General features: G+C 37.4%; 1 protein-coding gene and 1 pseudogene across 1 annotated transcript; both read right to left on the bottom strand.

Moving 5' to 3' along the window:
• Positions 1-12,290: 12,290 nt before the first annotated feature.
• Positions 12,291-49,838, bottom strand: SLC17A6 (solute carrier family 17 member 6). The gene is made up of 12 exons (XM_065881679.1): positions 49,646-49,838; positions 46,678-46,930; positions 44,972-45,090; positions 28,163-28,277; positions 26,975-27,062; positions 26,355-26,441; positions 23,233-23,375; positions 19,372-19,521; positions 16,101-16,233; positions 15,570-15,680; positions 14,979-15,106; positions 12,291-14,258 (listed from the first exon to the last, which is right to left on the bottom strand). Exons 1-12 carry the CDS (start codon positions 49,729-49,731, stop codon positions 13,923-13,925), a joined length of 1,749 nt encoding a protein of 582 aa, XP_065737751.1. The 5' UTR covers positions 49,732-49,838; the 3' UTR covers positions 12,291-13,922.
• A 12,271-nt stretch (positions 49,839-62,109) lies between these two features.
• Positions 62,110-63,092, bottom strand: LOC136126713 (small ribosomal subunit protein uS2-like; annotated as a pseudogene).
• Positions 63,093-72,089: the final 8,997 nt, after the last annotated feature.

The raw sequence follows: 72,089 nt of genomic DNA, 5'->3' as shown, positions 1-72,089 counted from the left end.
AAAAGTGGCATTGTTCCTACATGGCCACAGTCTACTGGAACTGAGGAGTTGCTGCCCCCTTTCGGCTGGGCATGAGTTTTCCCTACCATCATATCCACACTAGCCTTCCTCTTTCTTTTGCATAATATGCTTGGTACCTACTGAGTTTCTAATCCCGGTAGTGATCAGTTGAAAATCTCTGTATTGAAAACTTCATCTATAATCCTGGATCCTTCCTTTATTAATTCTTTGTAAAATCTTCAGTTTGTCTTGATGTGTGCTGTGAATGACTATAGGGAAGATTGGAGTGGTAAAAAGGAGCTTGTAGAACCATCTCATAGCTTGGTGCAAGGCATAGCCTGCACAAAGGGGCCAGGCTGAGGGAGCCATCGAGGGCTGAAACCCAGCTAGAATCCTGTGTGCCAGGCAATATACCCTGACATCAGTCCACCTGAACCGGAAGGAACAATGTCCCTTTCAAATCTTATCTGCCCTTTTGTAATTCATTAGTCACAGACAGGCCATATGTAGAAGCTATGTCTGTGGGAGAACCATACCCCCTCAGGTCAGCATGGTGGTAGCAGGAAGAGTCCCTGATGAAACTTCCAGCAGTAGCACTGTCACTGACCAGTGGGTGAATCAGCTCCCTGGTACCAAATACAGCAGAGGCCCCGTCAGTCACTCAGATGCTTATGGCAGCCCAAGGGAAGCTCCCCCAAAAGAAAGTTGGACATTGAGACAGGAGGGAACTTCAGGTTTAACTGTTATGTGACCTCATTAGACCCCAGAAGCAGAATGACCTAGAAGAATACTTCCAGGTTTTATTTGATTTTCAGGCAACTATTCAGTTTCATATACTCTGCATATCTCACATTGAGATATACACAGTTGTTGATTCTTAAATAAATACTTACACCAAATAAATGCTCTACCACGTGCAGTGACTGCTGTTGCCATTATATTGAATAGCTTTGCTGCATTTTCTGAGTGACATTAAGCATAGTGTAAAACACAAACTGCCAAATGGAAGAAATCAGCCTCTTGAGTGATTTGAGAAACCAGTCACACAGCCAAGTACACTTGTTTCATGCCCTTGTCTTCAGCGCTCATTTTCTTTCTTGCCCTTTGATCTAGGACTTCTACCATCTGATCCTTGAGGGGATCGACAACATGTCTTGTCAGATGGACTCTTGTCAGCAGAATGGCCGTGCAGTGTCTCTGTGATGTTTTCCTTGCTGTCCAGAATGCGTGTTCACTCTCCCATTTCTGGACATGTTAGCGGTAAGATGAGATGGTCACATTCCTGCATGTCTTAGAGAAAATGCTGGGAAACCAATGCCCACAATAAGCCAAGTGTAGCAACATTTTGCAAGAGTCTTATTACCCATAGTAAAGAGGAGTAATGGAGAAAGAGTATAAAAAATAGCTGCTTCGTTATCACTAACTGAACAAGCTCTGAAAAATGGAGAGCCTGGTAGGCTCTCTTAAGACCAGAGGGAGGTTGTGATAGGTTGAATTCATATGTAGAATTCCTGACCTCCAGTACCTCAGAATGTGACCTTATTTGGAAATAGAGCCATTGCTGAGGTAACTAGTTGAGTTAAGATGAGGTTATACTGGGCTAGGGTGGGTCCCCAATCCAATGTGACCAGTACCTTTAGAAAACGAATTCCACGTGAAGAGACAGACATGCACACAGGGAGAAGAATGCCATTTGAAGATTGGAGTTATGCTGCCAATAAGCCAAGGAAATACCCAAAACTAGGAGAGAGGCCTGGAACAGCCATCCTTCCATAGTGCCTTCAGGAAGAACATGGGCCTATTGACTTCAGGAACACCTTGATTTCAGACTTCTGACCTCCAGAACACTGAGACAATAAACTTCCGTTGTTCTGAACCACCCAGTTTGTGGTACTTCATTACAACAGCCTGAAGAAACTTGTACAGAGGTATTCTGACCTTCCCTCCTCTCAATTCTGTATTTATTAGGTGGGAGGCATAGTTTTTGGTAACATGGAACATATGAAAAGAAAATAAGACATGATTCCTACTTTCAGTGAGTTCTCTGGGGAACACTAATTTAGGCACAAATAATGAGACAATGATAAATAAGGGCTACATGGAAATAAAAGTAACTTGCTGTCAGTGAGCAGAGGAAAGCATGATGTACCAGACCGATTCCCTTCCTTCTCAGTGCTCCCTTTCTCCTCACCCCACACAGGGCTCCCACGTAGTCACATGGCTTCTCCTGCCTACCCCTGCCTGAGGTCTCCCTACCAAACCTACCCTTCCTAGAGAGCAGCTTTTCCCAACTACCACCCCTCTTAGGAGTTATTTCACTTGGGTCTCTGATCTAAGAATGAGTACTGTGGTGTATCTGAATTAGCACTAGTCTTGGGTTTTAACCCCACATTGGACAAATCAAATATTCTCTCTGAGTCTTGATTTTTTTTTTAATTTGGAAAAAAAAAAAACGGAGAATAATGATCCTTCTCCATTCTGTCTCAGAGCATTGGAGTGAGGATCAAATAAGAGAGCATGTCTAGAGGAACTTTGAAAACATATAATAGACCATAAAATATTCATAGTTATTAGTGGCCTAATATATTGGCATCCAGTTTATATTTCACTTTTACTGGGAGCCTCTGGGAGAGTATTACCTTCAACTAAATGGAAGAACTTGAAAACACTGTATTTGTTTGACACCTTATAAAGATTACAAAACATGCAAATCAAATCATCTCACTCAATTTTTACCATAGTTGGGTGAAATATGCATTGTTATTCCCATTTGCAAATGAGGATACTGAGCTCAGAGAAATGAAATGGTTTGCTTATGTATGATTAGAGATGTTAAGTGGAGGCAAGTCCAATGCTCAGATCATTGCACTTGGCAACACCTAGTAAGGGGGATATTTTGGATCACCCAGGCCTTTCTATGTTTTTTTAAAAATAAATCCCAATACAGGCAACCATAATGTCCATCATTACTGATGAAAAAGTGTGATTTTGACCTTGAAAGCCCTCGTGATACATTAAGTTTTCATATGGGTTTCTAGACACATCACGAATAATTATGCTCTGTCAAGGAAAAAGGAAGAAATACAAGGGGGAAATAAAGCACAAAAAACGATGGGGATATGGCCAAAGTTTAATGTGAATCTACCATTAAGGCTATTGTTCCCTTGGTTGAATGCATCAATTTCCTTGAGGAAAGAGATTAACCTGGGGATACTTCTGGAATAAATATGCCCCTTGACATGAGAGAGAAAACAAAGTCAAAATTGAGATACATTTTCTTCTTCTTGTGTATAAACCTTGAGTTTCATACTGAATTTTGAAAAAGAAGAAAGTATTGTCTCATAAATATTGTGCATGGTTCTATCTGTCTAGAGCTGTAGAAGCCAGGGACAAGCGGATCACGCTGCCTTGGAATCATTATTCAAGGTGCGGAAAGCATGAATTGTGTATTCGTTAATATATTTGCATTATCCACATCTTGCTCTGGGGTTTGAGTTGTGAGTGGGTAGATATGGAAATAAATATGCCAAGCTTTTGTCTTGACGTCTGTAAATACACCATGGTCCCCAGGGCGTGCCACCCCCACACACAACCCCACCACGTCTTCCTTGACACTCTTGTCCAGAACCTGCTTCCAGTCTCTTCCCACTCCTGTGCAACATTTACCAGACAGAGCTTATCACTCAGTCCCCACTTAAAATTCCTTCAACTATAAGAAAACATCTGAACACCTTAGCCTGGCATCTATGGCACTGCACAGCTAGCTTAACCATCCTATCTAGCCTCATACCTGCTCCTAAGCACACTTGATAGTCCAACCACACTCACTCTTCCAGACACATTATGGTAGATGCACCTGCATGATCTGCCAATGATAGGGCCTCTGCCTCTATGCCTGTTCTCCATTTATAAGGTAGACAAATATCTATTCCACTTTCAAATTCTAGTTCTATGTCTTCTTTCTTTCTCTGTCTTCCTTTCTGGAAAGAAGAATTAATTTAATGAGGATAATATCCTTCTGCCTATCTGTATAATTTTCTGTGCATATCAAATATGACCATGCATTTTTCCATTCATTAAGTATTAGTTGAGTTCTTAATCTATGTTAGACCTTGGATACAGTATAGAGAACAAAAGATATACTGCATAGCGTTTATGGTTTAGTGGGAGAAATATATGATAAAGTTATAAACAAAGAAATGTCTAAGTGCAATTGTGATAAATCATATTTAAGAGTATCCTGAAAACTTTAAGTGGTATACTTATGTAAGGAATAATTGTGAAATCTGTTGATATGCAGGATTCGCTGCCCAAATGACAGATTCTATATACATGAAGTTATCTTTCATTTGCTCTGAAGACATTCTATACCTATTTCTATGTGTATCATTCTTCTCCTCTAAATGAAGCATTTCTCAGAGCAGAGACCATGTTTAATTCCTTCTTGTATCCTCATAGTGTAATATATGCTTGCACATAGCTTCATAGATGTTGAATGAGGTCATGAATAGGCAAACATTGTAGCTCTTGAAAAAAATGTTTTAGCATGCTAGATTTAAGCATTAGTTGATTAGCATTTCTATGTATTAGTTAAATCCCATATATACTCATTAACATTTGGGGAATGCTAACACTAAATACTAAAATACTTGCCAAGATCTTCCCACATTGGGGTCTTTGCACATAGTGCTGTCAGGCTAACTCCTTCTCACCTCTGAGGTCTCACATTGTATGTCACATCTCGGAAGAAATTTTCCTCAACACATGGACTAGATCAAGTCCCCATTTGAAATCCTCAGAGCACCTATACTTCTATTTTATAGCATCTATCACAATAGTAATAGATTTTTTTGTCCGTTATTTTTACCATCTGTCACCCCACTGTATTAAGGGTTCTATGAAGGCAGGACCATTTAGTCATTTTCCCCACTGTATTCCTAGGACCAGCCATATAATACATTATCAATAAATATTTATTGTTTGAAAAACTAACTTAATGAAAGAGTGGTTTTTATCTCAAGAGCACTGTTTTGAATCCCAAGATATAAGTCCAAGTTACCCCTCTGTCACTAACTAGTTGTGTAGACTTAAGCCTGTCTTTTCATTTTTCTACCTACAGCTTCCCCATCTATAGAAAGAGGGGGTTTGAGCATGTATTTCCATCCCTTCCAGTGCCAGGACTCCATAACACATTCCATTACACCATTAAAAGCTGAGTGTGACCTGTTATGGAAACTTTGACTCATTTCAACTCACTGCAGGGTGTTTAGTTAATAAATGGTTTCATGAAATTCCCAAATCTCAAGTCAGAATGAAAGGAGCGTCTCAGTAAGAAGCCCACTAGGATGAAGGGAGCCTTCAATAGTGTCCATCCTGTTAGCTATTGAGATGGGTGGCTAATTTTTTTAAAAAGTCAATAGGAATGTAAGCAGAAAATGTTTAGTCTTCTATTCAGCAGAATTCTGAGAACAGTTATATTTCATCAAGTTAACTTGAGGAACTCAGCTATTTGTCAGCAAGAATAAAGTCAGAAAATTTCAGAGCTTCAGAGCTGGGAGGATGTTCAAAAACCACTCAGGATAACCAATCCCTTTATTCTCCAGATGGGAAAGCCCAAGCCCAGGGAGCCAACATGACTTGTCTTGGATTATATAAAGGGGCAGTGGCAGGTCTAGGGCATGAACCCCAATAATTTTGTTTTATCTGTGATCCCATTGCAACTGGAATTGAAAGTTAATGTGCCTTTAGACTAATGGCAATATACTAATTTCCACCCTGAATTCATAGTGATAGACATGCCCCTCCACCCGCCAGCACTCCTTTGTTTTAATCTTTGAGAAGCAGTCCAATAGACTATGATGAGATCTGTCAAGAACAATGGCTTTCATCTGTGACATTTATTCTCATGCACCCTTTTGTTGGCTTTGTACAGAAGATCTTCATTTGGATTCATAAATCTGTTCATGAACACATATAATTCTACCTTTACCTCGACTTTATAAAATAAAAACATTCTCCCAAAACTGTCGTACTAAGTTCTGTGGCTTCAGAAAACTGTCAAATGCTCTTGAAGATCATGACAATATCTCCATTGGCAGCCCAGAGATTTAAAAAAAAAAAAAAACTGGAGAGAGATAAGACTTGTGTTCTCTGGGAAATATATCTTATCTGGTTTGCTTGTTTTTACACTTTAAAATATAGAAAAGTACCATGAAAATATAATTAAAAGCCACATGTGAATTCTGAAAATAAATGAATATTGATATTTTCTCATATTTGCTTCAGATCTTCTTTGAAATTAAAATATGGCAATTTTGAAGTTTATTTTATGCTTTTCCCAGGTCCATTCCCTTCCTTCCTTTCCAGATGCAATTGCTATGAATACTTTTTTTTTAACATCTTTATTGGAGTATAATTGCTTTACAATGGTGTGTTAGTTTCTGCTTTATAACAAAGTGAATCAGTTATATATATACATATGTTCCCATATCACTTCCTTCTTGCATCTCCCTCCCTCCCACCCACTCTATCCCACCCCTCCAGGCGGTCACAAAGCACCGAGCTGATCTCCCTGTGCTATGCGGCTGCTTCCCACTAGCTATCTACCTTACGTTTGGTACTGTGTATATGTCCATGCCTCTCTCTCGCTTTGTCACAGCTTACCCTTCCCCCTCCCCATATCCTCAAGTCCATTCTCTAGTAGGTCTGTGTCTTTATTCCTGTCTTACCCCTAGGTTCTTCATGACATTTATTTCCTTAAATTCCATATATATGTGTTAGCATTATGGTATTTGTCTTTCTCTTTCTGACTTACTTCACTCTGTATGACAGACTCTAGGTCTATCCACCTCATTACAAATAGCTCAATTTCGTTTCTTTTTATGGCTGAGTAATATTCCGTTGTATATATGTGCCACATCTTCTTTATCCATTCATCTGATGATGGACACTTAGGTTGTTTCCATCTCCGGGCTATTGTAAATAGAGTTGCAGTGAATATTTTGGTACATGACTCTTTTTGAATTATGGTTTTCTCAGGGTATATGCCCAGTAGTGGGATTGCTGGGTCATATGGTAATTCTATTTGTAGTTTTTTAAGGAACCTCCATACTGTTCTCCATAGTGGCTGCACCAATTCACATTCCCACCAGCAGTGCAAGAGGGTTCCCTTTTCTCCACACCCTCTCCAGCATTTATTGTTTCTAGATTTTTTGATGATGGCCATTCTGACTGGTGTGAGGTGATATCTCATTGTAGTTTTGATTTGCATTTCTCTAATGATTAATGATGTTGAGCATTCTTTCAAGTGTTTGTTGGCAGTCTGTATATCTTCTTTGGAGAAATGTCTATTTAGGTCTTCTGCCCATTTTTGGATTGGGTTGTTTGGTTTTTTGTTATGGAGCTGCATGAGCTGCTTATAAATTTTGGAGATTAATCCTTTGTCAGTTGCTTCATTGGCAAATATTTTCTGCCATTCTGAGGGTTGTCTTTTGGTCTTGTTTATGGTTTCCTTTGCTGTGCAAAAGCTTTGAAGTTTCATTAGGTCCCATTTGTTTATTTTTGTTTTTATTTCCATTTCTCTAGGAGGTGGGTCAAAAAGGATCTTGCTGTGATTTATGTCATAGAGTGTTCTGCCTATGTTTTCCTCTAAGAGTTTGAGAGTTTCTGGCCTTACATGTAGGTCTTTAATCCATTTTGAGCTTATTTTTGTGTATGGTGTTAGGGAGTGATCTAATCTCGTACTTTTACATGTAGCTGTCCAGTTTTCCCAGCACCACTTATTGAAGAGTCTGTCCTTTGCTATGAATACTTTTGTGTGTATCCTTCCAACCTATGTTTTTATCCTTTCATTATGCAGTATATACTTTCTTAAATTTGTATAAGTATATATTATATTTTACATAAGTCGCATCCAACAGTGTTTAATGTTCTGCACTTGTGTCAAATAACTGATAACATACAAATTCAAAAAAGTAATTTAGAGAACAAATATGAGTAATTTAGTTATGGTGAAAATAAAAATTTCTCTAAAGATAGTTTCCAAAATGGTCCATTTTGATGAATCCGACAAAGTTATACTGGAAGAGTTAATGTCTAGTGTTTACTTAGTATAATGAGGAAAGGGAAAGGGAAAGGACATTTGTTAAACACTAAGTGCAGCTTGCTGTGCTAACAAGCTCTCTGTTATTTGACTTAGTTGCAAAACCAGCTACTAATGAGGTGTTAGATTGTCATTTTACAAATTAAAAAATTAAGCATCAGTAGACTTAAGTAACTTCCCAAAGTCACACACCTATTTAGAGGCAGTGTACGGTAGTGATGAAGAGTACAGGGTCTGGAGCCAGATGGCTTGTGTTCACTTTCTAACTTTACTCCATTAGTTGTATGACCCCAGATAAGTTACTTAACTTCTCTTTGCCAAAGTTCCCTCATTTATAAATGTGGTTGATAGTAGTATCTACCATCAAGTGCTATTGTGAACATTATGTGAATTAATACAAATAAAATCCTGAGAATACTATCTGGCATTTCATAAGCTATAAATAATTCCTATTATCATAATTTTTATACTTGATCCTTCATTCACATCCTCCTTCAAAATAAAATCAAAGGTAAATAACACCTAAACAAACCAACAAACTGTAAAAGATGAAAACTAAATGAAAATGAGAAAGGGAGATAAAAGCAGCAATTGAGCCAAAAAGAGTGTCTATAAGCTCCTTGAGAAGCAGACAAAGGAGCCATGGTGGATCCCAAGTCCTTTCCTATCTAATCGTTGACAGTGCTCTAATGAATCAGGAAAAGCATTCCTCAAACTCTTAGATCTTTATCTAACGCGTATTAGGTAAAATAATAAAACGTGTTCTCAAATGTGATTTCACAAAACTGGAGGGGTTTCTTCATTTTGTTTGCTCTTCGTGAAAGCCAAGGGTTTCATTTCATGAAAGCTACTGAATTTGGACAAGAGACAGGGTAAGAGACCATATTATGCAGCTTTCAGGTGCCTGCTGCATTCAGGGGAAAGCTTGGAGAAGCTTGAGCATTTAAAGGGACTGTATAGCATAGACCGATAACCTTCGCATTAATAAAGTACTTTTGACAGCTGGTGAATGAAAATTGAGGTTTGAGGTCTTGCATGAGATGAAGATGGAGAGAAAAGAAAAACCTGCTAATTACATCACTAGAGTAGAATTAAATGTCAATAGCCCCTATTTGAGGTTAAAACTTAGGGAGGCAGCATGTAGATAAAGGGGAAAATAATGAAAAGAGAAAATATATAGGTCCTTAAAAACCCAGGGGAGGAGCACAAACAGAAAGAAATTTAGAAAAGAAAAAAATGCACTTAGAAGTTCAATCCATCCCTCTCCCCTCCTGCAGAGAGTCAGGCACTGGAGATGGTTGATACTGATTTCCACCCCAGCCCAACCCCACAGCCTAGGCTCCTTGCAGCACAGGCATCTCTGAGGCTGAGAAAAGTTTCCTCACCTGAAACTTTTAAAAAATTGATGTAGGGAGCACATTGAATGCAGCCCACTTTAGGTCTTTAGGGGATTAAGAAAAATCCTTTCTCAGGAAAGTTAGCAAGTTTCTGGTGTCTAGGCGGGAGCTTCGTCTCTCCGTCACATCTGTGTGGCCTGACTGGGCAGCTGGGGGTGTCGCCAACATCTCAAGAAGGGGACTGGACTTTAGGGTTCAAGAGAACAGGGGCAGTTTTCTCCCCCCTGTATCCCCCCTGATTGCACAGTGTAGCTGCTTAGTAGACATTTATTGAGTGAATAACTAGTAAATGAATCCCCGAAAAGCCAATTGCCAGTAGTACTCTCTGTAGACAAACACAGGAACAATAAACTACAAATAGTAACTTAAATATCCATCATGGTTATAGAAGTTAAAGGTATATGTATATGTGACGTCAGGTTTCCCCAAAACACCACGCAAGCAGAAGGATAAAGGGAAAAGGGTGCAAAAATGAAATGTTCATAACTAAGGTATTGCATAAATAGATTAAATATAGCCTATGCTATGTAATATATTAGACTATAGAACTCCAATAATCAAATAGGAAAATATGCATGCCACACTGTTAAACGAAAAAAGTAGTTGGCAACAGTAGATCAAGTATGACTTCAAATTTGTAAATCACAAAGTATATGAGAGTTTTCTGTGTATTTTTCATAGAAAATAACCTAAAAATTTTAAACAGTGCTTATCTCTGGATAGTAAGATTTTTGATTACCCTTATTTTCACTGTTCTTAATACTGTTCTTTCCTTAATGAAGATCCCCTCCCCCATCTTACATTTATAATCAGAAGATTAATAAAGTGATTTAAAAGTAAAAAATAAATTACTCTCTTGCTGTAGCCAGATAGCCTGTATTCTTGTTCTAATCCTGTCTGTGGAATCTTTAGGAAGTTAACTATACTGCTTAGACCGTTCCTTTACTTGGAGAATAGAAATACTAATATTGATATGGGGCCTTTCGATTTTACAAGGCAGATGTGTGGATGGAATGAGGGAGTGCATGGGAAAGCATTTTGTAAATTGCAAAATACTAGATGCATACAACAGTATAGATGGGGGTGGGCATTGGGATGAGGGGGAAAATGAAAGGGAAAGTGACTTTGCATGATTGAGATCAGAGTAAGTGAGTGTGGCCAGTGATAAAATTTAGAGACATCATTAGAACAATTTTCTTATAGGAACTGTAAACTTTTGTATTATGGAACTGGAAAAATTCCAGAGTGTTAGATTAAGACATTTTCATTCCTGCCCTCAAGTTACGCAGAGATGGCTTGTGGGCCTCCTTAAAAATTAGGCTAGGCCTCTGGCTGTTGTTTCTTTATGCAGAGGATTACGGGAAGAGAAAATATATTCCCTCACCTCCCACTCTGAGGTTATGTGAGTGGTGGATATGGGGTAGTGGTTGAACCAATAAATGTTCTTATTTAATTCCTTAAGTAAAAACCAGTTTAAAAAAATCAAAGTAAAAGCAAAAGCACAGCTAATCATAACAACTTCTTTCCAAATCCATAATATCCTCTGTGTCCTCTTGATCAAGTCAGTTTCCCTTATTGACCTTCAGTGTTCTCATTTGTTAAATAAGGAGTGTCAACTAAATCATCCTGTGAGTCCCGTTAAGTAATAAGTTCTATGAATCTCAGTTACCAATGTTATATAATGATGGTCTTCCCTTTCTACACATCTGTAAAATTGGAAATCAGGGCAAATGATCACCTTTCCAGTGACATAGACATTCCATTGGCTTCCCTGAGAAACCTTGCTCACTATTTGCTGGTTTGGCTGACACGTTATACTAAAATATCATGACTCAATTTTACCTTGGGAAAGTTATTGAAACTTTGTGAGCTTCAATTCCTTCATTTGTAATCTGGGAACAAAAAGAGTACCTACTTTGGAGGGTCCTTTGTGGTGTTCCATAAGATACTCCACACAAAATGGTTAGGGCAGTTCCCGCACAAGGTATATGTAAAGTCAAAATTAGGCAGTATTGGGGCTTCCCTGGTGGCGCAGTGGTTGAGAATCTACCTGCCAATGCAGGGGATATGGGTTCGAGCCCTGAGTCTGGGAAGATCCCACATGCCGCGGAGCATCTAGGCCCGTGAGCCACAATTACTGAGCCTGCGCGTCTCGAGCCTGTGCTCCGCAACAAGAGAGGCCGCGATGGTGAGAGGCCCGCGCACCGCGATGAAGAGTGGTCTCCGCTTGCCGCAACTAGAGAAAGCCCTCGCACAGGAATGAAGACCCAACACAGCCATAAATAAATAAATAAAATTAAAAATAAAATTGGGTAGTATCATTGATCTGACAAGTGTTGAGTTTTTTCCTAATTTTTTTAAAGCTTAGCACAAGTTGTGAGAAGACAGGCATTGAAAGATAAGAGTTTGACTCAGGGACCTCCTATTTCTTGATGTAAAACTCTCTTTGTGGAACCACATCCCACACAATCTAAAGAATGCCATGTTCTTCCATTAAACCTCAAGTGGCTGAAAAGGCTGATGTTCTTGAGCCTGCATTTGATTTTGTTGGGACTTACACAAGCTAAACTATACAAAGCCAAGCTACAACAACATAAAATAAACCCAAATTAATGTACTGTTTTTTTGCAAAAGGATAAATAGAACATTTTATTAACACTTTTTTTTTTTTTTTGCTGCAGCAAAATGATAGTCCACATCTTTTCATTCAACACAACAGAAGCGATGATCACATTACATCACTTTGAGACGCAAAGCAAAAGATATTTTTATTATCTTAAGGTCAAGAATCGTTTGCATTTTTAAAACAAACTTTATGTTTTATATTTGCATTAGCAGGGCCTCCAGTCACTAGCACAATACAATGAACAGATCAAATATTCAGAATAGACAATTAAACACACCAATAGTATTTTAAGTTGAATTGGGAAATGCATCACTGTCATTTTAGAACATTATAAAGAGGTCTGATGTTAACTTTTTAAAGGAAAAAAATCATTCCAACCACCCGAACAGCTACCACAAGCAAAATGAAGATAATATACAGACAGGAAATTTTATTCATTGCACTTATTGCTCGGTACACAAATGTTGCAATTCCTGTTGAGTTATATTAAGAAATGACAAGCAAAATGCCTCTGCCCCATCTAAAATTCTATGACTCTATGAAAGTAGAAATTGCAATCCCCTAACCCAACATTAGGTGTATGCTATTTTTGGTTTTTTCTGAAGATTGTTTATTATGTATCTGTGTATGGATATGTATAAGATATACAGATATATAGATAGATATAATTTTAATATAATTTATTGTCCTATATATTTAAGACAAATATTTTAATGGGAATTTAAGTAATAAAATTGTCTACTTACAATATCTCTATTAAGTTTATCTTTTCATATTATATATAGCTCTGTGGCACAAGTTTTATCTATATTTAATTACTAAGGAAGAAGGATATCTATATCATTTCTATTTCTTTTGTTGTTAATATTGCATTTTAAGGGCTATATCTCCATATTAAATTTCTTATTAGATTCTTTATGGTGTATGCATCTTTTTTTTTCTAATGCCAGTTACAACCAGTACAAAGTTGTAATAAAAAATACATTGGAGTTTATTTTTAATATCTTTTGCAAAAAAGTTAAGTGATATGCTACATGAAAAGTCAGATTTTATTGAAGTGTGAAGTGTTTTATACTGTTAGGTAAATGAAGGGAAGAACATGAAGCATACTCCTCACTTTACAAGTTCCTTTTCACAGATATAAATGTTTGTGCCAAAGCATTTCATATAAAACACTGCAAGATATTCCTCCTGAGAATCAACAAAATATTCTACATTATGTAATAATAATTATTTAGTACACCTTGCTAGTTGCTAGCCCACAACATTCTTCTCTGCATGACAGATAGCTCAACTTCATGATTTAAGTCAGTAAATGTCGCCAACATCTAATGCAGCCAACATGACAACTTCACTTTTTTTTAGCAGGATTTCTGCACGCTATCTTGCCCTACAGTGTAAGAAATACGTAAGTGCATTTTGCATGATCAAATAGCTTTGGCTTCCTAACCTCTGTAGGATGGGTTGTGCCAACTGTTTTAGTTGTGCTTTATTAAATGGTGATGAGTTTTCGCTCATATGAATCCAATGATTAACTACTTGCTTCTACAGTTTTGACCAGTCAACCTTTAAATCACAAATGCAAGAATGGATGACTTGAATGGAAATGATGGAATTTCACAACTTCTATAGATTGCACTTGGTGGTAACTTCATGAGTTTGTTTTGATTTCATTTTTACAGCAAGACTTGCCTGGCTGATATGTTTACATGTTTACACCACATTTTTTAAAAAATTTTTGTGCAATCACAGTTAATTTAATCACAAACACTAAAAATAAATCCAGCAATTAGCTTTGTTATGAATAATCACCTCGGTCCTTGTAAGTGTATGAGTCTTGTACGTCTTCTTGTACAAATTCCTCTTTCTTTTCCCAATCATTAGGCCAACCTCCGTTGGCTTGTGTTGTGGCACCGTAAGACTTGGTGGTACCATAATTTATATAATTTTGAGTAATGTCCCCTGTTTCTTCATCAAGCTCATCTTCATGGATAAATCCACATTTTTCTTCACTTGTTTCCTCAGGGTCTGCCCAGGGTTGCTTCTCTCCTGAGGCGAATATTGCATAAAATATAACTCCACCATAGTGGACTAGGGCAGCGATCAGGAAGACATACTGCCACTCTTCACGTGACTGCAGTGACAAAAAGTGGCACTGTGAGAACAAACTCCCCATGTTTGAAAAGCCTAACATCTCTGAATGTTCCACCATCAAGCTTTTCATAAAATGGTATCTTCAGGGGAAACACCTGTTCTGATCACACAAAGCAAATAATGTGATAGAAATGCTCTATAATACTATGACTTTCATTCAAAAAATTAAAAAAATTTTTAATCTAAAGTTCTGAAATAGAACTCCAAATATATCTAAGGTCTGCTAATTTTTAAAAGATTCATAACCTATCTTTTAATTTCCATTGAGTTACATATTTTTTCTCCCACTTCTTTTATTTCCTTTTGGTAAACCATAATTTAGAAGCTCTACCTATAAAGACAAATAGCTGATAACAATATTCTTCCATCAATTACTGCAGAGAAGTCTGAATTGATGTTTACAAATAAAGCTCAGAAGACTTCCACTTGTTTATAATAATGAGCTAGGTGGTGGTTGTTTTGCCTCACCAGGGATATCACAAATATTAAAAGGTGTTGAAAAGCATACACTTATTGGTTGAGGAAGAGGATTCCCTCAGAGCTCTTAGAGATAAATTCTCTTCTGAACCTCAGTTATCTCCCCTACTCAGAGGTGTGGCGACTGGGTCACAAAGAGAATGCCAAAGAGAATATTTTAATGCTTTTCCCCAACCATGAGAGAGATATTCTACAAGTGAACATCTCTTTTGCTCTATCTTACCTTATTCTTTGTCATTGCACCAACAATAATAGGGCAAACCATTCCTGACAATGTGCCAACACCATTTGAAATGCCCATTAAGATACTGGCATATCTCGGAGCAATATCCAAGTGGTTAACGTTGAAACCTGAAATACACACAGAAGATGTGGCTCAGAGAATCCCAAACTTCTAAGAAGTGGGTGACTATAGAGTATCCTCTACCACATTCACCACCCTCCTTAAAAGATACCAGGCTCATAGCATGTGCTTAATAACTACTTTTTGATAATTTAGCTCAGGGGTATAATGAGAATGAAAGGAGGTATGATTTGTTATCCAATACTTAATATGTGATAGTCACTCCACAGAGAGGAGGAGATATTCACTTAAAAAAAAGAGTAAGGGTAAGCAGGGGAAAAGTGAGTAGTGAGTAACATATCCAAATAATAATTTCTAAATGTTTTATTATTTTTATTTTCTAGTGGAAATATGTTGAGTAAACCTTCTCAACATTCAAAATGTTAAAGGGGAAAGTAGAATGTATAGACTTTTTATCACTAACAAAAGTCAAAGTGTTACAAGTGCATATTTTTTTAAAAAGTATCTTACCAGAGATAGCAAATCCACTGAATCCCACTGCAAGTACCAAGAACGAGATTGCTACCCCTCTAGTATGAGAATAACCAACAACCAGAAGCAGCGTTGCTTCCATGCCAAAACCTTCAGAAACAGACACATGAAAATATTTCAGAAATTTATGTAAATTCTTCTGATCAGTCAAAACTGTTAAAAATGATCACACATCAATACTTGACCTAGAAAACCACTTCAGGGAGCCTATCTTAAAAAATAATAATAACAGTAATAATTTATGCACAAAGGTTACTGAAGCCTTCTTTGTGTTTTAATAAAAACATCAAAAACAACCTTAAGTTTCAATGGTGGGAAAGGTAAAGTTAGTCATGCAATTATTTAAAACTAGGAGTTATGAAAATTTGAAGATGGGAGAATGATTATGAATGAACAGTGAGGGTGCAAATTTAACAGCATATTTGATACGCATGGAAAAGGTTGACTCACTCACGTCAGTTGGAACTTCATGAAATAAACACACATTCTTAACATCATTTATGTACTTACCACCACAATTCATGATCTTTCTTACTGTAGTAGTTGAAAGAATTTGCTTGCTTCTTAGAAAATCTGCAATCTGCCCTCCAATAGGCACAATAATTGTCATTACTAAGTGTGGCACAGCAGATAGCATGCCAACCTGATGAAAAACAGAAAGGGGAGAAATATACGTGTCCATAAGTAATATGGGCAATTTAATAGTCTCATAAGCTCTTTATGGACAAGGAAGAAAAAAAATACTGCCTCTAAATGACCACTTACTTACTTAGTCCCAGAATAAGCAATAACTTCCACAGAATAAGTGAGAAAAGCTAAGCAAAGTTATTTTGATCCATTTTTATCTTCTAGAAGCTAATACTTTTTTTCTGAGTCAGTAAATTTTGAGTTTATGAGTAAACTATCCTGAATTTTATCACAGAGTGATTCACATTTATGTATCCTTTTTATAGTCTTAAATATGTTTGCAAAATCTCATCATTAGCATGAGAGCGGGAGAGAAAGAGAGACAGAGACAGAGTCAGAGAGAAGAGAGATACATTAGACAAACCTTGAAGAGACTATTTTAAAATTCATTTTAATTTATAATAAGGCTAAAACCCTAATTCCATTTTAAATATATATCTCTTATGAGTTTTATATTTAGTTTCTAAAGATTAAGAGCCCAGAAAAATGCAAATCAATTCTCAGTTTTAGGCATTTCCTTGTCAAATACCAATACTTGGTCACATTGTCATAGAGCAGTATATAGTTTCTGTACTAATTTCATAGTAAATGGCCCAATCTAAAGCCTAACCTGCCAGCATCAATTAAACACACGTTCTGATCAATAATTATATGTAAGACATTGTCCTCTGGACATCACGGGGGCAGAAATTATGAACAAAATACATGTTAATTGTATATTATCACATATATGGACTTAGTACATTTTGTATGTATAAAGATACAAGGAAGATTTTTACTAAGTATACTTTGAAGCGCAATTCCTGGAAAATGTTAAGTATTAGATAAATGTTTATTATTTGTATAAACATGCCCTTCCGAACTAGATTACTGAAGGTTTGAGAAAATATTCTATTTTATTATGCTGTATACTGTGGTGTCACGACCATTGACTTGGTATGGTTAGTAATTAAGGTAGTAAAAGACTCTAAAATACCTTAAATATCCAAGCACTTTAATTATCTCTTTCACTCCAGATGGAAAATTTTTAATATTATTATTCTCAGTGCATTGACGAAGAAACTGTGACTTAGAGGAGGGTTATGCCATTCTCAAGGGGTTGAGAAGTTTTATATATGAGTATAGGCTGAGACTCTGTGTGTGTGTGTGTATGAAAAAGCCATTGCACTTGTGGTTTTGTCTACAGGACACTCAATTTAACTAAGGTTGGTTAGAACCATTCTCCATGTAAATATTTTAGTTCACTTAAATTTTGTTGCACTTCTGAAAGATGGTCTTAATACCATTATTTACAGGTAAGAAAACTGAGGATGACAATTATTCAAGAGCAGGCCCAAGATTATGTTATGTATCAACAGTCTCTTGCAGAGCTTGGATTTGGGACCATGTCAGCCTGGCTTCTGGCTCCAAAGCCCATGCTTTATTTCCTCAATCACCTCTTTTTCACATTTTTCAGGTTAAGTCAGTAATTTTTTTTAACCAGTATAATTAAAAGCTTCAGGCCAATCTGTGTGTGTAGCATTTATCCAAAACTTTAGTTAAAAATATGGTAAGTGAATCAGAGCAACATATCTGATTATATTTAGTTTTTGCAAGAGATCGTTGCTTTTACTCAGGCATTTTCAATTAATTGGAGCTACAAGGCCAGAATGACCACACAGTTTCATTAACATCAATTGGCTCCTTCACTCTCCCCGACGAGACCTCACTTTATTAATAGCCTCTCAGTGTCATATTTGTCCTAGATTGTGAAAATGGACTCACACCTCCAGCAGCCTTTGTTGAGAAGTATAACACCTCTCAGAGCTCCCAAAGGCTACCCTGCAATGTTTGATCAGCTCCAGAGAGAGGAGCCCTGTCTAAAGCAGTCATTCTTCTCAAGAATGGAGGAAACAGTTTCCTTAGAAACAGGGATTACAAAAGAGCTCTTAGAATAGAGACTCCTAAATTCAGGTTTTCTTCAGTTCCAGGCCTTAGATAGTCTTTCAAGTAGAGACATAATATGAATAGCGAGCCCAGCTGGACTTACGTAATGACATGAAGAGAAATAGCAAGTCCATGGCCAGTATAGACAAATGGGTTCAGCAAAGGGATTGGCACAGAGATGGCATTGAACAAATACTTGTGAAATGCTTAAATGAATTACGGTTTACCTGAATTTGAATGGCATAGTAAAGGGAACTGAAACATAAATCAAAGGATATGGGCTTACACTTGATTCTGTCACTTATTGTTAGCTTGGCCTTAGGCAATTTAAATACCTTCCCTAGTCTCTGTTTCTCCGTCATTTCTATAGAAATGACGAAAGTTATCCAGCTGGTAGACCAAACAAGTTGTTCATGAGTATGAAAGGACCTTGCAAATTTCATGTAAAGTAGTATTTTTATGTTCATTTTATCCTTCTAAAAATCTCAAAATGATTATATTTTCATAGCGACAAATAAATGTCTGTAGCATTGAGAATGCTGTGCTATAATTGGAAATGTATTATTTTTGTCTACACCACCAAGCTGTGAACTCTTGAGGAAAGGAACCACGTTTTTATTTCTGAATCTAACACATAAATCTTCACATATCATGTTCCACAAATGCTTGCTAAATGATTAAACTGGATAAATAACATACAAGAGTGTTTTCAGATATTTTTGCTATCCTCAAATCTTTTAGCCAGACAGATTTCTGAGAGCATTGAAGGAGAGTTAGATTGATAATTATATAAATACAATTCTATTGTAATAAAAGAATTTTTGTTCACTGTTGTATTGTCTTTGACCTGAAACTTAAAGGGAATTATGTTTATTTACAGGGAAAAGCCTATACTGCTACCCACCTCAATCAGGATGTAAGCTCTCTGAGGGCAGAGACGAGGTCTGTTTTGTCTGTGCTCCCAGCAACAAAGAGCCATTTCTATCAGGCACTTGATTGTAGTAGGCACTCAAACATCTTACTTAGTCTTTGTTTATTAGAAGTTATTTGTTGAATAAATAAATGAATAACTCATGAAATTTAGAAGATAAAATCTTGGCAAAGGAACTTAATGGTCACTTAAGTAAAAAAATAATGCTCTAGTTAAAGAAGGATAATTTTTACATACCTTGCTGATTTCAAATCCAAAGACTTCCTCAAAATATGCTGGCTGACTAATAAGCAATAAATAAAAAGTCCAGCTTCTGCAGAAGTTTGCAACAATTATTGCATAGACTGGCATAGATGTAAAAAATTTCCTCCATGGAGTCCTGAATTTCTGAAATCCCAAAAAGAGAGCCATTCTGACCATTATAAGTATTTTCTAACTTAAATGGGAATAATAGATACTTCGCATTTTTAGGATATGTACATGAGTAGGAGGTAGGCAGGAGGTAGTGAATCATTAATTGCAAGAGTCCAGTCAACCTTAGCTGCATGAATAATTGTTGAAAGAAGAGAAAAGGATATCAGTCTCTCCTTCTGATTAAATTGATTTAGTTTTAGAAATATACAAGATCCTATATTTATAGAAAAGTAATTCCCAAAGCATAGATCCTAGTTTCCAAGATCTTTGTTTTGTTTTGGCAGTGATAGATCAGGTCTCAGCTAAAACTCACTGCCAAATCAGTGACCTTGTTGGTATCTGACATATTTTATTTAAAATGTTGAAAATTCAATGTATCAATAGTTAGGAGGAGAAAAATAAGAAGAATTAAGAGTGCAATATCCTAGGCGCTATCAAAAGTCAATGATAACACTACCTAACTACAAATTCTCTTGATAGCCAGCGCATATCAGTATAAACTCTGTAACACTGGAGTGCAAGATTCGGTAAAATTCACATGGTATACATCTGGGTTAAAGCATGTGGCCACCCAGCACACCATGGATACATCATAACTAGTTATTTATGATATTCAAGACATTCAAAATTAACTTAAATATGATTGGCTTTGCTTATGACACTCAAAAAATTACACCTAGTATACTTAAAGATCCTGTGTATGCCCAAATATAAAACAAGTATCTTTCCCCAAGACTAGTATTTTTAGACCTTAACATATCTCTCACAGTTCCAAACACTTTCTCAATTCTTTATTTTGAGCACTGAAATACTGTTTGGTGAAGAAACAATAGCCTACTCTAACTGTGTTTAATGCTAGCTTTGGATTATTAACCTGACCAAATTAGTAAAAGAGGTGGCATACATATTTTACACAGATTTAGTAATTATTCTTGGATGTAGAACCTCATAATTGCTAGTATTAATTGTGAATCTAATGAAACTTCTTACAGATCACTTTAAAGCAATATAGTAGGAAGATATATTGTGGTGCTCACAAGGAACAAATCAAAACACAAAAACCTGTCCTAATAATAAACAGTGAGTATTGTGGCTTTAGATAAAAGTTCTAGTGACACCATCATAGATAGATTCAAAAAGTGCAGAGTTAAAAGAATTTTTTTCTGATGTGTTCTGGAAAAGTGGTGCCAGATGAATCTACTTATTTCAAAGATGGCCAAATGCAGGAATGTCTGTTATAGCATTATAGTTGAATAAGTAATAACTTCAGAACATTATAAGAAAATATTTTTTTCCTGCTGAGAAGGTGTTGTTTTTAATTCATACCAGGATCATCTCTATTAAGTACTTTTTCTTCAGGCTGCAAAACATTTCAACAAATATAAGAGAAAAGTGTCTAATCATATATATTAAAAAATTGTTGGTAGCTGTAGGAGGGCTTATGGTATTCTGATAACATTCTATTTACTGAACTGCTGTTTGCTTCACAGGTGTGTTTAGTTTATAAAAAATCAGCAAGCTATTTGCTTACGATTTGTGCACTTTTCTGTATGTATTTATATTTAATTATCTTGTAAAGAAAAAAATAGAGATTTAAAAGACAATAGAGTCAACTGCAATATGTGATCCTTAATTGGATCCAGACTCAAAACAAATGGCTACAAAAGACATGACTATTGACTAGGTATTAGGATTTGAATTGGGTATCAGAAACTTGAAAATGATCTAGTTATTAGATAATGTTAGAGAATTATTTTCAGTTGTGTTAGGTAGGATGATAGTACTTAGACTGTGAAGGAGAATATTCTTATTTTTCTAGAGATGCATGTATTTTTGGGTAAAGAGTTATGATACCTCATTTACTTTAAAATCGTTCAGCAAAAAGAAAAGTGAAATAAATAAGGCAAGATGTTAAAAACTTGTTTCTATACAGTGGATATATGGATGTTCCTGTTACTTATTCTTTCAATTATTATTTAAATTGATCGCAAAAAGCTCAAAATAACTAAAGTACAAGTCCTATTCCCACTTGATCTCATTTTTAAATTTACTTCAGGAAAGTAAAAAACATCAGTAAGAAGTAAAATATTGTGTCTAGAAACACAGTAAGGTCTAGAAAATGGGGAGTTTGAGCTTATCTATACTGTTTTATCAATCTACCAATTATTCCTTTTTGGCTCATTTCCAGAAATTGGTTTTCAATTAGACTAAATTTCTTATTGTTTTAAAAAATTTATGCCTGACCTTGACACACAACCTCTCGAGAACTGGTAAATAAAAGAAGTATATTTGATCACTGAAGATATGGGCCAATCAGACTATTTTTGACTAGAAATTGAAGCAAAGTACTGAACTCACCATAGATTAGTCTATGTTTAGATTCCATTCAGAGCAACTGGAGCTGGTGGGCACCAGAGCTTACTGTCAACATCCACACCACCCCGCACATCACCACTTGCTTCTTGAGTAGCTACCATTAGAAGGAAATGACCAGTCTCTTTACAGAAAGAAACAGGAAGGGCACGTTCTAATGCCACTCTATTTAGCTAATGGAACAATTATAATGTAAGATTTTTTTTAAGTACTGGTTTGACTTCTGAATGATATCCAATATGGCATTTTTCTTATTCATTAAAGGCCAAGATACCCTCAGCAACAATGGGTGACAGACCTTTTTTTTTTACCTAGGATGAGATGTCAAAGACAGGCCTTCCCTAATAAATGAAGTAGAGAATCAGAGGTGAAATAAAATAGAGTTGAAATTGGAGAGAAGCCTTTAAAAGAAAGAGGAGAAGCATAATGCATGAGGGGCATTTGTTCCTCAGCCAATGTAACTTCCTCAGCCAGAGTAACTTCCAACTCTTAGCATAAAGAAATTGAGCTACTGATTAGGTGCTGAGTTACTGAACCCTTCTAAATACATTACTTTTGCTTAACAGTTTTCTTTTCTTTTCTTTTTTGTAGCATCAGATGGCTATTCATGAATTACTATTTATGATGTATTAATATGTGTGCTAAAACATTTACTTATTGATATACAACTGCATTTCCCTCTACATCAGCAAATCCTGCCCAAGAAACTAAACCATAATCAGAAAAAGGCTTCACAACATTATCTTTATAATACTTGATCTTCATATAGTAGTTCTAAAAAATTGGTAACATTTTATCAATAAAAAGGTTATATTATATTAAGAATACTTTTCAGGTTAGCTACCTATGGTTGGCATGCTAATGCTTACTAATGCTTACTAAATCACATAGAAATACACATGTATAAAACTTAGATTTAGAATATTCAATGAACAAAACTAGCCCTTTTCATGACTGTGTTAGGTGATTTGACATTTCCTATAATCTAAATTTAACAAATATTGGTTGAATTTGTTTCAATTATGAGCTATGTTGAACTGTTTTTAAAAACTTGCTGAGGTTTACAGTCATAGCTATAATTCAGTTGAAATTTGAAGATACATAAGAAAAGATAAGGAAAAGAAAAGAAATCATAGATGGAGGAAGTAGCAATAATTTCTAAATCAGGGAATATGCATGGAGTAAAGAAAACAATCATGATTGATACCAAATTAGTTTTGTTGAATAGGGACTCATAAAATAATCTTGTTGGTCGAAGGGAGGTGAGATGGAGAAAAAGAATAGGAATATACACCATAATAAAGTTCTTACTTCCATTGCACCTAAAAGATTTGCACTCTCTCCAATGCTTTCTTCTATGTACCTACGTTCTTCATCTGTAATAGTAGGATGCTTTGCAGGACTCTCATAAGACACCAAAAGCCAAAACATGTACCAGATCATTCCAAAGCTTCCTGAAAGCAAAAGTTCAAAAGGAAAAGCCATCATAAATACTTCCATTTAACAGTCATTTACTGGAATAAAACTACAATAATCTTGTGATATTCCATAGAATATGAATTCAAGCTTATGTTTCTCCAAATGAATCTAGCCATCTTTGCTTGTCTTTTGCCACCAGACTTCAAGCATCCTGAAGATTGGTCCTGTAGTTTTATCTCTTTGTCACTATTAAATAATGTGGATACACAGGAAATTCACAATAAACAATTATTGAATGGTGTAGTTTGGAACATGTTCATACAACCAACAAAGATTTACTGAGAAGCTACTATTCCAGGCACTCTGCTGAGTGAGAGAAATATGATAAACAAGACAAAAGTCCTGTCCTCAAAAAATTTCTCTAGGAGTGAATCCTTTTATTTTTGTCTGTCTTTAATATGTGCCAGTGGTCTGCATTTCCAGGGAAAAGAAATGCTTGTTTCCCTCTCCTGTTAGCACTTCCAGATCTAGTAAACAGACTATTAAATAAAATCTAGAAGAATATTTTAGTCTGAATAACTATTATACATGAAAAATGGGCTTCTGTAATTAATGTGATAACATTCAGCAGTTTATGTGACTGTATACCACAGCACATACTATTGCCTATTGATCATTGGTTTGGGCAGATGAAAGTTATGAATTCCAATATAATAAATATACTACTGCAAGTTCTTTTTCATCCCTTTATATAGCACTCTCACCATTAAAATATACTCTTATTGTGCAATATAAATCTGAAGCATTAATAATAGAAAACTTTCACATAATTTATTCTGGTTTCCCAGCAACTGGCCATTTCATTTCTGCCTCATGCTGTTCTATTTCCCCCCTGGGTAACAATATAAATGCCCCTGACCTCTATAATACTGTTTTGGTTTTTTTTGACTGTTCAATCTCCAAGTGTTCCTGAATACCATAACTTCTGATGTGCTGTGCCCTTTCAATTACTGAACATGACAGCAAACACTATTTGGAATCAGATGGTGTATGAAAATTTGGTATAGTGTAGCAGTTATGGAGTATGGCTCTTCCCAGATGAGAATCCTGGCTGTGTCACTCATTAGCTATATCTTCTAATCAGTAACTAAATGTCTGAAAATCTCCGCTATGAAATAATTGCTTTTTTTATAAGATTGTTGCAAACAGAAGTTAAAGGAGGTAATACATAAAGCAACTAGCACAGAGGATGGCACAAAATAAGCACTCAATAAATGAGAACTCTTGTAATTTAGTAATAATTATCATTTCCACTAACTGAATACATCTAAAATGCCAGACACTCTGCTAATTGCTATATATGCATTATATTTTTTTAACTTAAGCTGCCATATGGGTCATATCTCATTAATTTTTAAAATATGAATATTGAATGTGTGGCTCAAAAACCAAATTTTTGTTACACACAGCAAGTAAACAAGTACAATTATATGACATTTTCAGATTGATATTTAAACTTTGTAGCATTCAATGATAAATATTGAGATATAACTTGAAATAATGAGGTTGGTTGTCATGAGTCCTCTGTGGAAATTAATATTCTTACTTTAAAGTCACATCACATCTTCAATTAAGTAATGGACTAAGGCACAAATCAGAGAATTTAATGGATGGCCAACTTGTAATATATACCCTATAAGTAAGTGCTTTAAACCTCTTTGAATTATGGGCTTTTAAAAAAATCAAACAAAAGGTATGGATTAAAATCTGATAAAAAGATTTCCCTAGAACACAAAAATATGTACAAGTACATGTATGGCTTACCATTTAGGGCATTCATGAATCCAAAACCCAACCACGGCTTTTTTTTTTTAACATCTTTATTGGAGTATAATTGCTTTACAATGTTGTGTTAGTTTCTGCTGTATAACAAAGTGAATCAGCTATATGTATACATACATCCCCATACCCCCTCCCTCTTGAGTCTCCCTCCCACCCTCCCTATCCCACCCCTCTAGGTGGTCACAAAGCACCGAGCAGATGTCCCTGTGCTATGCAGTTGCTTCCCAAAGTGAGAGAGTAGCACAGACACATATACACTACCAAATGTAAAATAGATAGCTAGTGGGAACCAACCATGGCTTTTGAACAAGGATAAGAGACCCTACCATAAAGTACATTTAACAACATCCTGCAAATACAAGAACTTGCTTTGATGAGAACATTTCAAAATTAGAATGGATCATAGCAAATTTGGAAGCAGCCAGGTCCTGTTCTGCTCACCAAGACTTCATTAATCTTTCAGATTCTCCTGCCCATGTTCAAAAATGGTATTAATCAGTGACAACATCAGTTGGAATCCAGATCTCTTATATTTCTTCTTTCCTTTTTATTAAAAAAGAATCTCTTAGAGAGAGACTACAGGGATACTTTCAAGTAGTAAGCTTCCAGGTTCTGGTTAGAAAGTGAACAGAAAGGGAGTTTGGACTTTGGGTTTCGTGTCATTTTTTTCCACTTAATCTTTAATTCTGGGGAAATATGGACTGAAATGCGCTGCTGCTGCAGCTGACTGCTAATAGTTCATCACAAAACTGAATTTTTGCATTAGCACTAATACCACCTTTCAGCTTTCTACCCCTATTGAGTCTTGAGGAAGCAGGATTAGGGAAATGACCAAAAAAGCAGTAGCCGAAAAAGAGAAGTGGGTGCTGCCCAGCTTCTTCCTCCTAATCAGCTTTGAATCAAGAACTAATTTAATTATTTCATAATCAAGGACAACACATACCATACATTACAAAGTTTCCATCAGCAATGTGGTTGCTTTGAAAAACAAAAAGTAACAGTGTAGAGAAAATCACAGAGATAAAACATTTTCCTTGATCTTCTCAGAATAAAAGGAAAGGAATCTTAATGAAAAAATAATAATTAGTAAACACAGTATAGTCACTGATCTATCTTACTGTTTTAGCTTGTGCACATTTCTTTTAACTCTATTGTATAGAAATGCAACATACCATAGACATAGAATACTGAAGACCAGCCAGTATACTGTACAAGAATGCCAGCTAAAGGCATTGCAATCACAGCTCCAGCATAGGAACCTAAAGTAGAAGAGAAAATTGGAGGAAGGTAAGTGAAATCAATAAAATTCTTGACTTCATTTCATGTTTCTTGGTTGGATCACATAAACACACCTTTGTACACTTGGGTACGTGTGCACTCACACCCATGCACATCCAAGCACATACATATGTCTATGTACTTAGCCTTAGGAGTACAAGACTACACAAGTGAATATTACCTACATACCCAAGTCAGATATAGAAAAACAATACAATACTATAATTTTTAAAAACATTTAAAAGACTATAATAAAAATTATTCATGAATATATTTGAAAACCAGATGAAATGAACAAACTACTATAAAATACAAAATGTAAGAAAGAATAGAGGATTTGAGGAGACCAATAATAATTACAGAAATTGAAATGGTGGGTCAAAAACCTTTCCTCACATATACATACAGACACACCACAAATGGTTTTACAGGTGAGCTTTACCAACTTCCAACTCTTATCAAAGTTGTTCCTAAGCTTTTACCTGCCATAACTATATCTGCACATAATACTCACCACAAAAGGAGGTGGTTGCCAGTCTACTCCTCTCTAGAGGAGGGGCCCATTTGCTCCATATCCCATGACATGCTGGGTAGGTGACGCCCTATGATGGGAGAAAATATCCATAACCATTTAGGATGCAGGATCATTGGAAAATAAGTACATTCACTTCTCTGATGCAATGCTGTTTCCTTAGAATGGGTGCAAGGTCTTAGGGAAAGCTGCCACTCATGGGCCTTTCTTTGCTCATTCCATGAAATTCCATTTTAAAAACTTTCAGCCCAGACCAGGTAAGACATGGCCTCGGTTTTAGTCAACTGTTCAAATTCTTCCCACCCTTCAAGACTTCCTGCTGCCTCAAGTTTCTTCTGATTAAGGCCAAAGAAAAGGTCCTTTATTACTCAGTTCATCTGCAATTCTGAACAGTTTGAGTAATTTGAGACACATTTTTGTGAGGTGTTAAACTCAGTTATTCCTAACTATAAGAAATCCCTACAGAGGATGGTGACGCTTAGATCCTTGAAGGTCATACTTCCTGAAATTAGTGTCTAGAACTTAAAACCTTTAAAATATTCTTTTTCTGTTATCTTGATCCCATCATTTCTTCTTTCTTTATGGAGAGACAGGAAATTGTTTTCAGTGCCTTAACACTTTATCTGGCTTGTCTACTCCCACCATACTTCATGGAAAGAGAAGGGGCAACAGGTATGCCATTCTCAAGTTTTTAAATGATGTTCTTTCAAAGGCTACAGGCTGATGGAGCAAAAGTCAATCATTAGAGTTAGATGCCAAAAGTATACATTCAATGAAATGTTTTAGTGAAAACTCAGATCGTGATTTAAAGCCAACAGGGACTTGTTATAAAACTCTCCAAAGGTATTAATTCAAGGTTATCACCAGCAGAGGATGGACTCAAAATTTTTATCACAGCACATTAACAAAAGTGCCTGTTGTTTTTTTTTTAAGTCAAATAGTCACTAGACATTTCTTTAACACCACTAAATTCTAGAGAAGTAGGGGTAAGCTGTCACAGTTGTAGTTTGTCATCATTTAAAGACATCTGATTTCTAATTTTCCAATTTTTTTAGCACTCTGTAGACACAACCTAATAAAATATATTTATTTGTAGATCAAAACAAAGATAATCTTCTGATTCTTACTAGCATGCCAACCTTAAAATGATGTCATCCTGTAGTTGCATACCTCAACAAGTCCCTGCAGTATCCTAACAAAGATGACACACCCATAATGCACTCTGGCTGCTGATGGGATTAGCATATTCAGGGTAGAGGTAAGAAGTATGGCAGCTCCAAAAACCCTGAAAAATAAAAGGAATTAATAGATCTACATTTCTCAGATCAAGGTTAATTGCAAGCAACTTTAAGGTACACTGTTTTATTCTAAAAGAATAAGAATGTTCTGAACTTGATTGGCTAGCCACTGCAAATAGATACTTGGACTACCTTGCATTGCTACATCATTTGAAGCACAAGAAATAAAAGAAGGACCCAATAAATCTGGTTATACTTAATTTTTTCACTTTCTTCACAGACCTAATTACAAATTGCAAATAGATAATTAATCATTGTATATGTTTTTGGTCTATATATCAGTCTACAATGTAAGGTGCTTAAGGGCAAGAGCTTGTTTTTTAGATACACTTTTGTATCTCTAATGCACAGCACAGTGCCTGATACATAGTAGATACTCACTGAAGAGTTGTTGAAGAAATAATAAATGCCTAAATGGAATTGTAACTCATGTGATACCATGAAGTATGGTAAATATGATTCCACTCATAAAATTTTATGAAACAAATCTCATGATCAGCTCCCTCAGGACATGTTTATAATAGAAATCATGATCACTTAATATATCTATCTCAGGTTTGTCTGTCTTTCTGTGTAGATGGGTAGGTGGTGGGATTCTGTCTGAGGTACACCTGTCCTTGCATACATATAAACCATAATTCAAAATTGCTAACACTTTTATCCATCTGCAAGTAAAAATTCCATTCCATCATCAACCGAAAAATCTTCCATAATGCTAACACCAAGCAAGAAAAACATCCCCTTAACTGGGTAAATTTAGAAATATTTTCTGGCAAAGAAATTTGGGGACACATTATATCTAATGAGCTAGGCTGTGTGTTCTGTGCAAGTTTTTTCAAGTCAAACTTTGAGCCTTGGATTCAGTCAAGATTAGTTGCCTCACAGAAGCTCTCATTTTTCCAAGGGCACATTGAAATATAACTGTTAAAGACATGAGTTTCTGAAAGGGGTCTTGATCATTATTAATTTGCCCCTGAAATTTGAGAAATGGCTTTATGAAGGGCTGAAGCGGATCAGCTCTTTTTCTATGAATCAAAGACTGGGCCAAATACATTTATTTACTTAATGTAGCCTAATATGTACCTGTCCTCAATGGCTTCTCTTCAGAGGTAACTAGTCACTCAGGAGGTGAATATTCTGTTCCATTCTTCCTCTGTGCTGTTTGCTGAATAGGTATCTTTGAGTTTGAGTCAAAGAATAACTTATTTCCTAAACGTTTAGCACAAAATAGAAACTTTCTATTCCTAGAAATGATTATTCCCATTAAAATGCCACACATGCAGTGATATTAAACTTCTGCCAAATATGGATTTATTTTTTAGAAAATAAATGCAAAAATCCCATAACCTGTCTTTATAAAATAAAAATCCAAAATTGTTATTTAAATTGATTTAAAATGTATTTTCATGCTTGATTACTTTCAAGTTAAAGGAATTTTCACCTCTTTTAAGACTGAAATAACGCATGTTCTTGTGTGCAAACCCCAGAACACTTTGGAGGTTTCCTTTAGGGTTGAGAGGAACTAGATAGAAGGAAATGTATGTAGCAAGTTTCCTGGACCTAGTGGTAAATGGTACCTGATCCCAAAGCCCAATGAGGAAAACATATGTTTCTCCTGTTCTGGGAGTTTGAATGTTGAACATACACAACAGAGAGGATGAAGGCAGCAAGTGCAAATGACACAGGAGTTTTGGGCATATGGGTAGGCTGTCTTGATACTGAAAAACCAGTGTTGAGAGTATCTTTCTGTAGATCCATCCCATTTTGCTTATTATGCTTGATAATAACGAGACTGGGGCTGCTTAAGACATCAAGGATAAAGAGAACCAGAGCTACATGGTGCTAAAGGATTTTCAAAATTGTCTATATGAGTTATGCATCCACCCCATTCAGCCCTTTGGAAGAATTCCTTCAAACTGTCATCTATGAACCAGCTGCATTAGAATTCCCTGGAGTGCTATTAAAAATGTAGATTTCTCACTCCAGACTTTCCAAACCAGAATGTGCTAGGAGTGAAGCCTGGAAATCTGTTCTAATAAGTAGTCCAGGTGCTAATTTTGCATGCTAAGTTTTACAAAAAAAATAAAAACAACAAGAAAAAAAACACTGTACTTTTTAAAATCCAGGTTTATCTAACATGTGTCTTCTTTTCTAATACTGTACTTATTTTGAAAGAATGATGCATGATGTTTATTTTCTATGAATATAGCTTTTAATCATCAGTTTCTTTCTCCCTATTTGAAAGAGTTTAAAATACTGCTATCTCTAGATAAACTAGAGAGAGATGAATTTTATCCATTCTTTAGCTCAAGGTTTCTTAACCTCCACACATTGATATTTTAGGATGGTTAATTCTTTGCTGTGGGATGTAGTCCTGTGCATTGTATCGTGTTAACAGCACCCCTGACCTTTATGTACTATATGGCAGTAGCACAGGCCTCCAAGTTGTGACAACCAAAACCATCTCCAGCAATTGCAAAATATCCCTTGGGGGATAAAATCACCTGTTAGTAGAGCTGAATCAATTATGAACTATTTGTTACTCAACTCATACTATAGTCAGAGCTAAATTTAATAAGTGCTTATTTAACTTGCTAGACAGGACACTAACATTTCACATGCCATAAAACCCACAACCATCTAACAACCTAATGACATGGGCATTATTAATACACCCATCTTATAGATGAAGAAACTAAACCTGAGATAAGTGAAATCACTTGCCCAAGTTGTTAACCAGCCCTAGGTAGAGGAGCCTTGTTTCAAATCTAGTCTGATTCCAAAGTCAGTGGGTTTTGTCACTGGGGTTTATACCTAATTATGCACATAATATGTAGTTAGTAATGTGTTTCAGTATTCTAGCCATAAATTTAAATAATCATCTTCACAAAGCTACTTGAAATCACACTACTATTCCTGAGATAAAATGTCAATAGATCACTTTAGATGTTTATTTTCCACTCTTACCCTGAATATAGTGTTTCCAATTATATAATCTGTGACATTTCTAAATGCTTCCTACTTTTAACTTTCTTAATCTGTTTAACAATCCACTTTCATTATTAGTGGCCATTGCGTCATAAAAATGGATTGACTGGGCTTCCCTGGTGGCGCAGTGGTTGAGAATCTGCCTGCCAATGCAGGGGATACGGGTCGAGCCCTGGTCTGGGAAGATCCCACATGCCGCTGAGCAACTAGGCCCATGAGTCACAACTACTGAGCCTGTGCGTCTGGAGCCCGTGCTCCGCAATAAAAGAGGCCGCGATAGTGAGAGGCCCGCGCATCGCAAGGAAGAGTGGTCCCTGCTCACCGCAACTAGAGAAAGCCCTTGCACAGAAACGAAGACCCAACACAGCCATAAATAAATAAATAAATAAATAAATGGATTGACTTTTTTCTAACTATTTAAGAATACAATCCATCGAAATTTTCAGAACCTAGTCTTCTTTTCTAATTTCATGAAAATGATATCCAAATCAAAAGCCAAGTTATTAAAATTATGGTTATCAAAATTCTTGGCCAATATGGGAAGACTTTATACTTTTTCTTGATGTACTACATACAGCCAAAACTGAAGCAGCCACTTCATTCAACACTCATTTATGCATTCACACTCCAAACCTCTGTGAGACTATATTTAAGGTACTGTGTGGAGGAGAAGGGAGCTACAATTTACAGAGCACTTACTATACTTTCTCCACCTACATTAATTCACTTAATCCTCACAACAACTCTCTGAGTTATACTTTCTTTTCATTTTATAAATCAGAGAATAGAGACAGACTGCAAGAAAAAAGCAAGCAATAGAGCTGATATTTGAATCCAGAACTGTCAGATACAGAAATCTGTAAATCTGTGCTCTTTCATCTACATGATGCAACTAGGCAGCTAGAAAAAGGCAAGGATGTCCTTGGTGTAATAGAAAAAAAAAAGAAAGACAAGTGGCCAAGAGACAACATATGCCAAAGGCCAAAACAAGAGTACAAATGGAAAGCAAAGGAGAGAAAAGTCCATTCCAGCTGGGGTGACCAGGAAACAAGTCCATCAGGAGGAAACTTTAAAGTTGGGCTTTGGAAGATTAATCTAAAAATGAATGAAGAAATTCCAAAGAGGAAATGGATCAGCAAAGTTTTGAAACATAGAAGAGATTAAATTACATACCAAAAACTCGGGCAGTATTGCAAATGGCTGGACACAGTAGTACACGTGAATAGAAGTAAGAACGTCAGGAGTGACGTGATGAAAAGGGAAGTTGTGAAGAGGGTTTGATGAAATGTAGATAGGATAAGGAAGGCAAGAGAAGAGACCATAAGTCCATGACATCTTGGAGATGATGGAGTTTAGGGTGATCATAGAGGGAAATCAATTATGCCCCTAAAGTCAAGTAAATATGAAGCTTACTGAAATTGAGAAGAGAGGAAACTATGAAGTGAGGGAGAGAGAAGGTGACCAGCATGCATGTAAGTTCAAGTAAGATGAAGGCTTGCAGGGGAGTAAAGGGGCCAAGGTCAATAAAGTTGGTAAAGAAAAAGAAGATGACATAAATATTGTACAGAAATTTTTGTAAAACTTTAGCCTTATTGCTTAATAAATGTGACTGGAAAGTTATTTAATCTCTCTAGGCTTCTGATTCCTTGTCTATAAAAAGGGCAGTGCTGTGTTATGGTCTAGAGCATGGTTACTAGGCCAGACACCTGGGATTCAAAGCCCATTTCTGTTACTTATTAGTTGAGTGATCTTCAACAGTTTATTTTACTATCTATGCTTCATTCCTCATCTACAAAACATGGATATTTACAGAACCTATGAGTTATTACAAATTAAGCATCCAGAAGAATGTCTGGCATATCCTAATCATTTAAGAGGTATTAGTCGTTCAATGATTATATTAATCTATTATATTTCATAGGATTGCTGTGAGGCTAAATGAAATAATATACCTAAAAGGCTTAGTCTGGTGCCTGGCACATAAAAATAAATCCATAAATGTGAGTCAGTCAAGTAGAAATAATCATAGCCAATGGTGTTATGCTAGTGTGTGCCAGACACTATTCTAAATTCTCATTTTAATCTAACAACTATATTAGAGGGCCACCACTACTATTCTTATTTCACAGATAAAATAACCAAGTCCCAGTGAGTTAAATACGTTGCTAAGGTCACATAGACATTAAGTGGGGAACTATGATTTATAATGACTCAGTCTGATTGTAGATCCTAGGTATTTAACCACTAAGCTCTATTGCACTTTAATAGGGACAGAACTAATACTAGCACTAATAGTGCCAGCAGCAACAGATAAAATAACAACACTCTGAAAGACCAAAACATTATTGAAAGATGGATTGTCAAAGCAGTGGGGAGTGAGAGCAGAATTCTACTCTATCCTTCCTATGGTTTGTTTGTTTGTTTGTTTATTTAGTATAGTTGACTTACAACATTATATTAGTTTCAGGTGTACAACACAGTGATTCAATATTTTTATAGATTAAACTCCATACAAAGTTATTATAAAATAATGCCTATAGTCTCTGTGCTGTACTTACATCCTTGCAACTTATTTAATTTATACCTAGTAGTTGGCTTTGAAGTAAGTAGTTAAATGGAGAGGCCCATTTCAGGAGGGTTGTCTTTTTATGAACAAAATCTAAGCTTCACAAAAGAAGTGGAAGAAATAGTAAAACTGAGTATGGAAAAGAAGTTCTAGGATATAACATAGTTCAGCACTATGATTTCCAGAGTTCCTCATGTATGATCAGCATCTTAGGAAGTTTGTTCAAACACGGAGTGCTGGGTGCCAGAGCTTCTGATTCCCTAGGTTTGCACGGTGCCTGAGAATCTGCATTTCTAACAAGTTCCCTGGTGAGGCTGATGTCGCTTTTCCTGATATTAGAATCATTGATTTAGCAGTACTATGCTAGATATTCCCCCAGCCATCACACAAGAGACAGATCTGGGGCAAGGGACAGGCCCAGAGAGAACAGAGCTTGTCACCACAGCTGAAGTAAGAGCCTTACCTTTTATTATAGCGGGGAGCAGCATGGGTGGAATGGAAACACCTGCTGAAAAGGACAATGTCCCTTACAAAACATAAATCATAATTAGATCATTTGATCAAGACCCAAAGTGAAGTTCTTTGACCTGGTTTTGATTGTCTTCATTAACCAAATTGACCGAGCAGCTGCCATATTTTTCTCGGGGACATATAAACAGCATGACATAACATTAGTTAAGAATACACGTTCTATGGTTACACTGTATGAATTCAATTTCCAACTCTAATTTCTTACTATGTCTGACCTTGTGCAAGTTGTTAATACTTGAGTTCTCTAAGCCTTACCTTCTCCATTTGTAAAATGGAGATAATATGTCTTCATAATTCAAGGGATTATCACGAAGATTAAATAAGTCAGTTATGAAAGGAGACAGTATCTGGTTAACAGTAAATAGTTTATAATATCAGTTATCATGATATAGAAATTCTCTAACATTAAACAGAATTTTCAGAGAAGTTTTATTCTCTGTCTTTTTCTTCCAGAATATTTTTGCCCTAATTAATAATGTTATTTCTGTGACCACGGATTCAAAGTCATTCTGTATTATCCTGAAATTCTAGAAGCTTAAAGTGCATGAATTCTAGCTCCCATTCTGGGGCATATAGAATTGATTAAAATGCGTCAGCCTCTCAATCTGTGCCTCAATAGTCCATCTAAAATACCTGACAGGAAACAAACAAACAAAAATTGACAGCCTTCTTCAGATCAATTTTACTTGTCTTGGAATCCCCACAGACTTGCCCCCAATACCTACGCACCATACACGCATGCATGCCTTTCTTTTCCAGCTAATTGCCTCTCTCAGATATTCCTAAAGCACTGTAGATCATTTTTATAAGACTTAACCCAAGATATCATGTGTTCCTCCATCCCCCACGTTATTTGTGTCTCTTGGAGGGCATAGTCTAGGTCTTTCATTTCTTCAAACTCCTTGATGGTAGTAGAATACTTTGCTTGTGGCATGCTCTTAAGAAATGATCACCAGTTACTTTTTTATAAAGATTTTAAATCGAGGGAAATGAAATCTTCCCTTCCTGAGATATATGTAGGTGATAACAGGTCTTTTTTCTTTGAGCTTTCTTTATCCCAATAGCCTTAAAATCAATTGACCATTTATTTGTTCTTGAGTTTTTAATGGGGACAAACTGCTGTTCTGGGTATCCTAAGAATTCTAGGAAGCTGAGTTACTCTCATAGAATAACTGTAGGATGGTAGCTATGGACTATAGAATTTAGAGTACTCCTGTGGATAAATCCTCACTTGAAATAGTTGCTGAGTTCAAGTACATGACCCAGTCTGGCCTCATCCTTAAGTCTTCCAGACAACATTGTGGAATCTCCTGAAACCAGCTGCCATTACACTTTCTGTTCAGCACAACATCCTCATTAGCTTTTGAAACCACTGTCTTTGAAGCTCTGCTTTCAAAATTAAACTAGGTGGTAATGCTTCAGAGGTGATATATTGTTCTCTTAAAGAATCTCTCCATTTATCAATATTTAACATAGTTGTGTATGTTGTATTATGCTTGATAGTCATGATTTTTGTTTGGCTTGATGTTACAAAAACAAATATAAGCATTGAATATATTTTTGATAATTCAACAGCAGGAAATAGATTACATACTAAGAAACATTTAATATTCATGTGAGTTTTATTTTCCCTAGCACCAGTCTCCGACACACAATTACATTTCACAGCAATATTGCCCTGAAAATATTACCCAGCATTACCTGTTTTTCAAGTTTATCAAAAGACTTGTCTAAAAATCAAAACCATGCAAATAAATAGATATTTTAAATTATTCCACAGCTGTGCTGCTCTTTCCTATGGACCTAGCCCTGCACTAAGTAATATAGTAATTTTTTTAAAAAGAGACTATAAAATAGTTTTTTTTAAAGAACATACACACAAATCTATTCAATAGGAAAAATATATTTAGTAAAGAAGCACATCATTTGAAATCAGACATACTGGGGTTCATATGCCAGATCTTCCTCTTACCAGATAGTGATCTTTGGAAAAATAACTCTGCTATTCTGTGTTCAGTTCTCTCATCAGTAAAACAAGTATAATAATGTCTGCCTTATAGAGTTGCTATAAGGAAGAATGATGATATGTATAAAAAGTTTAGTGATACATATATTTATTATTCTATTTAATTCTAATTGCATCTGCCTCCTGAAATGGAAAACTAAGGCAATTATGAAGACAATTTATATTTCATATCCTCTCTCTTCCCACCCCCAATACAAATGTACTGTTTAGGGTGAGGTAGAAATTTTATACCTGAATGATCTACTTCACATTGATTGAAAAGCTCTTCTGAAATTCACTCACCCCTTTCCACTTCACATAATTAGAGTGTCTCTTCTGTGTTTCCGTGCAATGGAGCTGGCTTTCTATTTTTCCCCATTTTAATCTAAAAGCTAGATTTCTGGACTCTTTTTAACTATAGATTAGGAGAAGGCTGTCCTCTACTCCATCATATAAATTAAACAGTCATGCTACTGCTTGACATCAGGAGGCTCAAAGAGAAAATTTGTGCTGTTTTTCAGATTCATTTTTACAACCTTTTTGTCTTTTGAAATTCCATTGTGGATTTTTTCAGGTGCATTTTTCAATGCCTCGCCATAGGTTAAATGTTAAACTTTAAAACATATCAAATAATAATGTAGTTTATCTGAGAACGTTTTAATGAATTGGTGATTATAGAATAGACATTTAAGACTCTATTCAATATAATTAACCAATTACACATTTGTAAAATTAATCCAATTTCTGATTTATAGCCTGGGTTTTCCATTTGTTTTGTTTTTTGCTTTATAATCCATTTCAGTTAAGAAACTCACATAAGGTCTGATCACTGCTTCTTCCAAATAAAGGTGAATAATGTGAAGAAAAATAAAGAAATATTATATTTTACATTAAAAAACTTTTTTAGAAATAAATTCTCCCAAATAAATATTTTTCCATTTTTAAATAAATTTTTGATTTTCTGGCTTGTAAATCTAGGTTATCTATAATATCAGGCAGTATTTATATCAGTATATGTAATATCAGGCAGTATATTTATATCAGTGTACTTATATTTATGTTAATACCATATATAAAAATAAACCATCAGTGAAAATTCTAGCAAATTACACGAATTTTTTAGCAATAAATGAAACTAATATATTGCTTTTGCTGAACAAATAGTCAAACTATCTAATTAGTAATTAGATAAATATTGCTGAACTTGAAGTTCCAAGTAATAAGATGAATCTCAACTAAAATGATATTTTATTCTGTTTAAAGCCCTTCTCCTTATAATTGGCAGCTAAAGTGCTACCTTAAAAACCCACTCCTGGTGCAAACATAAGTAAGTAACTGGGTTGAGAAAGAAAAGCAAAGAAATGTGCAAACTAAATATGAAAAATCTGAAGTTTTCTGTGCCTGAAGAACAGGATTAGAAACTGATGGGTGCTCTAAATGTCTCAAAGAACATCGTTACAATTTCTGTGAAATGAAATAAGAGCCATTTGCTTATTAAGATTGATTTTCAAAACGATAACCACTTGAAAGCTACTTAAAATTGTTGTTTTCCTCATGATTTCTCTTGCAGCAAATGACATACTAAGATGAATTCAATTTGCTTATTTTCAAGTTAAAACCTCATTTTACTTGTTTCTCTTCTGCTTGTTATATACACACACATACACACACACACGTACACTCCAGTGTTCTTAAAGTGATTATATGTAAGATAATATAATCATTTCACACTGTAAGACAAAAAAGGGAAAAGAAGTGTGTGTGTGTGTGTGTGTGTGTGTGTGTGTGTGTGTGTGTGTGAGAGAGAGAGAGAGAGAGAGAGAGAAAGAGAGAGAAGATAGAGAGAGGGAGAGGAGGTTCTATATTACCAAACGGATTGCCAGAATTGAGAGGCATATAGTATCCCTGATACAGAAATGTTTGGAAAAGCAAATGCAGTTGCTGAGAACCGGCATCACGCCCTGCCTGATGATTAACATTCATTGTGACCCAGAGTGAGTTAGCTGTGAAATTCCCAGTCATCTTCTTTTTCTATGACCCATAGCCACAAACAACCTCACATATCAAGCCCACCCGACAAGGATTTGCCCGGAAGATGTGACAGGAACACTGGTGACTTGTCATTTCTACAGATGATATCTATTTTCCCGGAATCAATCAATCAGTTTCCATTTGCGTAGGGGCTTGTCACTTAACAGGGATCTAGTGTTCCTCACCCCAGGTGTGGCACTAATCCTCTTCTAGAGGGTCTGCAGGAATAGACTGATTCAGGCTGTTTAATGGATTTAATCTAATCAAATCAGGACTCCAGTGCCTCCCTTTGTCACATCTGATGCCCCCATTCCCAAATTAAAAAAGGAATACACAAGCACAAGCCAGCCCTCTGGGTCCCTTGGTACCTCATTATGTTGTAAAAATGACTTCATCACTCATGACAGAGAAATTAGACAGCCCCAACAGTGGCATATGGCAGCGGGAGAGTCATTCTACCAGCTGCCCACCTGACTCTCTCCTCCCTCAAAATCACGTCCCTCCCCCCAGAGGCTGCTTCTGCACTGCAGTAGTAGGCTGTGGCAGCCGCAGGGGAAGGCAGACCTAGTAAGGGTGGGAGGAGAGGAGGATGGAAGGAGAGAGAAGCGTGTGTCAGCAAACCACGTGCAAGCCCTTAGGGACCCCTCCTCCCAGATACATCTATTCATCTCCTGGAAAGGGTATTTTCTTTTGTCAGAAGAAAAGAAGGCCTCTTCTGCATTGCCCCAGATACCTAACCTATAGAGCCCACAATGGGAAGATGGCTAGATGTTTGATAGGCAGCTAGATGAGTGAAATAGAGATAGTCACCTCTGGCCCTAAAAGACTGGAGGACTATAAACCAATTCCATCATAGCAGGATGGTGGTCTCTTGCAGCAGGCTTTATGAAAATAATCTGAATTATTTTCTCACCAAAAGGAATTTGCAAATATTTCTCACTGGAAGTGTTAAGAAACCCCTGCTTGCAATCCACGTTACAATGGATAAGTAAGTGTAGAGGAAAAAAGATGATAGGAGAGAGAGAGTGAGAGAGTGAGAGAGAGAGAGGGAGAGAGGGAGAGAGGGAGAGAAGGAGAGAGGGAGAGAAGGAGAGAGGGAGAGAGGGAGAGAGGGAGAGAGGGAGAGAGGGAGAGGGAGAGAGTGTTTGGTGATGAGACTTAAGAATCTATTTCCAATGCTTATTACTATATATAAAGCACATCTTCATTATTTTATTTCTGTGAAAGAAAAATGACAGAATAACACCAGTAAAATTATTTCTTTCTGGACTTAAAACATGAAGATGTGTTTAAAATATCTTTGTTCATCTTCCTAAAGATCATTCTCACATTTTCATAATCAGGCAAGCCAGATATTTACCTAAAGTATATCAAATTCCACTTACATAAATGCACATTAGTAAACAGTTCTATAATCCATGTATTAAAATTTGTTCATTTTTAAGTATAAATCTTCTCTTTTTTATATCAGTAGTACAAATTGAGCTGTATCAATCAAAATTGCAAGGAAGAACCTCTTCTTTCTTGTAGACAAAAGCTTTAAACTATCCCAGTCACGCTCAAACCTCGGCAATCTTCTAGAAGCTCAAACTCCCAAAGGGCTGCATCAGGAGAAAAAGTTCCAAATACCATGTTTTTTCCTCCAGAAAAATCACACTATTTGTCTAAGTCATTATCAAGTTTGGATTTTGCCTTTTGCAGGGAAAAGAACAGAAGCACTCATGTTATGGCCAAATCATTTGGGAGCCAGTACACACACAAAAATACAGTATGTTTCTCCTGCCACAAAAATCTAAGAATCCCTTGGGCCTGCTAAAGCCTTCTCTCTCTGATTCGTGGATTTCTGTCCTGGATTTGGGACATGATAGATTGCAGGCACTCATTCAGAGAGCAGAGGGCTCAGCTTGCTACTGAAAGTGAACTTTGCGATAAAGCACATAATATGAGGCAGGGATGATAAATTTCAACGTAGAGAGAGCCTGTGGTCATGTATTACTGGACACCTGAGTTTTAGTCACAATCTCTTTGTGACTTTGAGCCAGTCACTGCCTCCCTGATTCTCTATTTCCTTTCCTGGTGGATAAAGTGAGAGGATTGGATTAGATGAGCCCTGTCCAGGTCTAATATGGCTTCTTTCTGTTATAGGGAGTTCACTATATGCTACAGATACATGTGATCCTCAATCTCTTATCTGAATAAAGAACTGTTTTCTCTTTAACAAAAGTCAAGTTAGAAACTCAAGAAATGCCTGAAAAGGTAAAATGTTGCACTTGGAACTGAACCCTCTTTGAATAAAGGATAGGGGTGGGGGAAATAATCTTTAATTTTCATCAGAGAAGACTAACCTCAAACTTAAATGGATTTCTCTAAGCACATTTATAATACCTGGCCAGAATTCAAAGATTGCATGCACTGAAATACTACACTCTTGGCTATAAGTAATTTTTTAAGACAGCCCTTTACAAGCCTTCAAATGAGACTTATGACATTTTCAGTGAACAATAATTTTAATTGTGAATAGTATGGGAAAATAATTTTAAAGGCAGAAATCTGACATGTGAAAAGAGGTATTTTTATCACAATAGAAATAATCTTTTTGCATTACTAATACTTACAACAAATTTAAACACAAGTGATATCGAGTGCTCATAAGAGGTTTTTTCTTTCAATTTTTTCTGAATTAAGATGTGATTGAAAATAAATGATAACAGCCAACAGTTATTGAGTGCCAGGCATATCTAAGAACTTTACACGTATTCTCTTAATTAGCTGTCATGATGCTCATATCAGGTAGATAGTTTGATTAGCTCCCTTTTACAGAAATGCAAACTGAGGCTCAGAGATGTTAAATAATGTTTTAAGTCATTCAGTTATTAAGTAATACATTCAGAAGTCTGAACCCATGCCATTTGGCTTTAGATCCTGTATCTTAACCACTATGTAATATTGCCTTTTGTAAAAGGTGCAAAACACTTTGTTGTGATGTCTATTTCATTTATTCCACAAGTATCTATTATGGGTCAGGGTCTCTTTGGATAGAGCAGTGTAAATAACAAGGACAAAACTGCTTGCACTCATGGAGCTTACATTTTATTGTAAGAAGGCAGTTACTTCTTAGTTATAGATCAGAAAGAAAAATAGCGGTATGATAGCTGGCAATAGTGTTACATAAATAATTAAAGCAGAGTTGGGAAGTCAGGAGGACAGGAGCAGAACAGGGAAAATTTTTAAATAGGGCTTAAATAATATTGCCACCTAGACAGAGGCAAGAATAGTCTTTGTGAATACAATATCATCCATTAAAAATACAGTGTTGACCAAACTTCCTTTGGTAAATCTGAACCTCTTTGGTTATGCCTTTGTAAAAATTGTGTTGTTTCTCCCACTAAATACTTGACCAGGTTCCTCATCACTCTCTAAATGCAAGATAAAGATAGTTTTTTTAGCAATTTCACGTTCATAAATTTTTGAGTTACTGTAAGCCCTATCTCTTTATTGTTTAAAGACAAAATTAATTTACCTCCAATACCTTCTTATCACTGTATTAAATGTTCTCATCTTAAACATTACAGATTTTGTGAGGAATCTTCCTTTGATTCCCCACTCTAAAGTCCTCCATGGATTTGACTAAATTCTCCGGCCCAGGATGTGCATTAGCCCTTTAAGGAAAGGCAAAAGAAAAAAATGATGCAAGAGGTCTCCCTGAGACCCAGTTTCCTTTCGCCACTACTCTCCCACCTTCTCTCCTCATTGAGCAGGACAGCAAGCATACTTAGAATAGGACAAGAAAAAGGACCAAGAATCTGTATTCTGACCAAGAGTAGGCCTGCTTTTGCTTAATCCATGAAATGGAGAAGCCAAATTATCATTTGTTTTTCATTGAGAAATCTGCCAGGAAGTGTAACCAGAAGCCCCTCTCTCTAGAGGAACTGTCTCCACACACTTCAGTTCCTCTGCTCTAGTTCCACCCACAATGCTGATGGTAAAAACTTTCCAAAATGAGCTTCTTTTACACCTAGAGGGAAAGGACTCTGTCCCCAGTATCTCACCCAAGGGAAATCTTGTTCTATTATTAAATGATTTATAGGGAAGGGAGAATGGGTATACAATGCCTTTAGGTGGAAAACTGGTCTTGCTGTGTTGTTTTTACTGTTTTTGAAAAAGGAAATATACATCTTTCAAGCAAATTCTAAAAATCTTTAAAATTTTGTATTAAAAAAGTCTTCCAAGATAAAATTCTATGTAGCATGTATAGGACTAATTGGACATTCACCAACTTGTCAATAAAGGTGTTTCTGGGTGATTAAGTTATTTATGATTTTTTATTATCCTCTTTTAAATATATTTTTATTTGATATGTAATACTTTTATAATCAGAAAAGGGAATGTTATACATTTTAAACCTGTTTTCACAGGGGGCTATATATTTCTCACTGTATGTTTTGTAATATTATTTTCAAAATAAAGCAAGTATGTAAAAATCTTAAAATGTGATAAGGAAGTGAATCTATACTCTTCTATCTGTTCACAAGATTTTACAATAAATTTTTACTTTATTTTCTCAGTCTTGGAGAATACAAAGCATTGTGTATGAAAATATTGTTTCTCTTCCCTAAATATCCACTTAAAGGTAAGGTGATTTTGGATTCAAATAATAATTCTAAAATTCAGAAAATTTTTCCCTTGAGGAAAATCTACCGAACAAATTAGAACCTGAGTCAACATCAGTCTTTTCTTTACTAAACATGACACAAATGCTAGCAATGAGCTTGATTTTTTTTTTTTTAACTAAGAAAACCTGTTTACTGACCTCCCAGTGTTAGAAAGAGGGAACGCTGGAGCATCCCTGGTGTTTTTTCCTGGCAGGAAAATGTTAGCATTTTAACATTTGGCAAGCTGAAGGTTTTGACTCTGAAAAAAAACTTAAAGGCACAGCCATTGTATTTTTATTTCACATTTTATTGAGTTTTCTTTTTTGGTGACTTGTTGGATGTTTTCCCACTGAAGTGAAAATATTTTACATATGTATGTTTGGAGTATCTTTCTGGGAAGTTTGTTTGGCTTTTAGAAAATATTTTTAGGAAAAAAAGAGATTCGAGACACTGCATTTTGGATATAAAAGCCAAAACTCTAACATGTTCATTACCAGTAATATTCCTTTACATTTTTCTGCGTTATATCAATTTTTAAAATTTATCCCATCCATAAAATTGGGTTCTCTACACAGTTAATAATTTTCAGTTAAACTGATTCATTTTTTAAAAGAATATTTTTTTCTCCTGTTGGGTCTGAGTATTAACCATAATCATGTCAAGGTAAAGATATTCAAAAGGCACTATTCCTAATCTATTGCACTCTCCTCTCGACATTTTGAAGGTCAGTCCAAAAATCCTCACCCTAGGGGCATTAAGCCTAAAATAAATTTCCAAGAATCTCTCCCTAGGCCTTGGAGATGACTGAGAAATCTTGCACAGGAAAACACCTCTAGTGAATGGATTGTAGGTGACAAAAGCCAGGGAAAGGGCCTTGGAGATTTCACTGAGGGATAGGGAGAGACCAGTTTAGGAAAGCAAAGAGGAGATCAAGACTAGAGAGGTGCCCAGTTCTAGATTACTTCCCAGGAACACTTGACCTTTTGCGGGGAGCGAAAAGCGAGAAGTCATAGGTACAGGGTCTGAAAGAAGGCCCAAAGTCTTTATTTGGGGTCTCTATGTAGCAATAACTGAAAGGGTGGAGTGCATCTTTTCTTTCTCAGCTTAATACTTAGATTCAAGAAGCATTTAGTTTTATTTATCAAAATACACACAATGAAGCTGTCTCTCACAGTCGGCGTGCCAGGCTATGCTCCTTGACACCCCCATCCCATCAGTCCTTTCGCCTCGTATTTCGGGGTGCCTCTGCAGGTGGCGCTGGGGGCACTGCTGAGGGCTGGCGCTAGGACCTCGGCTGCAGCCACCACCGCGGCCAGGCTGGAGGCCTCTGGCAGCAGCTGAGCGCCTTCCCCACCCCCGCCCCTACTCAGCAGAGCTCATTAACAGGTGGAGTCGCACCCGGGGCGCCTGAAATCCCGCCTGGCTCCATAGAAACAAATCCTGCAGACCCAGAGCACCATCTGGGCGGGCTGTTTTTTGCGCTCTACGGGGAGGTCAGCATCACACGGAGCAGGGGCACCCGAAGGACGTGCACACCAGAGCGCAGTGACGCCCCCCATCCCTTTGTGCGCTCGGCGGCGCCGTCTCTGCTCCCCGGCTCCCCGCCTGGCCTCAGCCCCTAGCAGCCACGGAGGCACGTCGACCATTTCTCGAGAAGCAGGTTACGCCAGGGCAGGGAGGCGGCGGCGACAAAGTGCGCCCGCCGTGGAAAACCCAAATCCTTTGGGGCGCCTTATTCTGGAACGAGGCACAGTGTTCGAGCCCCGCGAGTGGGTTCCAGGGTACTAGGAGACCTCGCCCAGGAGTTCCCCAACCCCGCGGGGCCGTCGCTCCTGCCCGCGGCCTCCGCTGCCCCTCGGAGGGTATAAGTCCCACCTCCCCGAGCCCCCGCCGGGCTCGATGCTTTACCTGTTGGCGGCCAGCCGAGAAGCGATGTAGCCGCCCGGAATCTGGGTGATGATGTAGCCCCAAAAGAAAGAACCGTGGATCATCCCCACGGTTTCCGGGTCCCAGTTGAATTTGGCTTTCTAGGGGAGTAGGAAAACAACAAAACAAAAAACAGGTGGAGGGAGAGAGTAGAGTTAGTGCTTGGGCTGAAAATTCATGTTCAGTAATTCTCGGTCGAACAGCCCTCACCGCCCGGGGTACTCCCAGCATTCTGAGCATGGGGGTGGCTTAATTTTCGTTTCGTAACAAAATTGAAGCTGTATCTTCTTACGGAGAAGAAATGCCTCTTTTAACTGAAAAACCGTGCTCGTTTGAAATGGATTGTGATTAATAGCGAAGTTGGGCGCCCTGGCTTTGCTCCCCGACGACTGCCAGGAAGGTCGGATCACCTCTGCGAGCGAGGAGTCATCAGGGCTTGAGTTTGGGAAATGAGGACTCCCCACAAAGGGATTCTGTTCGCTGGCTGGGGAAAGAGACACCTGACGCGGGTCCACTTAGCCGACGCCGACCACGCAGTAGTGGAATCGCTTGGAGAATGGAACCCAGCTGGAGAAATTCTGGGGAAGGGAGGTGGGGAGCTTGGGATGGAAGGTGCTGAAGTCGGAGGACCTAGTAGGAAGGATGGTCCCAGCACAATGGGGATGGGCATAGGCCAGAAAGATTTGGAAAAGCCCGGGGAAACTGGGGGACTCAGTGGAGGGGAAGGGGTTGTTCAGAGGTGGTCAGAAGAGCGGGAGAGGGTGTGTCTGAAGGTCGGGGCCTAACTCCGCCCTCACCAGCCTGGTCCGCCGCACAAGGTGAACCTTACAGTACACTGGGGTGAACTCTCTGCGCAGGAAAGATGAAAGAGCCCTTATCCGGCCTGGGGAACTGGGGACTCTTATTTTTCCCCCCTTTGAATAAAATTATGAAACCAAACGCACTTTGCACTGTTTCCCGGAATACCCAGGGCCCATCAGCGCTCACAGCTTCCCATCCACAGCCCGTCCCAAATTTTGCATTCCAACCCCCAACCCTTGCTCTGCTTGGCTTACGTTAGCTCAGATCACTAAACAGGAAGTCAGGACCCACGGGTTTCTTTGACCTTGACGTTGACCCTCCTCTCCCTAATCGTCACCCAACGCACATCCTAAGATTACGGGACTGGCTTCCCCGTGACCCCGAGACTGTCCTGCGCTGCATCGGCTCCTCTCCGACAGTCAGGTGGGACGCTCCTAAAGACCCCTCGGCTAAAACTGCCCATATGTGTGCACAGTTGTTTGATTTGTTTTTCGGTTTCGTTTCATTTTGGTTATGGAGAATGTTGGCGAGAATTGGAAGCCGGGGAAAATTATAGCTAATCTGCTGCTCTATTCTTCCCAGTAAAAGAAAATAGTTCGATTTAGATTTAGCGGACAGTATTAAGGACCAATTCCTTGTATAAAGTCACTCTCCTCAAAAACCTAGTGAGCCAGATGTTTTATTTTACACTTTGCAGGGGAGAAGAGGAAGGCCCAGAGAACAGAAGAGACTTGCTCCAGCCTGAAAAGGGCTTGATTATACTGTCGCGTCCCAATCTAGAAGGGCAGTGCTCGAGGGGCCGGACAAGCCTTCCTCATTCAATGGGAATAGTGGGGCTCAAACAGGTGAAGTGGCTTTGCGAAACCACAGGGCCAGCTGTTGCCCACCTCCTTGATGACCTTGCCCCCGCGGTGGATGGTGCTGTTGTTGACCATGTCCACGATGGCCACGCCCAGGTTGCAGCGGATGCCGAAGGAGATGCAGAAGCCCAGGCCGCTCATGATGGCGATGATATAGCGACGTGGCAGACCGAAGCACCTGCAGTCGCACAGCGGCGCCTTCTTCTCAGGCACCTCCAGGGGCTTCCCATCCTCCGTCAGCTCGATGGTCTCCCCAGTCTCCTGCTTCTTCTCCAGCACCCTGCGCGGCACACCGTGGGGAGGCAAGGACGCCACGGGTTAGGCACCCCGACGCCGGCCCGTTACCAGTTCCCAGGACCGGTCAGGACTCGGGGGGATGGGCCCTGACCTGCTTCCCCTCCCTCAGGGGTTAGGGTGCTGGGGCGCCACCAGGCTTCAGGACCTCCCGGGCTCTCCAGCCTTCTTCCAGGCTCCCTCCCCGCGGCAACATCTCTTCAACTTTAATATCTTCTGTCCTATGGCAACCAGTGCCCATTCCCTCGGGATCCACCCCACAGCGCCTTGATTCACGTACACCGCCTGAGCCTAACTTTCTTGCGGGGTCTGCAGTTTGTAAGGGTGACCCGAAAGGCGCCTTCTCAGCGCCTGTATAGACACCTCCCGCGTGCAGTGCTCTGCCCAGGCGACAGCCGCTTTCATCCAGCCACCCAGCCTCCCGAGGGCTGCTCCCTGGTGGGCGGGCCCAGGCACAGTCCTGCACCCACGCTACTCCTTCCTTCCCAGCCAAGTTGAAGCTTTCCGGGTTGAGGACACCGGGATCCAACCCCCTACCCGCCAGCTAAGCCCGGGAGCCCCTGGCACCAAGGCCTGTCCCGTCCGGTGCCCAAGCGGAGAAGGTCTGCGAACACTCTTTCAGTGTCACGCACTCTCCTTTCCCTTCCTCCAGCTCCTAGGATGCCAGTTCAACATTTACTCTCCTGTTACACAGCTTACTCTTTTATCCCTTGTTACTTGAGTTTGAAACAAAGGCCTCCACAACATATGGCCGACACCTAAGATTCCTACTGCCAGAACATGAATAATTAATTATTCACAATCTTGTGTCACTACTATCTCAGTTACAAACACCGAAAAATGTCATGGACCCATTTCCAAAGAAGTAAAATGAGACTCCCAGATTATACCAATGCACCCGCAAATCAACTCTGGTAAGATGTTCCACACCAAGGTAGAAGATCTCACATTTATGTTTCGTTTTGTGTTTTTTAACTTGCATAGTATTTCCTAAGATTTCACCCCACTGATTCAGTTGCTTTTAGGCTTTCTTCCTTGTGGGGAGGGGAAAGGGGAAAGCAGAGTGATAGAATGGTTTTACTAAAAGCTGATAGTGTTGTTTTGGTCCGCAATATATCAGCAAAATTTCTGTTTAAAAGAAGAGGAATGTGAAGGGTAACACACCGTGGACCCTTGAGATGGATATTTAAACAAAGAACCTCTCTGTTTACGATTTGCAGATGTTTTCCAATCCACCATATATCTTTTTTCTATGTGTGCCCCTTTAAATGATTATATCCACACACAATTGTTTTCATACCCGCAGGTAAAGCGAATGAAAATTTTAGATCAATTTCAAGAATGCATAGCTTGGGAGACAGCTGTCAAGCAATCTGAGACTACCAGAAAAAAAATGTCAAACTTCCAAATTCTACAAAATACCAACTGGGGAAACATCATAACTGTATTTGCGGTTATGTTAATACTTATTCCTAAAGCCCAATTCCAATGTTAGCGTACAGAGCAATTTATTCTAAGAGAGAAAAATTCAACAAATGTGATTTTTTTTCATATTGGCTTCATGTGCTCATATATGCAAAGTTAAACTCTGCACCTGAACTCCCCACCTGATGGCAGTTGAGCTGGGAAAGAACAGCTCTTTCCAGGGTAGCTGCGGGACTGCAGGGCCTTTGCAGTATCTACTGCCGCATAGGTGCATGATGGTGCCTACAAGAAGCCCACCAGGACCAGAGAGATTTGGAAAATTGGGAGGTGCCTTGGTCATTTTCTTTACATATCCTATACGTTTCCAAAGGCTTCAATTTCTCAAATGCAAAAATTAGCGCTCTCTTAGAATCATTTATCCTTTTGTTTCTGCCCCTTCTTCTTGATTTTCACATTATTAAGAAAATGTGTATTCATTTAATATTCTTGAAAAAATTTAAAGTTGTAAAATTTACAGAATAATTAGTATAGTGACTACAGGGAAGATTAAAATTTTAAATCATTTCTAGTACTTCCAAAGTCATTTTGCTGGTTATTATTATGGCTTTTCTTAAAAGCACTGTGACATTTCCCATGCAAGAAATAGACTTCTAGGAGAGGTCAAATAATTAAAAATGCATATACATTGTTTCAGATTTAAAGAGAGGAACTGTTTCAGCTATCAATTATTGATATATTTTGATTCTTCTTCCTTCAGTACAGAAGGAAGATTCCACTGGGGGATTCTCTACTCAAGTGGTTTTAAAGCTGAGACCCAGCTTTCTTTTCACCACTACTCTTCGGAATTTTATTGTTTAATTTTTTAGGTGGTTGTGTTTTTTATTCATTTTTCTGCATTAAAGGAATTTACTTTGGTGTCACTATAAGCAACACAAGAAAGGCTCTTTGAACAGGTGCAGGTCATTTCTTAATTGTAAAGAGGATAAATCCTCGGTAGGAAAGGATAAGAATCTGCAGGTACCAAAACAAAAATCACACACACACACACACACACACACACACACACACACACACACACACCAGACAGGTTAATTTAGTGCAACATTCCTGAATTACTAAGTAGGTTTCCAGAGCAGCCCCGCTTCAGCAATGAGCAACAAAAAAGATTTTCCGAACATATTACAATCTCTCTAAGCAACCAGGATTTAAGGAAATAGCTCTGCAGATTTTTTTTTCAGGCTGAGTCCCAGGCAAACAGAGGTTTGCTTTTCCTTACCTGTAGATCTGGCCGAGGGATTTTCCAGCAAAATTCTTTAGTCCCTCTTTTCCTGGGGTCAAAATCCTTTGTTTTACCGACTCCATTCCTGCAAAGCGTGGTGTCGGCTCTTGCCAGATTTAAATAGAAATCGCTAGGAAAGGGGAGAGTTGCGCATATTGTCTTAATCGCTTAAGGTAGTTGTAGGTTTTTTCTTCTCAGCAGAACGGTATCGGTGTGCCTCTTGCAAGAGTGCGAGTGAGAGGGGAGGGAGAGTGAGAATGAGAATACAACAGAATAGCTGCATGCAACCCACGGGTTTCCTAATAGGAGAGTTGGTAGACACAATCAGAAAGTCTCATTGGAAGGGGAGGATCCGGTGGCAAAGGGCGCACGCAGTGCCATGGTATTTGGGCGGGTGCAGATGAGTCCTTGTCCTGGAAGTCAGTCCACTGGAAAACAATGTAAATTCCCGGTTTTGAAAGCCTTGTTGCTGTCAAATCTTCTGCCTTTTAAACGTGGGCGGAAATACCACAGAACCCTTGTGTAAGGACAAAGTCAAAAGAATAGTACTTTTAAAAATGGTGCCTTTGCGGTAAGGAGCAGAGCAATTCCAAAACTCATGGGAGCATCTTAGGTCTCAAGTGAGCGATACTGCTTTAGTTTTTCCTCCTTGCCCACGATCTCCTCCCATCACGCCGGCGCAAACTCCGCTCTGCGGTAGTGTCGAATTAAGATGGAGAAAGCTTGCTGCTCTTTGAGGACGTGAGTAAATAACAGATACACTGTTCTGATTTGGGCAGCGTCAGGGAAGATTTTGTTTTCAGCACCGCTGACAGAGCCCGTCTGGGCGCTTCTCGGAAAAATGGTTCAGCACCAAGGACAGAGTAAGTTTCAGGAAAAGGGGAGGTTTCTTTTGGCTGGCCAGGTTGCCAACTTTCTAGGGGAACTGGGAGGATGGCCCTGACCAAAGACTATACTGGGGATCTTCAGGAATGGATGCTATGGAAACCAAGTGAGAAGAAGTCATCATCGCCAGGGTTTGCAGGGAGCATGGTGCATTTAGCTCTGCAAAAGAGAAAGACTTTATTAAAAATTGACAAGTTACTTCTAGTTTCCTATGTTTTGCCCAGCACGCTGATGCCAGCTCTGACAGTGTTGCAGGGAAGGAAGATTACAGCACATTTTACTTATGTTTGTGTTATTCGGGGCACCGGGGCTCCCTTGAATATAAAATATATGTATACAAAGTGCATAATTATATTGTTCCTGTGTTTTGTTTTAACCCCTGATAGGTAAGAAAAAAAGGAAGGAAGATAGAGAAGGAGGAAGCAAGAAAGAGGGATAGAGGGAAGGAGGGAGGTGGGGGAGGGAATAGAGAAATAATTAAAAAAAGAATAGTTTTCCTGTGTTCTTGGTTAAATAAAAGACAAGCAGTTTAATATAAATTCCTTGGAATTGTATACTTCTTCACTTAACTAATTTTCAGCACACTACTGAAATACCAATATACTGATGAAATTTGTGGCTATACCTTGTGCTTGTTAACAAATTATCATTGATGATATTTTCAAGATTTATTTAAAATTATTTATAATCGTTTAAAATGTAATTTTTATTTTGTACCATCTTCTCCTAAAGCAGAACTACAGAGAGAAATTCATGTAAGATATTTGCTTTCACATATATAGGAATAGCATCAATGAATCTATTTCATTAAGCAAAGCAAGAAAACAATGCAAGCTTAATGTTAATTATTAATGCATTTGACATGAATCACGGACCTCTTAGATGAAATTCAGGCAAATAGTTACAAAACAGATTGTCCTTGAAACACATTCGCAAAGTCAAAATCCTTGAATTTCCTTTAAGCCAACAGGGGGAGTAGATTTTTCTTAGGGATTCTGTTACCATATCTCAGAAGTATGGATCCAAGTACAGAAACATGGAAGAATATTACCCAAATAGGCCAAATAATACAATGAATATGCATACACTGAATGGATAGCTGAAAAAAATTTCAAAAGTAGCTAAAACTACCATTACTAAATTTAATATTTATCAAATTATATTTTCTATGAATTATAATAAAGAAAAGGATACCGGAAGCATCTTTCTCTTATTTCGTTATGCATTAAAATATATATTGCCTATTACAATACTGAACAAGATTTTTCTAAAACTCTGGAATGCCTCGAAATAGTATCTACCCCCAAGGTGATCAACTGTAAAAAGGGAAAAAAGAAAACTCATTAAACTACCTTCCTCCAAACAAAAGATTCAAGCTAGTCAGGACTTGACTCATCAAGTGTTTTTCAAAATATCTAAGTTTTTCAAATCTTTAGTGACCAAGTTCATTAAATTTAATTCATTTAGGGATATCCATTATTTTGAAATTCCAGAAAGTTATATAAAAAATAGAAGTCAAACAGATATCTGTGAAGCTACGATGGTGACATAAAAATGATTTTTCCAAGCATTCCTGCCTAAGTTTCACCCGAAATGATTAGAGATTTAAACCACTGGCAAACTTGATTGCTAAGTCATGTGTGTGTGTTTATGTGTGTGTGTATATTCATATATGCACATATATATGAATGATACAAATCCAACACAAAAGCATTGTTTGTAGAGTAAAATAATTACATTCATCTTATTGAAATCAATGTCATTTGGCTCTCTCCTCCATTCTCTTGATAAAAGTGTGAGTGTTTAAATCAGAATTACTGCTAATATTAATCTATTCATACTAAAAATATTTATTTAGTGCTAAAAATTTCACTAGGTTCTGAGGCTGTTCCCTGAAAGATCTCACAAGCTGCATGGGAAATAGACACATAAATACAATGACAGATACTTCTGGGTGAAACTGGACAAGTTAAGTAACCCAGCCTGGGAGTATAAAGTGTACAGAAAAGATTTCAGGAGGTGATATTTCCTTGTCTGTCTTAAGACTTGAAGAGAAACTTAGTCCTGTAAAAATGATGACAGCCCAGGAAATTGGGTGGGGAATGATGGTGGCACTTGGGGAGATCCCAGCCAGAGGAGAGACATCTTGAGCAAAGTCATAAACAAGGGGAAAATGTTGTATGTGAAAAATTACAAGAATTGTTGCTAGGCTACAATTTAGGCTATTCTTAACAGCTACACCCAATATTAGAGACACATATTTACATATTACTTAGTAATCCAACATATTTTCTTCATGCATGGTCCCCAAATCCAAACACTGAACATGTACTTTTGTGACCTTACTTTCACCAGATTTATCTTTATGCAAGGAAATATTAGTAGTTATACATATGGCATTCATTTAGGGACATTGAAAAAGTCTTCCATTCTCTGGACACCTTCCCTTACTGTTAATATTTTCCATCCAATTTTAGCCTTAAATTACATTATTAGGCAATTCTTTCTCTGGTAGAATTGTCCCCTTTATCCAAGCACTCTTAGCAATAAAAGGAGAAGGTTTCATTGACTATAACTAACATGTGTAGTGTTACAATTTATGAATGACTTTCATTTACATTATCTCATTTATTCTTTGGAATGATTCTTCAAAATAACTAATTTCATTCCCAGTTTATTGAGGAGGGAAATGAGATTTAATGAATTGCCTGAAGTCATGCAACCAGTGATGAAGAAGCAGTATGGGTTAGAGTAGTTTTTCACCATTTAAGATTTTGTTAAAATACAGATTCTGATTCCATAGCTCTACAGTGGAGCCCAAGATTCAGCAATTCTAACAAGTTCAGGGCTGCATCTGTGGATCACGATTTGAATATCAATGGTGTAGATTATGAAATGTGAAATCAACTGACCTGCGTTTGGGTCCTGGCTCTGCTGATTAGCATCCCTGCAACTTTGAATCAATTACTTAACTTTAATAAACTTTGGTTTCCTTATTTGTACAAATGAAGGCTTGCAGTAAGTGATCTCTATCAGCCCTTCCACTTATAAAAGTCTCTGACTTTTTCATTAATTTATTCATTGATGTAGAACACTATTTTCTTCATTTCTTCCACCCTAAGATTTTTTTTATTGTATTTGAACTAAACAGCTAATAATGAACTGAAAAAAAATGCCAATGATATAGAGAAATATGTTCCTTTCTGAAAGTTCTATTTTCTTACATATTTAAAGAAGTCAATTTATTGTTTGTGTTTTACTGAGTATTTTTAAGTTTTATAAGCAATTGTTTAAATAATTGTCATCATAGTAGTCTTTGAAATTTACATACGATATTACCCAATAGCAATGTTACGTTTGCATTTGTTTATATCTTTGTGGTAGGAAATACTTTTGAGAGATCATTTAAATGTCTTGCAAATGTTGCCCTCTGGTGGAAGGATATGTTATTATTTTAGAAGCAATTGTCTTTAATTATGTAATTAAAACTGTTTTTCTTCCTTCCTTCCTTCCTTCCTTTCTTTCTTTCTTTCTCTTTCTCTCTTTCTTTCTTTCTTTTCTTTCTTTCTTCCTTTCCCTTCCCTTCCCTTCCTTCCTTCCTTCCCCCTTTCTTCCTTCCTTCCTTTCTTTCTTTCTCTCTTTCTTTCTTTCTTTTCTTTCTTTCTTCCTTTCCCTTCCCTTCCCTTCCTTCCTTCCTTCCCCCTTTCTTCCTTCCTTCCTTTCTTTCTTTCCTTTCTTTCTTTCTTTTTCTTTCTTTCTTCCTTGCCCTTCCCTTCCTTCCTTCCTTCCTTCCTATTTTCCTTCCTTCCTTCCTTCCTTCTTTCTCTCCTTCTCCTCCTCCTTCTTCTTCCTCTTCCTCTTCCTCCTCTTCTTCTTTTCTTCTCTTCCTCTCCCTCCTCCTTCTCCTTCTTTCTTGGCACTTGTTAAATTAAAATCTACACCTAAAAATATGAAGCATCCTCTGTGGGCAATATGTTTGCAATTACCTGACAAAATACGAAATGTCCTTAGAAATAACTTGGTTGTCTGGGAGTCCCTCAGTTAATGAAAGAGTCATTATAAAGAAACTTCACTCTGTTAAGATTTAGAAATGACGTGGTAATCATGGGGTAAAAATGGGTTAATGTTTTCAGTCCCAACAGAATAAATTGTGATAATTTTATAAGTATTTTGAAATAGTTATATAAGTTTGATAAGCTTCCTTTCTCATCACCAAATATGCATATATATATATATATATATATATATATATATATACTATATATACTTAAAGACATTATAATTAGGGCTATTTATAAATCACTGGTAAGGTGTTTTTCAGGCAAATTTATTTCAAAAAATATTTATCAACAAATATTCACTCAACAGATATTTGCACTCACTGTGGGCTAGGTTCTCTCTAGGATGTAGTAAACCAGTTGACTCAGCACAGTTTTATAGCTTTTCATAGCAGTTGTACAGCGTGCACATTCCTAAAGAGAAAACTGCGTTGGAAAGGTTTTTTATAGTATGGCTTTATTTGACTTTGAATACTTAAACCAATGTTCATTCTAATTACACCCTTCTTTCAGGTTGAGGCTATACAAATAAGCCCTAGGATTCATCTGTGACTTTTTTCTTACCAAGGGTTTTTAAGTGGATGGATTTTAGTTCAGCTTTATTTGACTTTGCAGTGTTAGCTTCAGAGACATTTCCAAGAAATTATGATTATACAATTTCTAGAGAAACAGAGATAGAAGAAATAATTTAGTTTGTCTTACCCACATCTGTGTACATAACTCAGTACTTTGCACTGCTATATTCAATGGCCTAATATAAATTATCTTTTGATTTACCTGTGGTCTGTCTGATTTAAAATTTGGAAGTAGGGAGTTCTAAATAAACTGTAATCTTAAGTATATATAATTAACTACCAAAATACATGTATATAGTCATATACGTAATGTGTCCTTTTTGTGTGCATCTTACTCTTTATAATTTACCATTAGAAAGATGTATACATTTTATTCCATTTCTTTCTTCGTGTACCCAAGAGGAAAAAATTCTCATTCACTTACACAACATTGTCCCTTGGAAAAACCCAAGTGTTAAAGTGAATGAAGACCAACTATTTCTCTTCTAATGCCAGAAAAGTATTCCTAGTTTTGAATCCCACACTATATACATAGAGCAATGCGATAAATTACAAAAGGACTTTGAAAGTATTAGCCTCTTTAAACTCTCAAAAAATATTTTTCTTAAAGTAAAAGCTGTGATTGTATAAGAGAATACTGGAAAAAAATTAATAGAAAAGAGATGCAACTTGTAAAGAGAATTAAAGAAATACACACTTCAACATGAAGGAGACTAAAACAGAGATCACCCTGACTTAAGGTATTTTACAGACTAATAAATAGATTAAATGACAAGTAATATGTAATGTTCTTCGGGTCTGATGAAATATTACCTAATTGAAATCTCTCTCTCGCTCGCTCGCTCTCTTTGAGTCCTATAGGGATGCTATTTTGCTTTCATCATCCTGGGTTACTGATTCCCTTTGGGTACCATTATGCTTATCATTCCAGATTGTGGAATATGGTATTCCTTGGAAGAAAGCACATAACATTATTGAAATCACCCACTTGGCTGCAAACACCTAGAGATTGTCTGTTTAACTTCTTCACACTGTTTTCTAAGTCATACTGTGAGAGGCAGAAGGTAAAAAATTTCATTTCTAGAATATTTAAAGTTACCCTTTCCAGAGTAAATATCTGAATACATAGTTTAATAATAGGATAGAATATTTAAAATACAGAATATTTAACTGCTATAAGCATACTCTAATCATAATTTTGGAGAAGGAACAACAAAAATGTAATGAAATGCAATGGCAGCTATAAATGTTTTCGAACTGCTGCCCTCTAGTGATCAAATAGAAAATTTTCTTTGACGTAAAAAGGCTAATCTACAGCTAGTTGATTTTAATTTTTTGAAAGTCAACAGGAAAACATGCTTCAAATAATATTTATATTATATGTATGGCTTTTTTCCTAATACAAAGAATAAAAGGGCACTGATAAATCAGGATTGAATAATTGTGCAATTTACACAATTTTTTGTGCTTGTCAGTGGGATTATAATAACAGTAAATACACCATTATACCGTGGTGAGAACCACAGTGGGTAGGTTTTATTGTGTAAAATGGAGAGGCTGTGGTCATTCACTGAGACTCTGGATACAGAGTGCCAATACGTTCGGTCATTCATTGTGGAGAAGCAGAGTCAGAGCTCTTATCAAACCATACCTGAAACCTGCCCTCTAACTAGACTGATCTTCCAAATTTTTGAGTCAATGAACCCCATTTAATTAACACTTAAGCCAATTGGAGTTGGAGTTTCCATTACTTATGACTCAGAGTATTTTGATTTATCACCTTAAAAGTATTTTATGAATGGATAAATGGATGAATGGAAAAAGGATGGATAGACAAATCCAAGGTTTAGAATATAAATTAAAAGTACTGGAAAGAGGGAAGGGTCATGTAAGAATAATTATAGAACAAAATATTAGAAAGGCAGAACAGGGTAAGACAAAAGGTAGCCTTAAATTTCAAGTTAATTCAATTAAATGTTTATTACCATTGCTAAGTCATAATTACATGCTTTTACTGGATACCAGGGAAGAAGAAATAAATAAGACACGTATCTTGTTCTCAGAGGCCTCAGATTTTAATTAAGAAATTTAGATTTTTTTCTTATGGATAATTGGAAAAAAATTTTTAATCATGAGAAAAGAAATGATTTTATCAAGCACAGTAATGTTCTTAGAATTTTATCAGGCAGCAGTGTGATAAACTGTGTGGAGAGAAGATGAAGGCAAAGGGGTCTCAATTCAGAAACTAGCTACTGTAACAGTCTGTGTGTGAGCCAATAAAATATTTTAAAATAATAGTCTCCTAAAAAAAAAAATAGTCTCCTTTCCCCTATGATCATCAGACTTTTAAGTCATTCAGGAATTGGGGAAAAATTATCCACAGACATGTAGATAGTACAAAAGAGCCATCACTAGAACACTTGTTTAGATCAGTTTGAAAATTATGGACTCAAATGACATTGGGAGATTGCTTCTGTGAGATAACTTAATTTCTAATAAGTGTATTTTATTTCTCCCTAGCCCACTCTCCTGTTTTCATCACTGGCATGACCCCAGACATTCAAAGAGAAAAATTAGCACATTTTTTTAGTGAGTGGAGAAAAGGAAAATGTCAATGGCAAATGGCATCAATCAACAGCCCTTACTCTTCTACCCTTGGGCCCTTCACCATCTAAAAATTCCTCCTCGGGAAAGATGCAGCTAACAATGGATCTGATGGGACTGACTCCTTTTAGACTGAGATGACTCAGGAGCAAATGAAACCCCCATTCTTTGGCCACTTGTATTTTCCTTCTAGGGATAGTCCTCAAGGTTGAAATGAGTCTTGAAACAATATCAGGACGGGCAAATTGTGTGCAAATCAACCCCGATATTTGCATGGATCTCAGCTTTCTTATAGTGCTTCCTATCCTGGAGGCTATAAGATCAGAAGAGGGTAGATGGGGAGAGGAGAGTAATTTTCAATAGTTCATGACTTCATATTCCCGGGAGGCAAAATTTTGGTAATAACAGAAATTAAAGAATTTTCTACCATAGCAAGTAAGACAATACAAACATATCTCTAATGCATTATACATTTTACATTTAGTTTAACTTTTATTTTATCAAAGTGATATATGAAACTAGATTTAGAAGTCAAATTTTTTTTTAACAGCAGCAGTCCTTTGACTCATTTAACCTACTGACAATTCTTGCTACTAAGAGGTACCACTTTTGTGGAGAAGATTAAATGAGTGTGTGTGTGTGTGTGTGTGTGTGTGTGTATGTGCATGTGTGTGTTAAAGGATAAGGGAGTTCCTGGCATAGAATAAGCACTATATGTGTCAGCTACTATATTCATTACACTGCTCTTGTCTGATGTTCAATTTTTGACATCTATTGACATCCTCCTTTGAAAGATGAGGAATTAATTTTAATTCTGCTTTACACTTCTCCCTCTCTCTCTCTCTCTCTCACACACACACACACACACACACACACTTGCTATCCCCCATTCTCTCACTAATTTTATTTAAATAAAAATGTAATGTTAATATACCAATCAAAATAATAATGACAAGCAACTCTCACAGGATCACGCAGTTTAGTGGCAGAGTTAGAATTCCACCTCAAGCCATCCACCTCTCCCTGCTCACAGCCAAACTATAGGGCTACTTTGCTTTCATTTCCTTTCTGTTTTTTTTTTTTTTTTTTTTTTTTTGCGGTATGCGGACCTCTCACTGTTGTGGCCTCTCCCGTCGCGGAGCACAGGCTCCGGACACCCAGGCCCAGCGGCCATGGCTCACGGGCCCAGCCACTCCGCGGCATGTGGGATCCTCCCAGACCAGGGCACGAACCCGTGTCCCCTAGCATCGGCAGGCGAACTCTCAACCACTGCGCCACCAGGGAAGTCCCTCATTTCCTTTCTTATATACCATTTTCTTTTCCCTAGAGTCCATAACTGTATCCTGCTATGTGTTGATGTTGTTTTATTATATTTCTATATTCCTGTCATTAATCCATCTCAAAACATACCAAGAGAACTAATTTCTCTTGATATAATCAAACTCATCAGGTAATCTATTAGTTTCTTTTTCTCCCCTGGATACATTTCTCCTGGAGCTTTCTGCCCTTCAGTCTACACTAGATGCTTTCTAGTTCTGTCATATAGATGCCAACCTGGAGTTCTCAGTCACCATCCTTCTGGGGGGCTTTCCATCTCTCTTCTGTGTCACCTCCTTGCTTTCTGGATCCTATATCCTTCCTGGATTACATACTCCCACAGTTTCCTAAACCAGGAGCCTGTTTATGTATATAAACAGGGGCCTGCTATTTATTTATTTATAACAAATCTTGTTATTTGAAACACTGCAAATGTGAAAACTGATTTTTTCTACCTTCACACTTGATTGATAGTTTGCTTCTATGAATTCTAAGTATTGATACAATATTTTTTGATGGTATTATCTCATTGTTTTCCATCTTCTAATGTTGCTATTGGGAAGACTAATACCATTCTGATTCCTGAAGCATTGTGTATGTTTTTTCAAAAAATCCTTCTCTGGAATCATTATGGTACTCTATCTCTAGTGTTCTGAAAATTTAATAAGGGACTTTTTGTTGTCTTTGTGCTTGTCACTAAGAGGCAGAGCCTTGTAAGTCCTTCAAATCAAGAAACATTCTTATTTAATCTTCCTGATAATTTCTCCTCTTCCTGTCTACAGGAGTTCTCCAAGGTTTTTCCTGAAGAAGATTAAACATCTGGTAACCAGCATTCTAGGAGCTGAACTGAGAAAGGAGCTGGGGATAGAGTCTTACTATTCAGTATGAAAACTTTCATTTTTCCTCCTGACTTCAGTAAGGCATCTCATCTCACCCCAGACCTCAGCTACACCTCTGTCCTTGAGGTCTGGGACTATATGATCACCCTGCAGAGATATATTTCCATATTCTTCCATGATAGGTGAGGTCCATTTGCTTGTCTGCTCGTCTGTGTAGGCTGGGGTGGGTCTAACTCCTCTTCATATACAATTGTGGCAAATCATCATTTTTTAACCCTCAGTCAACCATCCTGCTTTCAGAGTTACCTGGTCATTTCAATTTCCAAGCTTTTCTACAGTTAATGCATGAATTAGATGAGTTCCTTTTGGTTTCCACTGAAAGGCGTTTAGAAATCACCCTTCCCCACTCTCTAGGTCACTTTTCATTTTTCTATCAGCTTTCCATCGTCTAAAGGCTGGGTAACATCTTCTAAATATTGTTGCCTGGTGTCCCACTTTTTTTTTTCTTGGGGGTTTATAGCTTTTTAAAAAACTTTTTCACCATCATTTTAGTGAAACGTTTGGAGAAAATGAACACAAACTGTATGTTCAATTATCCAAATTTAACTGGAAATCTGTGTCCATTTTATATTTAAAAGAAAACTCAGCTGAAAACTTATGTCCACACAAAAACCTACACTTGAATATTTTTAGCAGCTTTATTCATAATTACCAAAACTTGGAAGTAATCAAGATGTCCTTCAGTAGGTGAATGAATAAACTGTGGAATATTATTTACATACAATGGAATATTATCTAGCGCTAAAAAAACATGAGCTATCAAGCCATGAAAAGACATGGAGGAATATTAAATGAATATTACTAAGTGAAAGAAGTCAGTCTGAAAAGGCTACATACTGTATGATTCCAATTATGTGAAACTATATGACATTCTGGAAAAGGCAAAATTATGAGACAGTAAAAACATCAGTGGTTGCCGTGGGTTATGGGTAGGGGTGGGTTTGTGGGGGAGGGATGAATAACTGAAGCACAGAGGATTTTTAGGACAGTGAAAATATATCATATTGTTGGATACATATAATTATACATTTGTCCAAACCTATAGAATATATAAGACCAAGAATGAACCCTAAAGTAAACCACAGACTTTGGGTGATTATGATGTGCCAATGTAGGTTCATCAATTGTAACAAATGTACCACTCTGGCGGGGGATGTGGATGATGGAGGAGGCTGTGCATGTGTGGAGGCAGGGGGTACATGGGAAATCTATATAATTCTCCTCAATTTTGCTGTGAACCTTAAACTCTTACAAAACACCTTAATTTTTTTTAAAAAAGAAATCCCTACCTTCACTGTGTAAAACTCAAAAGAGGGCCCATGTTTCTCTCTTTTAGGCATAGATAAAACGTAACATTCATCACAGAAAAAATTCTTATGTCTGAGCCTACACCAGTTTTAAATTTCCTCATTGAGATCAGAGTTAGATGATCTCACGCAGAATGTTAAAGTATCTCCTCTCTAATGAAGCCTACTTCTCCATCTCCATCTTTTTTTTTTTTTTTTTGCTGTACGCGGCCTCTCACTGCTGTGGCCTCTCCCGTTGCGGAGCACAGGCTCCGGACACGCAGGCTCAGCGGCCATGGCTCATGGGCCCAGCCGCTCCGCGGCATGTGGGGTCTTCCCGGACCGGGGTACGAACCCGTGTCCCTGCATCGGCAGACGGACTCTCAACCACTGTGCCACCAGGGAAGCCCTGCATCTCCATCTTAATGGTTCTCATTCTTGCTCTACACACACGAAGAACACAGCCAAGTGTGAGGGACTTTTCACTGGCTCACTATCATACTATCCTTTAAAATGTTTTCTTTGTTCTAGATCTTAATACTACCTAAAAATATCTTTTCTCCTGCTTATCTGTTTTAGTGTCCTGTTGCTGTGGTAACAAATGAACACAAGCTTAGTGGCTTAAAACAACACAAATAGAGTTCTGTAGGTTAGAAGTTGGACACAGTTCTCATGAAGCTAAAATCAAGATGCCAGCAGGGCTGCATTCTTCTAGATGCTCTAGGAGAGAATCTGGTCCTAGTTTTTTGTTGTTGTATGTTTATTTTAAAGAAACTGATGTTTATTTTCAGTCAATCGTATTCCATTTTTCTGTGGAGGAGCCCGTGGATGAACAGCTTAAGACCACTTAGTGGTCATTCCTCCTACCAATTCAGTGTCCTGACCAGTGGGAGCTGCAGACCAGTCCCCAGTGGCAGGCTGAGCCCTGCAGTCTTCCCTAGGGAACTGGTGAATAGGCACAGAGGGCACCCGTACCTTCAGATGCAGGGTCTGTAACCTCAGATGGAGTGGCAGTAAATTCAGCGGCTGGAGTGTTATAAACACGCTTATAAACAGAGTGTTTCTTTTTTAGTGTACTACACATTCCAACAAATTGGAGCACTCTATTGCTAACAAAAGCCCCATTCTCTGTTTTTCTGCCTGTATGTTCACTGTTACTCTCACCCTGAAATTCCTCCTGGGTCACATCCTTTCCAGCAGCAGCCTACACTTCCTTTTCAATCTCTTCAGCATTCTGTACAAATAGAGATAAGGCATGACCTCTCATGGGTGCTCACGTGGTACCACACATGCACAGAACTTCCTGCGCCAGTGTCCACCACGTCCAACCCACTGTCGTTGCAGAGGATGGCATGTCCACATAGTGCAGAGAATGTTACACAGAGCCATGGCAGACAGGTTAGCATAAGATAGTTCTGTAAGAGGCTAGTGATCAGCCTTGGGGTCAATAACCACCAGAAGACGTGGTTCCTGGAAGGCTCCTTGGATCTGATTAAAGAAGGTTCCAGAAGCAAAGTGGCCAGCAATAAAAATGGCTCTGGTAGCAGCAGCAAACTTCAGCCCAGCCCTGTGGCTAGTGTTCCTGGAGGATATGACACTGGTATCAGCCAGATTTTCCATGGCAACAATGGTACAAGCAATCAGAAAAAGCTTCCCCCAGGTCCTCTTCAGATTTATGATGTAGATGTCATCACCTATTTCCTTTGTGGATGTATATTTATATGGAAGTCAACACTGGTGCCACCTAAGTACATTCCTGATGCAAGAAATTTGAGGACATCCTCCTCCTTCATTTGCAGGATAGCAAGGGCTCCAGACATTGTGAAAGTTTTCCTTTAAGTTATGATGTAAAACCAGGACATTTTCATATGAATCCCTGCTTGGGTAGCACAGAAAGGCTCAACAGGTTTTGTTTTGTTTTGTTTTAACATCTTTATTGGAGTATAATTGCTTTACAATGGTTAGTTTCTGTTTTATAAAAAAGTGAATCAGCTATACATAAACATATATCCCCATATCTCCTCACTCTTGCGTCTCCCTCCCACCCTCCCTATCCCACCCCTCTAGGTGGTCACAAAGCACCGAGCAGGTGGGGTTTGGACTACGATTTGTTTTCCGAGGAATGTGAATGGCTTTTGCCCCTCTCTCTTAGACTTTTGGCTCCTAAATGGATCTTTGCTTACCAGTCTGTGCCAGTCTCCAGTCCATTTTTCACACTCCGGTGGGATTCATCTCCGTGAAGCAACAATCGGATCATTCTACTTGCTTTAGCACAATCTTTCTGAACTTCAATCTCTTCAAAGAATAATTTCCCAGTTCTTCCTGACAGTTGTTCAAGGGTCAACAACTGGTCTGAATCTACCATTCCAAATCAGTTTCCCATGTTTCCTTTTTAGTGTACTACACATTTCAACAAATTGGAGCACTCTATCGCTAACAAAAGCCCCATTCTCTGTTTTTCTGCCTTTATGTTCACTGTTACTCTCACCCATAACATCCTTTTTCCTTGCCTTTCGCTCATCAATGCCCAACATTATTCATCATTCAAGACCCAGATCAAACGTATTCTCTTTAACTGAGTTCCTTCCTTTATCATCTCACTGGAAATTGAGATCCAGCCTTGACATTGGCAGAAATGTACAACCTTGAAGAAGGTAATTAGACTTCATCATGCTTCAGTTTCTTTATCTGTTAAATGTAATAAGTTATATCTATCTTTTGCATATTAAATTAAATAGTGTGTGTAAGCCATCACTCACAGTGCCTGACATATAAATATTTAATATGTGAGAGTGATTATTATTATTAATCTATACTTTTATATGACACTTATCAGTTTCTGCCTTGCAGTCTTTGAAGGTGGATTCCATATTTGCATCATGTGCATTTTTCATAACTCTTGTCAAAATATCTGACAAACAGTGTAAACAGTGAATAAAGTTGAATAAATAAATAAATCCTCCTAAACTTTATTACTAGGCTCCCCTGTGTCAAAGTGTACTGTATTATTTCCCTAGGGCTGCCATAACAGGTTACCGCGTACTGGGTGGCTTAAAGTAACAGAAACTGACCCTCTCACAGTGGAGGAGGCTAGCAGTCCAAACTCAAGGTGTCAGCAGGATTGGTTCCTTCTGTGAGGGGGAAATTGTCCCATATTTCTCCTAGTTTCTAGTGTTTGGTGGCAATTTTTATAGTTCCTTAGTGTGCAGATGTGTCCCTCAAATCTCTGCCTGTATCTTTACATTGCTTTTTTCTCTGTGTCTCCGTGTCCTCTCTTATTACAAAAAACTCAGTCATTGGATTTAGGGTTCACCCCAAATCCAGAATGATTTCATCTCAAGGCCCAAATAAGGTCACCTTCCAAAGTCTGGGTAGACAGGTTTTGTGGAAACACTGTTCAACACACAATGATTTCATCTCAAGGCCCAAATAAGGTCACCTTCCAAAGTTTGGGTAGACGAGTTTTGTGGAAACACTGTTCAACACACGACAAGTATGTACAAGGCTCCTTCCCATTTTCAACAAATTGTAATCAAGAACACAAATTCTAGCCTGACTGCTTAAGTCCAGGCCCTGTCCCACCGTTACTGGATTGTGGCTTTGGTTACATTACTTAACTATACCCAGTTTCAGTTTCTGCATGAGTGAAATAAGGATAAATAATAATATCTACCTTAAAGAGTTTCTATGTAGATTAAAAGACATAAGCCTTATAAAGGACTTAGTATAGCCCAGTTGTTATTAATCAGTCAATAAGTCTTGGTTTCTTCTTTTATTTATTTATTTATTTATTTTTATTGGGTAGGTCTGTCCACCTGGAAAGCTCACTTCCCCTCCCACTTTTTACTTGACTAACTCCTTCTAAATATTTGTGTCTCGGCTTAAGTGTCATTTCTTCAGGGAGGCATTCTCTGACGTCTCAATAGAATCTAATAGTCCTCAATCCCTTTTCTCATTCCTCATCACAATTGTGTAATGGCTGGTTAATGATTATGATCAAATAGTAATTGAATACACTTTAGCTAATTAACCTTTAGGGTCTGACTCCCCGTGGAGAACTCTCTTTAGTCTGATACGGACTCGGATTGCCTGGGATTGAATCCTGGCTCCTTCCCTCTTCCTCCTTGGGTGAGTTCCTTAATCTACTCAAGTCTCAGTTTCCTCATATGAAATGGCTGTAATAACATTACTTACATCAAGCAATTGTACGAATCAAATGAGATCCTGTATGTAAAACATACAGCTCACAGTGCCTGGTACATCCAAGTGCTTAAAAATGGCTATTTAGTATTAATAATTTTTTTCAGTTTCTGGCATCTAGTTGAGGAAGTGAATGAATTAATACTGAATGAATGAGCCAAGTTTTTGGCCAAATCTAGGAATACAACCTGTGCTGCAGAATAGTGTGGCAATTTAATATGCTCCTACGACCTCGTCCTCATTAGAGATTTCCTCTAACCACAGGAGCTAGAAAGCCCAATGGAAGAGGTGCCTAACACCTCTGACCCAAATAATTTCCTCTATTATAACCCTTACAATCCCATTAAAACCAGAATTTAAAACACAAAAGGTCCATAGAATCCAATTTGTTTCTAGCCCTAGGGTGGTCTTTTAGAGATGGACAAATACTTCTGGGAGGGCAGCGAAAAAGATCAGCTAAGGCAAGTCTGGGTCCTAAACAGGTGAAGTGTGTCTGGAGGCAACGATGCTTTAGTATGAGGAGGGATAGAAAGTCATCAGGACTTTGCAGCTTTTAATGTGATTCGCTACAGTCTAGGGGAAAAACAACACAATGCTATATGGACATTGAGAAAAGCAGCTTCAATATTTAAAAGAAAATTATTCACTATCCTAAGAATAAACTGGTGTTCTGGAATAGATATGTCCATTGGAAAGCAAGCAATATTTATTTCTGCATTGTCTACACAGCAGAAGAGACACAGCTTTGCAATCAGAATGAACTGGTTTGAAACTCTGGTGCAAATGTCACTTTCTTTTGAAAATGAGTCATGAATCACACAGGTTTTAAATTTACTTTGGGGTGGGGGGACCTGGCAGTTTGATCGCTGAAGTCATTTATATTTCCTTAAATAGAGGAAACTGAAACAATGACTTTTTTTTTTTTGGTTGAGACACATAATTTTAGAAATTAAAGATTATTTAGTTCAAAGATCTTAATTCACAAATGATAAAACTGAGGAGCAGAGAGATTAGGTGACTTGACTAGGGTCACACAGCAATTTGGTATTTTGGATTCAGAATTCAAAACTAAATCCTGATTCAAAACTAGATTCAAACTGATACCTGATGCCACAGGTTATCAGATCTCTTTCCCCCATGCTTGGCTCACCTACTAGAGGCAGCTGTTCCACTGAAGGATAAGATGCAGCACCATGCAAGTCCTGGACTAGAGGGGCATTGAAGATTTATTTCCTCTGCTCACTGAATTTCAAGTCCACACATTTTGTTTATATGGTGACCCAGGAAAGATGGAGTCTCTCTCTCTCTTTCAGTAACAAACTGTGCTTAATAACTGGGAAGGATATGTGAATACAGATAAAAACAATTTCATTTATAAATATACACTATATATTTTTAAATTATTTTTTATTTTTAAAGGATGCCCCTGACTTCCTTTGCTCCACCTCCCTTCTTGCTCCTCCCTCAAAAGAGACTTGATTCCCCAGATGAGATGTAAAACATCAGTTAGTCCACCTGTACTAATGGGTCAGGTGACTAGGTTAAAGCATCAAGCACCTCTTTGTGTTGTCCCTTTTATACCTCTTTCATTAATGCAACTGAGGGAGGATATTAAGGTTTGGCCTTCTTGTCTCTTCTGTTTTTCTTTCTTCATGTGTTTGTACAAAAGTTGGTACAGGGCTTCCCAGGTGGCACAGTGGTTGAGAGTCTGCCTGCCGATGCAGGGGACACGGGTCCGTGCCCCGGTCCGGGAAGATCCCACATGCCGCGGAGCGGCTAGACCCGTGAGCCATAGCCGCTGAGCCTGCGGTCCAGAGCCTGTGCTCCGCAACGGGAGAGGCCACAACAGTGAGAGGCCTGCGTACCGCAAAAAAAAAAAAAAAAAAAGTTGGTACAATTCCAATAACTAGATTGAGAGGAAAGGATAATTTCTCACTTAGTTCACAAGCTCCAGCTGCATGTTCCATCTCAGAGGTCTGCAGGGGTATACTTCTCATAAAACTTATAAGAATAATAAAACACAATAAAACTTATCATAAAGGAGTCTTTTGGTTCCTCTTTGGAATCCTTACATATAAAACCCCTTAGTGAGCTCACAGATGAGGAAAATCATGATTGTTAAGGCAAAATTAGGCATTTTGGGATCCTTCCATATATTTCCATCAAAATTCAACTCATTCATCTGCTCAAAAAATATTTAATAAGCATATGCTATGTATCAGACTATTTCAGACTCTGGGGATAAAGGGATGAACAAGACAATTTTCCATCCTAACGGAGTTTTGATTCTAGTTAGAAAGATAAAAACACATTGATATGCTATCCTACTTTCTAAAAGCATTACATATCATTGACCGTTTATCAAGCTCCAGACATTGTTTGAAATGCTTCATAAATTGTATTTCATTTCATCCTTATTGCAACCCTGTGAAGTAGGTATGTGATGTGATATGATACAATATAATATTTCATAGCAGAATAATGCAATATATTGCAGATAGAAAAGTAAAAATACCCAAGGTCCCACCATGCTGAAGTGTTTGAGGTAGAATCTAAACTCAGATTCATCTGAGCAAAGGTACACTTATTTGTACCTATGTTTTTCATCCCTTTATTTACCAATATTATTAATCAATCATAGTGTCTTGGGTGCTATGCTAATGACTAGAAATATAAAGAGGAATAAGACTGTCTTTACCATCAAGAAACATCCAGCTGGTAGAGGAAAGAGACATAAAAATAAACTTCTGTAATGATGAGTTATGGGAACTGAGGCAGAGGACTGTAGAAAAGGCAGCGGGAAACCGAAGAGAGAAAGATCTGTCCCATCCAGACACTGACGTAAGTTTCAGGAGATGGTGTTTGAGCTGCATCCATCACTATGTAGAATTCCCTTTCCCTTTTTCCACTTTTTTTTAGATTCTTTTACCATAAAGGTCATTACAGATTATTGAGTAGAGTTCCCTGTGCTATACAGTAGGCCCTTATTAGTTATCTATTTTATATATAGTAGTGTGTATATGTCAATCCCAATCCTCCAGTTTAATCCCTCCCCCCCTTTCCCCGCTGGTAACCATAAGATTGTTACCATAGCTTATGGTATTTGTTTTTCTCTTTCTGACTTACTCCACTCTGTATGACTCCACTCTGACTCCACTCCACTCTATGACTCTAGGTCCATCCACCTCTCTCAATTTCATTCATCCAACTCAATTTCATTTCTATTTATGGCTGAGTAATATTCCATTGTATACAGGTGCCACATCTTCTTTATCCATTCATCTGTCGATGGACACTTAGATTGCTTCCATGTCCTGGCTATTGTAAATAGTGCTGCAATGAACATTGTGATACATGACTCTTTTTGAATTATGGTTTTCTCAGGATATATGCCCAGTAGTGGGATTGCTGGGTCATATGGTAGTTCTATTTGTAGTTTTTTAAGGAACCTCCATACTGTTCTCCATAGTGGCTGTATCAATTTACATTCCCACCAACAGTGCAAGAGGGTTCCCTTTTCTCCACACCCTCTCCAGCATTTATTGTTTCTAGATTTTTTGATGATGGCCATTCTGACGGGTATGAGGCGATACCTCTTTGTGGTTTTGATTTGCATTTCTCTAATGATTAATGATGTTGAGCATCCTTTCATGTGTTTGTTGGCAATCTGTATATTTTCTTTGGAGAAATGTCTGTTTAGGTCTTCCACCCATTTTTGGATTAAATTACCATTTTCTCATTGTAAAATATATCAATCTCTAATACTACATCTTGCCTCACAATCTTCTTTTTCTGATATATGTATAAATCTGTTTTATTTTATTTCATTTACTTTAGTGTTTCCCTGGCATATCTTTTGTCCATTCTGTTACTTTCAACCTTTCTGTGTCCTTATATGGAATGTTTCAAAAGAAAGCTCTGGGACTTTACCAGGGCTACTCATTCTTGGCAGAACCTTAACTTAACTATTTTTCCTAAGCCCTAAGTCTGTTGAATGTTCAGCTTAACTTCTTTTCTTTTCAGCTATTATTTTTGCTTTTGGAATCTCCAATTTCCTCAAGAGGAAATAATCACCATAAACGCCTTAACTCCCTCAGGCTGTTTTTTTCTTTCCTAGCTACTGGTTCTGTAAGGCAAGTCCCCCTTCGCCTTGAAATTTTCTGAAGTTTTCAATTAATTTTTTAAACATTTTATCCAGCTTTTCTAGCTGTTCTCAGGGTTCAGTGGTCTGAATAAAACCCAGAATTTTATTATGGAAGTGTAATTTCTTGTTGCTGATTAAAAACAGGATGAATCTTACATGTTCCCATTAAGAATAATGTTTTCTGTATGCTTTTCATTAATTTTTCCTCTTAAATTGATTTTTTCTTCCTTTTCCTTTTCTTAAAAAAATTATATTGCTATTCTCTTCTTTTGATGCTTACTGTTTTTCTGTCTTTGTTCTTTTTAAGTAGCCCAATTAAAAGCTATACATTTTCCCTGAAAACCACCCACAAGAAGTATTTAGTGCACCCATAAAATTTCAGCTACACAGTATTTTCAATACCATGTAACTGAAATTATTTTCTAAATTCCATTTTATGATCTATGAGTTATTTCAAAATTTGTAATTTAATTTTCCTAGTTATCTTTTTATTATTGTTTTCTAGTTTCATTTTTATTGTGAACAGAGAAAATTATCTGATCAATTTTCCCCCACTGAAATTGCTGGGGTTTTTGGTTTGTTTGTTTGTTTGTTTGTTTTTAATGGCCTGGCATTTGGTCAGGTTTTGTAAATGTTTAGAATTTGCATGAAAAGAAATTCCTATTCTTCAGTTATTGAGTACAACATTTCATGAAGTTAAATTAAGGTTATTTTTTAATCACATTGTTCAAATGACCAATAGTTTATTTTTATTTAAATTTTTTTGTCCACATGGTAGTTTGTACTCTGTCAACTTGGTGAAGCTGCATTTACCACCATTTACCAAAAGACCACCAAGTCTTTTCCTTATATGGCATCAGGTTAGAGTTACAAAAGAGGCAGACAGAAGGGAAGCCACAGCTATTTCTTTCTGAGTGTCTTTGAAGCCAGTTTTGGGGAGGGACACACAGAAGGGGGTCCAGTGGGCTCTACTTGTCCATACTCTCTTCCACTCCACATCCAGATCTTTCTGGCCAGGAGTGGCCCTGAGCCCCCGAGTGAAGCTTGGCTGAAAGCTCAGAGCAGTAGCTACACAGGAGCCACAGCTTTCCACAGACTCCTTCCTGAGCTTTCCTCCCTAGTCTCACTACAGCACCTGGATGTTTGTGCACACTCCAATGTGTCCACACATGGTGGTGTTTCAGGAGAGCTAAATGGTACCTTTCTTCTGACCCTCCAAAATCTCCCTCCCAGACCATTACTTCCCAGTTCCTTCCACAATTTCAAAAGGCCTATCTCTATAACAAATCCTCTATTCTACAATATTCACAGTACTTTTGCTGTCCTGACTATATCCTGTCTGAGAATCTATTTGCATTTTTAAAACTTACAATGGGATGCATTTAATTTCTCACCAGTATGCAGTTTTATTTTCCTGAATATATTCGTAAAATATATTTAAAATAAAAATATATTGGTAAATATATTTAAAATAAAATATATTTAATCTTATCTCCCCTCTTTTAAAAAGTATTTTCTGTAGTCATTTTACGTAATTATTTTCTTAACTACACAGGCTTAGGGTTCTGAGGGTGTAAGATTTCAATTACTTCTACACACTGCAGGATTAGAACAGTTTGACAAATTTGGAAATCCTGAGTCTACATATTTCTCTGATAGGTTGGAATGATAAATAAATGTTTGAGAGTTATTCCAAAAAATACTTCTGGCTAGGGAATTTGGCATTTTTATGAAATTCTCATCAGTCTTATATCCCACCCCCCAAAGTAACCCTGAAGATTTTTAAAAGCTCCTCTCCAAGAGACTCTGTTCCTTGGGATATGGGATAGGACCAAGGGATATGCATATCTCACAAGCGGCCCAGATAATTCCAAGGAAGCTGGTTGTGGATTTCTTTTGGGGAAAGGCGGACCTAGAAAAAATTTTGGAAAATAACACACTATTTTTCTCCTTGGGCCTTTTCGTTCATTTTAATCACCTTTCAAAGTAGAAAAGATAAAAAGGCAAAACAACAAAAAATTACCACCTTCTCCATTTTTTCTGGACCATCTAGACTCCTTCTTCAAGGAATGTGCATCTCTAAATGTGACAAACATGTAATTTTGTGAATTAAACATATTATACGTAATGTATTTTAATATTTCTAGACAACAAAAAATGACCTCAAAACCTCTTAGAGCACTCAAATTCAGAAAAAGCAGATCAATATTTTACTGTAAGAATAAGTTGAGCTCATGTCAAAATGTAGTTTAAAATTAAGTATTACTTTATTCATTGTGCATATTTGAATCTCTTGAGATTTATAGAATTTATGTATATGTAACTTAAGATACTTTTCTTGTGTACCTGCATACCACCCTCCTTGCAAAAAAAAAAAAAAAAAAAAAATGGAAGAAAGAAAGAAAGAGAAGAAAAGCAAGCACTTGTTTTCTTGGTTAACACCATGACACATAATCTTTCATAGGAAAGACAC

The sequence above is a fragment of the Phocoena phocoena genome, chromosome 8 (genome assembly GCF_963924675.1).
Source record: "Phocoena phocoena chromosome 8, mPhoPho1.1, whole genome shotgun sequence".
In the NCBI taxonomy this organism is placed as follows: domain Eukaryota; kingdom Metazoa; phylum Chordata; class Mammalia; order Artiodactyla; family Phocoenidae; genus Phocoena; species Phocoena phocoena.
Note: the sequence above shows the minus strand (reverse complement) of the source record. Positions and strands in the feature narration are given on the sequence as shown.

What these genes read in the sequence shown, in the direction of transcription:
- SLC17A6 (XM_065881679.1), bottom strand. Translation starts at nt 49,731, where the DNA reads ATGGAGTCGGTAAAACAAAGGATTTTGACCCCAGGAAAAGAGGGACTA. An exon ending in TTCAGTATTCTATGTCTATG is followed by an intron (nt 23,376 to 26,354) that starts GTATGTTGCATT and finishes TTTTGCTTTCAG; the next exon opens with GAAGCTTTGGAATGATCTGG. An exon ending in ATCTTTTAGGTGCAATGGAA is followed by an intron (nt 19,522 to 23,232) that starts GTAAGAACTTTA and finishes TTGGGATTTCAG; the next exon opens with AAATTCAGGACTCCATGGAG.